Raw genomic sequence first — 72,089 nt, forward strand, 5'->3', positions numbered from 1 at the left:
CATGATTTGGTAAAGCAGCTGTGCTGTGCTGCGGGATCTCTTCTGCCCCTGGTCAGTTTGTACTCTCCAAAGCCAGAAGGCTAGAATGGCTAAGTTGCCCAAACTGGAAAGATGTAGCCTGCCCCATCTTTTCTCTCAGAGTTTATCTTGTGTGATGGAGCTTAATTTTTAGGGTGTTAATTTACTGTCAGCATTAGAGAGTTGTTCAGAAATAATCTCACTGTTATCTTTTAGGGTAGACATATGAAAATTCACTGTCTCCTGTAAATAAACCCATTCATGTCTTGTTCTCTGGAAAGACATCTCTTTCTGCTATCTGACTTTGGTCACAATCATGTAGAACAGCAACCAGTCTACCACGAAATGATTGAATTTCTGTTTCCAGTCATTCGTTGTTCTGTTTTACATTCTTCAGTTCAGAACTGAGCATTTTATTCTCAGTTGCCAAAATGCTAAGCTGTCCATTGTACTGAAACACTGTTTTTGCTAATGCTTCCTCATCAATGTTACAGCCAGCCTTTAGAAGATTATCATGCTCTTCTTTCACACTTTCAATGTCCTCAAAATATTTCTTTTCCTTTATCTCATTCTGATGTTTTATTGTATCCAGTTCCAGTCCTAGCATGGCAGTTTCTTCCTGCAACATGCTATTTTCATGCAAGAGATCTTTTTCTTTCTTATGGCTAAGAGAAATCTAAGTAAACAAAAGAAACTTTAGTTAGCACTCAATAGAATGACATGCTATAATTTCTTCTGAAATTAAAGAGTAACGTGTATATTTGTATAATGAAAGAATTCCCATAGTGAATATTTAACTGGAAGAAATGTGGACAAAACTTCAAACCTAAGAGAGTGTAAATTCCCAAAAGTTTAAATATCTATTTAAAGACCATGAAAAATAAATCACTAGAGGATTTTTAAGAATCTCAGAATTGGAAAAGCCTTTCTCTGAATTACAAAAATCCCAGAGGCATAAAATATAAGATTAATACATTTGACTATATTTTTAAAATTGGGTATACACTCTTGATAACCACCTATAATCTATAAACCACACCACTGTAAAGCCTTAGCTATACATATATTTGGATAGAAGCAATTTCTCCAAGTTCTTTAATTTCCTTTTGTGAATAAGCTCACTTCTCCGAATAAATTTTCTGGCTGAATTTTTTCTGAATAAACTTTCTGTATAAACTTTTTCTGAACAAACTTTCCTTTTATGAATAAACTGACTTCTCCATTAATATGTTAAGATGATGAACTAATGTCCAAAAACTAGAAAATCTCGTTAGTAGTAAAACTTATTTTGAAATTGTAAAGGTCATCAATTCTTATGAAAATATCAAATGCTTCTCCTCTGGATTGAGGCCATTGTAAATGTCACTATTCGACCGCTGCAGGCCAATGGAGCTGAATTAAGAACATAACTTTATCTTATATATACATGTATAGATATATGATAAAGAATATATAGAATATATATATACACATGTATATATACATACATGTGTGTATGTGTATATATGTATGATTTAAAAATCCTTTATACTTTCCAAAATACATAGAGTTGATTTTCAAATATATACACATATAAAAACATTTGAAAATGGCTAAGAAAAATATCTCAGAATTCATTTTCTTTCAGTCACTTCTATCTGCTTTTGTTTGTTAGTCAGAATCTTGTCTAGTAATATTCTAGCATTACGTTCTTCAGAAAGTTGCTTCTGGGTATCATTTCATTCCTGCACAACCTAGAGATACAGTACATTTTTGGTTTAATAGGACTGAAAAGAAAGTCTAAAATAACAGAACCTCTGTTATAAAACTGTTAAAAGAAAGTAGCCTATTAAAACACAAAAATTTAACCCTCAAGAATCATTCAAATTTTAATTGCATACATGAGAGCTAAATTTCTCTAAGAGGAGAAACAGTTCTTACCTATATAAAGATACAGTATTGTGTAATAAAATTTCTTTCAAAACATTTAACACATTTTAGTTTGAAAGCTATTTAGCCTGTATTTTAATATAAAAATCCATAAATGAGCATTTATGTTAGTGATTAAACTCAACTTATCCTCCATTTCTTTATTCTGAAAACACAGACTGACATGCCAAGGTTTACAATAAAATACTTGTAACTATAAATGTCAAGCTCGTATAAAATTAGATAACAGTTTTGGTGTGTTTACACCTAAATAACATACTACATTAAATCAAAGAATGTAAGTAATATTGATGAAATATAAAGTTGGAAATATAAAGTTTTCATCAGAATTTACCTGATCCAAATTCTTTCTTACTGTCCTCAATTCCATGGCTCGTGTTTTCAGAGTCCATTTCAGTTGTTGGTTCGTTTCAACATCTTTCCCGTATTCCTCCTCTTTTCTTTTTAACTCTTCACTACCTTTTTATACAACATATCAGCATCCTTTCTCTTTTCTTCTCTTGTTTAAGGTCAATCTATACAGTTAAATATAGTTACATTAAAATTCATTTGTTAGAAAATAAAAAAGTTTATTTTGTGATGTGGCTCTTCCTGAATAGGTTTATTATACAAATAAAATTTCTGTGTTCTTGACTATTTTTCTTTTCAGTTCTCATGCTTTAATTTCTTCCTTCAATCTCTTCCAAGGGACAAATACTTGAAAGGTAGTGAGGAAAGAACATCTTGCTAACTGGTGAGTTTCTGTTACTAGTAACTCCAATAAATATATTAAAAAGGATATTAGAAATTATTCAGTTAACTTACAAGTGAAAATTATCTCTTTTCACACAGCCATAGGAACTTCTCAATTATGACAGATCATTTCAAATTAACTAATTAAAAAGAACATACTACTTAAACAAGTTTATAAATTCACTAGAAGAAATTTTATTTTCATGAAATACTGGAGGTATCCCTAAAATGATTTACAGGGCAAGATGGCACTATCAGATGTCATTCACAGAATGTATATCTGCAGATTATCCAAGACAAGGCAAAGAGGTCTCACATCTGTTAATCCAACTGTCCCCAACCATGTTGGCACCAGGGACTGGCTCTTTGGAAGCTAATTTTTCCTCGGACCTGAGGTGGGGGATGGTTCCAGGGTGATTCAAGCACGTTACATTTATTGTGTACTTTATTCTATTATTGATTGTAATATATAATGAAATAATTATATAACTCACCATAATGTAGAATCAGTGGGAACCTTGAGCTTGTTTTCCTGCAACTACATGGTCCCATTTGGGAGTGACGGAGACAGTGACAGATCATCAGGCATTAAATTCTCATAAGGAGTGCACAACCTAGATCCCCTGCATGAGCAGCTTACTACAGGGTTAAGGTCACACTTCTTGACAATCTACTGCCACCGCTGATCTGACAGGAGGAGAGCTCAGGCGGTAATGCAAGTGATGGGGAGTGGCTGTAAACACAGATAAAGCTTCGCTGCTCACCTGCCACTAACCTTCTGCTGTGTGGTCCAATTCCTAACAGGCCAGGGACTGGTACTGGTCCTTGTCCTGGGGATGGGAACCCCTGTGTTAACCCATACTTTTATGTTATTTTCTGGAAACACTTTCCACTTATATTCTTGGTTCCTATATGTTTATAAACAACTTAGAAATTCCTTTTGGAATAAGGCATGGTCTAGTATTTAAACAATGAAGAATAACATGTGTTTTTAACATAGAACTTTGAATTAATTTTATCTGTGTATGAGACGTGAAATAAACTAATCCCTTTCCATTTTACTTTTCATTTCATGAATATTAAGAATAAAACTGGGAAGTCCTAGGCAGAGAAATTGGGCAAGAGAAATAAAGGCATCCAAATTGGAAAAGAGGAAGTCAAACTATCTCTTCGCCAATGATATGCTCTTATACCTAGAAAACTCTAAAGACTCCTACAAAACACTCCTAGATTGATAAATGAATTCAGTAAAGTCTCAGAGGTTACAAAATAAATGAATACCAATCAGTATCACCACTATACACCAACTACAACAAAGCTGAGAGTCATATGAAGAACCCAAACCCTTTTACAATGGCTGCAAAACTGTAAAATACCTAGGAATATACTTAATGAAGGACATGAGTGACCTATATAAGGATAACTGGAAAACACCACTGAAGAAAATAATAGATGACACAAATGAAAATACATCCTATGTTCACAGATTTAAAGAATTGATGTTGCAAAAATGACCATAGTGCCCAAAACAGTCTACAGGTTCGATACAATTCCTATCAAAATACCAATGTCATTCTTCATAGAATTATTTTAAAAAATGCTGACATTTATCTAGAACCACAAAACAGCCTGAATAGCAACAACTTATCAAGCAAAAGGAATAAATATGTTGGCATCACATTACCTGACTTCAAATTACACTCTAAGGCTACAGTAACAAAAACAGCATGTACTGGTATAAAAGTAGATACATAGATCAATGGGACAGAATAGATAAGCCAGAAATAAAGCCACTTATGAGAAAATGATCTTTGAGAAAGGATACAAAAACATACACTGGAGAAAGTACACATTATTAATAAATGGTGCTGGGAGAAAAAGATAACCACATGTAGAAGAATGAAACTGGATCTCTATCTCTAACCAGACACAAAAATTAATTCAAGATGGATTAAAGGCCTAAACCTAAGACCTGAAAACACTGGCTTAGGCAAAGAATTTATGATGAAGACCCTAAAGCAAATGCAACAAAAATGAAAATAAATAAATAAATATGGCCTAATTAAACTAAAAAGCTTCAGCAGAGCAAAAGAAATAGTCCATCAGAGTAAACCAACAACCTATAGAATGAGAAAGATATTTGTAAATTATGAATCTAACAAGGACGAATATCCATAATCTACAAGAAATTCAAACAAATCAGCAGGAAAAATACTAATAATTCCATTAAAAAGTGTGCACATGACATGAATAGACATTTCTCAAAAGAAGATGTACGAATAGTGAACAAGCATACAAAAACATGCTAAACATCACTTATTATCAGGGAAATGTAAAATAAAACAACAATAAGATATCACCTCACTGTAGCCAGAATGGCCATTATTAAAAATCAAAAAACAATAGACAGTGGTGTGGATGTGGTGAAAAGGGAACAGTTACACACTGCTGGTAGGAATGCAAAATTAGTACAAAATATATGGAAAACACTATGGCGATTTCTCAAAGAACTAAAAGTAGATCCTACCATTCTATCCAGCATTCTCATTTCTGGGTATCTACCCAAAAGAAATTATTAAATCAAAAAGACACCTGCATACGTGTGTTTACTGCAGCACAATTGACAATATGCAAAGATATGGAATCAACCAGTGTCCATTAACTGGTGAGTGGAATAAAGAAAATGTGATATATACACATATATATATGTGTGTGTGTGTGTGTGTATACGTATATGTATATATACATATACATACCACAGAATACTACTCAGCCATAAAGAAGAATGAAATAATGCTTTTTGCAGCCAACTGGATGGAGCTAGTAACTCAGGAATGGAACAACAAATACCACATGTTCTCATTTATAAGTGGGAGCTGTGCTATGGGTATGTAAAGGTAGGCAGAGTGGTATAATGACATTGGAGACTCAGAAGAAGGAAGAGTAGAAGAAAGGTGAGCAATAAAAACTACCTATTGGTGATGGGTACACTAAAATCCAGAGTTCACCACTATACAATTCATCCATGTAACCAAATACCACTTGTACCCCTACAGCTATTGAAATATAAATAAATAAATTTAAACAAGGAGAAAAAAAGAATAAAACTGTATAAAGTTTTAAAGAAGTAGTCTGGTTTGAGACAAATGGCCACTTCATGCTCTGTTAGTTGAACTGTAAATTAATACAAATGTTTTTTTACTTTTAATTTCCAGAGTACATGTGCAGAATGTGCAGATTTGTTTCGCAGGTAAACATGTGCCATGGTGTTTGCTGCACCTACCAACCCATCACCTAGGTATTAAGCCCAGCATGCATTAAATACAACTATTCTTGAGAACAATTTAGAAATATTGATCCAAGGCCTCTTAAGTTTCTATATTTTAACCAAAAATTATATATTAAAGATTTATTCAAAGTAAATAATTAGAAATGTAGAAAATGATTTATATAAAGATGTTCTGGGCTGTGTGCAATGGCTCACACCTGTAATCCCAATGATTTGGGAGGCTCAGGCAGGAGGACTGTTGGAGGTCAGTAGTTGGAGGTCATTCTGGACAACATAGTGAGACCTTGTCTCAATGAAAAACATAAAAAGTTAGCCAGGCATGGGGATGTGTGCTTTAGTCCTAGCTACTTAGGAAATTGAGGCAAGAGGATCTGTTGAGCCCAAAAGTTCAAAGTTGCAATGAGCTATGATTGCACCACTGCAGTCTAGCCTGAGTGACAAAGCAAAACCCTGTCTAGTAATAATGTCTCATAATAGTGTCTAATGATAATAATAGTAATGATAATGATAGTAATAATGAAAGATGTTCCTTGCAGCATTAATTGTAATACAAAAGAATTTAAAACCCCAAATTCAATTTGTTAAATAGATTTCTATATGGTGGACTTCTATATAGCCATTAAAATCATGATTTAAAAGAAAATGCAATTAATTATCAGAAGAATCACAGTTAAGAATTTGTTATATTATTTCTAAGATTTTCATACTCCACAAGACCAAGATGTTTTCTCCCATTCAGCCCCAGAAAGTCAGCAATCACAATAATTCTCACATATATCTTTAGTATAAACAGTTAAAATATTCTTTAAAACTAGAATGTCATAGCTCAAAGTGGAGAGTTCTTGCTCCCATTCATCTTTTCCATGCTCTAACTGTAACTGTGTTTCTTTTGTTTCAGATAGCTTCTTTTGTAGTACATGAATCATATTTTCCATTTGTTCAATTTCTACTGTAAGTTGTTCACAGTGATTATTTTTAAGTTCTAGTAAGTGTTCATCTGAAAGAACTGCATCCTGGATTTTTGATAGGCTAGCAGAATCTACATCAGGGGAAAACAAGGTGAAAATAAAATATATGAGTACTTTTTGAATATAAAGTCCTGTGCACTTTAACATTCACCCATCCATACACCAAACAAATATGCACTGAGTTCCTACCATGTGGAAGACATTCTACTGAGCTCTGCAGATAAAACAAACAGTAACTCTGTTCTTGTTTAGCTTTAGGTGTAGTGAAGAACGAATACTAAATTACAAATTCAAATACATGCGCAAGAAAACAGTTCTATGATAACACAGAATTTGATCTATGCTGGGCTCAGGAAGATTTCCCTGGGGAAGAGATGGCTACACTGAGTAATGAAGGGTGAGAAGGAAGCAGTTAAGTAAAGGGAGTAGAAAAGCATTCTAGCTAGTCTATGGCATGTGCTGAAGCTCTGCTGTAGTCTGCTTCTGGCCACAATGGAGCAGCAGATACTGATTTACCTTCTTGCCTGAAACAAAAACAAGAAAGACAAAATACGTAATACAATGATTTTCAAGAACATGGACTGCAGGTAATGAAGACAATGATCCCTGTAAGACAGGAAACAAATGAAGTAAGATTTACAAACACCCCAGCAAACTGACTTGACAAAGTTTCCAGGCCATGACAACAGGAGAAAATAAAACTGAGGTAGAGTCTGCCAGATTCCCTGAGTTGGAACAATGAAGCCGAGAGGCTCAAAAAAACACCAAGGCAGACAGAAATCACAAAACAGAACACTGGAAAGGAGAGAACAGTATAGGAGAAGAACAATGAATATTTGCAAAAATACCCTCTTGGGTATTTATTTAACAGAGTAATGAACAGTACACGTGTGCTAGGAAACTACTTGAGACCAGGGGGAAAAAATCCTTAAAAAATTAAAAGAAACAGTGCCTGTTGCTCACATAATATACCAGGAAGAGCGTCCATTCCTATGACTGATACCGGAAAAACTTCACAGGGCAAAGAATAGTGTTATCAGAAACACCTTGCCTCAAGAGTGGAAAGTTAGACCAAATCATAAAGCAAGACCAGAAAGATCAAGTTGTTTATAAGTAAGTCAACTGTGTCCCCAAATAAATCTCAAGTAGAGGCAAAGAAGATATTTCTTGAAAGCAAATTGCACTAGTAGGAATTAAAATTAAAATGTTAGGACAGGGCCAGGTACGGTGGCTCACACCTGTAACGCCAGCACTTTGGGAGGCCGAGGCGGGCAGATCACTTAAGATCAGGAATTCGAGGCCGGGCACGGTGGCTCATGCTTGTAATCCCAGCACTTTGGGAGGCCAAGGCGGGCGGATCACGAGGTCAGGAGCTCGAGACCATCTTGGCTAACACGGTGAAACCCCGTCTCTACTCAAAATACAAAAAATTAGCCGGGCGTGGTGGCGGGCGCCTGTAGTCCCAGCTACTCGGAGAGGCTGAGGCAGGAGAATGGTGTGAACCCAGGAGGCGGAGCTTGCAGTGAGCTGAGATGGTGCCACTGCACTCCAGCCTGGGCGACAGAGCGAGACTCTGTCTCAAAAAAAAAAAAAAAAAAGATCAGGAATTCGAGACCAGCCTGGCCAACATGGTGAAACCCCATCTCTACTGAAAATACAAAGAATTTAGGTGAGCATCGTAACAGGCACCTATAACCCCAGCTACTTCAGGAGGCTGAGGCAGGAGAATGGCTTGAACCCGAGAGGCGAAGGTTGTAGTGAGTCGTGATCAAGCCACTGCACTCCAGCCTGGGTGACAGAGCAAGATCTGGTCTCAAAAAAAAAAAAAAAAAGTTAGGGCTGAAAACAATACTGGATGGAAGTAAATACAGACTAGATATCACAAAAAAAGAAGATTCATAAATTTGAGACATCAGAGAAATATGAGAAAATTTTAAGCAACAATGTATAAGTCCCCAAAGAGGGAGGAAGAGAGAAAGACGAAAACACAAAGATAAAGTGGCCAGAAACTTTCTAAACGTAATAAAAACTATAATCCCACAAATCCAGGAAGAGTCTGGCTGGGAGACAGAAAATGAAAGTATACTACTCTAATTTTCTTATGCCATATATGATATTATATAATATTGCCGGAAGGTGAACTGTGATAAGTTAAAATCATACAGTACAAATTGTAATGCAACCACTAACATAGCAAAAAAAGAGTTATAGACAATAAGCCAAAGAAAGATAAAACTAAATCATAAAAATAACATAACTAATTGAAAAGAAAGCAGGAAAAGAAGGGAACAAAGAACAGCTGGAACTAATGAAAATCAAACAGTATGACAAACTTAACTATTAATATATCAATAATCACATTATAAATAAAACTGGCCTAAAAACCTAAAAGACAGATTGTCAAACTGTATAAAAAGCAAGATCCTACTCCATGCTACCTATAAGAAACACACTTTAAATGTAAAGATGCAAATTAAAAGGATGAAAAATATAGACCACACAGTTGACAAAAGAAAGCTAAGCAGGAATGACTATGTTAATACCAAAGTAGATTTCACAGCAAAAAAAATTACTAGCTATAAATAACATCATTTCATGATAAATGTTCAATTAATCAAGAACATATAACCCTAAATGTGTATGTACCTAGTAACATAACAGCTTTGAAATACATGAGGAAAAAACTGATAGGACAAATTGACAAATTCACAGGTATAGTCTGAGATTTTAGTATCGCTTACTCAATATGTGATAGAACAAGGAGGCAGAAAATCAGCAAGATGAGAGTAGACTTGAAGAACACAATGCTTCTCAAGTACCCTTGGAACACTTAGTAAAACAGACCATATTCTAGGCTATATAATAAATCTTCATAAAAGAATTAAGTCAAAGGATTTAAGTCATAGAAAGTGTGATCCCTGACCACAAAGGAATCAAATTAAAAACACTAACAAAATATCTCATCAAAATACTCAAAAATTTAGAAACAAAGTAACACACATCTAAATAACCCTAGGTCAAAGACATAATACAAAGAGAAATTAGAAACTATTTTGAGTGAATAAAAAGGAAAATAGTATATATCAGAATTTGTGGACTATGGCTACAATGCACTTAAAAAGTTAGCACTGAATGTCTATACTGGAAGACTCTCAAATCAATGGCCTTGACTTCTATCTTAAGAAGGTAAAAAAGAAGAAACTAAACAAAAAGAAACAAAGAGAGAGAGAGCAAACTAAACCCGAAAGAAGCAGAGGAAATAATATAATAAATATCTGCTATGGTCTGAACATTTGTGTCCTCCCAAAACTCATATGCTGAAACTTAATCACAGAAGTGATGTTATTAGGAACTGCAGCTTTGTGGAGGCAATTAGCTCATGGAATCCAAGCCCTCATGAATGGGATTAGTGCCCTTATCTGAGACCCCAGAGAGCTCATTCACCCCTTCTGTCATATGAAGCACAAAGGGGAAAAAAGGGAATGTAGGAACCAGGAATTGATCCCTCACCAGACATTCAATTTTCTGGCACCTTGATCTTGGATTTTGTAACCTCCAGGAATATAAGAAATCAGTTTCTGTTGTTTATAAGCTACCCAGTCTATGCTATTTTGTGATAGCAGGCCAAACAGATGATGACATCAAATATAAAACCAATAAAACAGAATAGGGAAAATCAATAAAACCAAACACTTCAAGGAGGTCAATGAAAGTGATAAACCTCAATCTAGCCAGGCTGATAATAAAAAAGAGAACAAATTACTAATTTCAGAAATAAGTAATGTGACTTTTTTTTTTTTTTGGAGATACAGTCTCACTCTGTTGTCCAGGCTGGAGTGCAGTGGCGCAATCTCAGCTCACTGCAACCTCCACCTCCTGGGTTCAAGAGATTCTCCTGCCTCAGCCTCCTGTGTAGCTGGGATTACAGGTGCCTGCCACCAAGCCCAGCTAACGTTTGCATTTTTAGTAGACATGAGGGGTCTCACCATGTTGGCCAGGCTGGTCTCAAACTCCTGACCTCAGGTGATACACCCTCTTCGGCTTCCCAAAGTGCTGGAATTACAGACATGAGCCATGGTCCCCGGCCCAATGTGACATTTTTATACATTCTATGGATATTAAAAGAATGGCAAGATAATAATGTGAGCTTTATGTAACTAACCATGACAACTTAGATTAAATGGACACATTCCTTGAAAAATAAAAATCACCAAAGCTCAATCAAGAAGAAATAGATAACTCAAATCACCCTATATCTACAAAAGAAAATAAAGTTGAGAAAACTCCAAGCTCAGACAGCTATGCTGGTGAATTCTATCAAACATTTTAGGAAGACATAATATAATTTTACACAAACTATCCCCCAAAAAATAAAGTGGGGAAATACAACACAACTCATTCTATAATGCTAGCATTACCCTGAACCAAACAGTGATATTACAAAAAAGAAAACTCCCTCATGAACACTGACAAAAAATTTAACCAATTTCTGAAGCAACCAAGATACCCTCCAATAGGTGAGTGAACAACCTCTAGTACAGTCATATAATGAACTACTATTCAATGCTAAACAAAATTAAGCTATCATGTCATAAGAAGACATGGTGAAAACATAAATGCATATTACTAAGTGAAAGATGCCAATCTGAAGGGTATGCACTGTATGATTTCAACTATATGACATTCTAGAAAAGGCAAAACTATGGATACAGTAACAAGATCAGGGTTGCCTGGGGTTGAGGAGGGCAGGAAAGGGCAGACAGGTGAAACACAAAGGAATTTTAGAGCAGTAAAAATAATTTGTACAATACTATAATGATGAATATATGTCCTTTCCAAACCCACATATTGTAGAACACCAAGAGTGCACACTAATATAAACTATGAACTTCGGATGATTATGATGTGCCATTTTGGTTTATCAATTATATCAACTGTACCACTCTAGTGAGGGATACTGATAATGGGAAAGGCTATGCATGTCTGGGGACAGGAAGTACACAGACAATCTCTGTACCTCTCAATGTTGCTGTGAACCTAAAACTACATTAAAATAGTCTTTTAAAATTTCTAAACAAAAGTTTGGCAAACTGGACACAAATAAATATAGGCTCTAACTTTGTTGTCCAAGTTGGTCTCGAACTCCAGCTTCAAGCAATCCTCCTGCTCTGACCTCCCAAAGTGCTGAAACTACAGGCATGAGCCACCGTGTCTGGCGCCAGTGATATACTATTTTTAAAAAGCCTACATCCTAATCAAATGGGGTTTATTCTAAAATGCAAGGTTGAACATTAAAATATTAGTTATTCAACTAATTAAAAAACTAAAACAGAAGAACCTTATAATTATCTCAGTAGATAAAGGCATTTGATAAAATTCAATTTCATTCTTGATTCAAAAAAAAAACCCTCTCAGCAACCTAAAAATACAAATGAACTTCATCAGCATGACACAAAGCATCTATGATAAACCTACAGCTAACATGTATCACAATGACACACTGAATGCTTTCCCCATATCAGGAACAACACAGGAATGTCTGTTTTCAAAACTTTAGTAAGCATTATGCTAAAGATTCTAGCCAGTGCTGTCAGACAAGAAAAAGAAATAAAGGTATCCAGGTTGGAAAGAAGAAGTAAAACTGTCTTTATTCACAGCCATGATCACATAATAGGGTCAGATAAACTACAATCTGTGGGCCAGCTTCTTGTTTCTGTAAATAAAGTTTTATTGGAACACAGCTGTGTTCATTAATGTATGTATTCTCCCTGGCTGCTCTTATACTACAATGGCAGAGTTGATTAGCTGCAGCAGAGACTGTTTTGCTGCAAGTCTAAAAGATTTCCTATCTTTAGTGAAACAGTAGTTTAAGAATGAAAATATTTGATAATCGTTGTATGTATAAAATTTGATCAAATATACCAAAAAAGTTACTAGAACTAATAATAAGTAAGTTTAGCAAGGCTGGAGGATACAAAAGTCAACATACAAAAATCAGCTGTATTCCTATATATTAGCAATAAAAAATTAACTTAAAATTTAAAAAAATATCATAAATTCATTTAAAAAATGAGATACAGACGAATCAGATAAAATATGGAAACACCAAGGCTGGGTGCAGTGGCTCACACCTATAATCCCAGCACTTTGGGAAGCCAAGCCTGGAGGATCACTTGAGGTCAGGAGTTCAAGACCAGTCTGGCCAACATAATAAAACCCCGTCTCTACCAAAAATAAAAAAGTTAGCTGGGTACGGTGTCTCATGCCTACAATCTCAGCTACTCAGGAGGCTGAGGCGGGAGAATCATTTGAACCCAGGAGGCAGAGGTTGCAGTGAGCCAAGTTTGCACCACTGCACTCCACCCTGGGCGACAGAGTGACACTCTGTCTCAAAAAAAATAAAAAAAGAAACACATATTTAAAAAGCTACAAAATATTACTGAGAAAATTAAATTTGACCTATATAAATAGAAACAATTTCATAGGAGTGGAACAATGCATTATCATTAAAATGTCAATCTTCCCCCAATTAATGTATAGATTGAATACAAACTCAGTGTAATTCCCAGAAAGACAGCAGGATTTTTTTTTTTTTTTTTGAGATGGAGTTTCACTCTTGTTGCCCAGGCTGGAGTGCCATGGCACAATCTCGGCTCACTGCAACCTCCACCTCCTCGGTTCAAGTGATTCTCTCCTGCCTCAGCCTCCTGAGTAGCTGGGATTACAGGCATGCGCCACCACATCTGGCTAATTTTGTATTTTTAGTAGACATGGGGTTTCGCCATTTTGGTCAGGCTGGTCTCGAGCTCCTGACCTCGTGATCCTCATGACCCGCCTCAGCCTCCCAAAGTGCTGGGATTACAGGTGTGAGCCACTGCAGCTGGCTGACAGCAGGCTTTTAAAAAAAAATTAACAATCTGATTCCAAAACTCCTGTGGAAATGCAAAAGATCCAGCATAGTCAAAATAACCCTTAAAAAAGAAGAAAACCGAAGGGCTGATATCAAGATTTAGTATAAATTTACAGTAATGAACACAATGTGTTGCTATTACAGGTGGAATAGCTCTCAAAGTGTGTGGTATCAAAAGTGTTTTGGGTTTTGGAATATTTGCATATATATAATCAGATATCTCGAGGATGGAACCCAAGTCTAAACACAAAATACACTTATGTTACATACACCTTATATGCAGAGCTTAAAGGTAATTCTGTGGAATACTTTTTTAGTAAATTTGCAAATGAAAGTTTGTGTACTTGAGGTCTAGTGTGAAATTTTCTACTTGTGGCATCATGCTGGCACTCAAAAAGTTTTGGATTTTGGAGCATTTCTGATTTTGGATTTTGGATTAGGGATGCTAGACCTACATAAAGAAAGCCAGAAGCCAACTTAAGATGGTCCTACTTAGAATTTTTCAACTGTACGATGGGTTTATTGGGGTATTTTCTTTTTTTTGAGACGGAGTCTTGCTCCGTCACCCAGGCTGGAGTGCAGTGGTGCTATCTCAGCTCACTGCAAGCTCCGCCTCCCAGGTTCACACCATTCTCCTGCCTCAGCCTCCCGAGCAGCTGGGAATACAGGTGCCTGCCACCACACCTGGCTAATTTTTTTGTATTTTTACGGGAGATGAGGTTTCACCGTGTTAGCCAGGATGGTCTCAGTCTCCTGACCTCGTGATCCGCCCATCTCAGCCTCCCAAAGTGCTGAGATTACAGGCATGAGCCACCACGCCCGGCCTATTGGGGTATTAAATGGACTTTCAACTTATGATTGGTTTATCAGTGTAACTCTAGAAGAATATGTAGATCAATGGAACACAATAAACAGTCCAGAAATAGACCCACACACATACAGCCAACTAATTTTTCACAAATGCACAATAGCAATGTAGTAGTAGAGAAAGGAGAAAGCCTATTCAACATATGTGGCTGGAACAATTAGATATCCATATCCATAAAATGAACTTGCATCCACACCTCACTCCCTAAGCAAAAATGTACACAATGTGGATCACAGATATAAATGTAAGACCTAAATCTATAAAAATTCTTCAAGAAAGCAGAGGAGAAAATCTTTGGGACCTTGTGCTGGACAAAGACTTTTTTAGATATGAGACAAAAAGCAAAATCCATAATTAAATGAACACATATATCAGACTTCATCAAAATGAAAAACTTCTTCTCTTTAAAATATACTAAGAAAACAAAAGGTCAAGCCACAAACTGGGGAAAAAAGTCCTTCTAAAAAGCATAATAAAGGAATAATATCCACAATCTATTAAAAAAACTCTTAAAACTCAAGAAATAAGAATAAAAACTATCTAATTTTTAATTCTTTATAAGCTCTCCATTTCACTAAAGAAGAAACACAGGTGGCAAATAAAGCACTTGGTAAGATGTTCAACATTCTCAGTCCTTAGGGTAATGCACATTCACACCATAGTGACACGATCAACACGCACCCATCGGAATGGCTAAAAACTAAAAACTAATAAACAGCAGTACTAAGAGCTCGTGATGATATGGAACAATGAGAATTGTCATATACTGCTGATGGGAATGGAAAATAGCACAAATACTTAAAAATTTAGTAGTTTCTTAATAAGGGAATACAAAGGGACAGGAAGAGACTTTTATGGATGATGGGTATGTTATCAGTCTTGATTATGGTGACGGTTTTGCACGTGCATACATATGCCAAAACTTATCAAATTGTACATTTTATAGATGTGCTGTCTATTGTATATCAGTTATGCCTCACTAAAGCTGTATTGCAGGAATAAGCATCTAAGACAATGGCTAGGACACAGAGGAAAAAAGTATATTAAATGATGCAGGAGAGAGCTCAAGTATTCAAATCTTAACCTTATAGCAATGGCAAGTGGTAAGCTGAGTTATAAGCAAGAGATAACATCAGATCTGAATTTTTAAAAATTAATAATTATAGTTTCAGAGTAGCCCATGGTCTCAGGAAATGGGGTAGCAAGAAAAACAGTTCTAAAGTTATTGCAGTATTCCGAGTGGGAAAGAATGGTAACCTGATCTGCAAAGAAGGCATGCAAGAGAAGAGTCAACAAAAAGGCTGAGACTGCCCTTCATACTGAGAAAGGCACCGTGGAGTTATCATAGCTTTGGTATACAATATACATTATTTCTCAGTCTACTTTAACGTTAAACATATTTCTGAGATAAGCAACACTATAACACGTCAGTGCTCTATGGTGCAACGCTAAGCAATGTGTGTGAATATTACTGTAGGATACATAAAAAGTCATTCTACTTATGCAATGGTTCTACCGTTAAAATCCATTTTGAGTTGTTCAGTGAGCAACACAAAAGTCTCATAATTAGGGTAAGGCAAATCATAATCCTCTGAGGCTATTTCAGACGGCCACGTTATGTCATCAAGGTCATCCACTGAATGTATTTCACTTTTGACCTGTAAGATAAATACTGCTTCAAATGTCCTCAAAATATTTACAGAACATACTAGATGTACAGAAGTGGTATCTATTCATCTTTTTATATGAGCAAAACTACAGGTACTTCTTAAAACAACAGATTTTTCTTAAAAGGGTATCATTATCAATGGCTAGGCTACTCTTTCTTAAGCCCTTTTTTGTTTTCCTAAGCCCCCCCTTTTTTTTCTTTTTTTTTTTTTTTTGAGACAGAGTCTCGCTCTGTTACCCAAGCTGGAATGCAATGATGTCATCTTGGCTCACTACAACCTCTGCTTCCCAAGTTCAAGCAATTCTGCCTCAGCCTCCCGAGTAGCTGGGATTATAGGCATATGCCACCATGCCCGGCTAATTTTTGTATTTTTAGTAGAGACAGGGTTTCACCATGTTGTCCAGGCTGGTTTCAAACTCCTGACCTTCTGATCTGCCTGCCTGGACCTCCCAAAGTGCTGGGATTACAGGCGTGAAACACCACACCCGACCAAGCCCTTTCTTTCTAACTAAATGTCTTTATAACAAAAGATTCTCACTTAACCTTTTATAATGTGCTTTTTTCTTAACAATAATGTTTTAGATGATTTACTTTTACAATACCTTGTTCTTTTCATTAAATTTCTTCTCAGGCCTGAAAAAAGAAACAATTCCTTTTAGACAAATAGTAAACACATAAAATACAAAGAATGTCCAAAACTATTATTTTATTATATAAAATCTCTGCATTTATAAGTTATTTCTTCTTTTCATTAAGTGTTCAGGCCATTTTTAACAGGTAATGTAAATATAATTATTTTCCATAAGGGGAATTAAACTATAAACAGAAAGATTAACATTAAGGGAGACAAAATATGGTAATAATATTACAAAGAGTTAAATTTAGATCAAGCTTTCTGACAGTCAAGGCAAAAGGAAAAACACGTCACTTGTATTATGTGATAGAAATAAATATACCAGGACTTCTCATTGTTGTCCTTTACAATAAAAACAAGCTTCTACTGACACTAAAACCTATTTTGAACATATTACTTATGTTCGTATATGAGGGGAACCCTTTTTAATGATAATATTAGCTTTTCCAGGACTTATTATGCAGGTACTATGCATCATTCTAAGCACTGTGCATTTGTCAAGCTCATTTTAATTACCATAACAATTCTGTGAGGTAGGTAACATATTAGAGATTCTATAAAGAGAGAAACTAGGCATGGAAAGGCCATATAAATTTCCCCAGCCCACAGAGCTGGTCAGTAGTCTACACAGCACTGAAACCCAAGAATTCTGCCTCTAAAACATGTGTTTTGCAATATCCTGTGAAGGTAATATTTATTTCCAAGTGTTTCTAAGAGATATGTAGCAGATGAATCCATATTATCATTACATTTTTGGCTATAATTATAACCAATAATTTCTGAATCTTGCACTTTAAAAAAAAAATAAAAAGACTTTATACAGAGGCAAGTTTGGAAACCTACTACTTTCAAAACACTAAAAATTTATTTTTTAAAAGAAATTCATCAATGGCATTCATTCATCTCTTCAACTGTTTATTCATGCATTCACCAAATACTCGTTGGGCACACAATACATGCTGATGACACGGTTGTCCGAGGGAAACATGGTTTTGAGGCTTTCGAACTTTACAATCCTGAAGTAACAATCTGCAATAGTTTGTCAATAGTTTGCTTTTCTCAAGTTCGTGAACAAAATCTTTCCCTACTCCCCAGAATCTAAACAACTGTAAAGTTGATACATCTGATATTTTAGAGTAAATACCTCAGCAAATCATGGCTACTGTCAAAGGTACTGCAATATGTACAATTATGATGAAATATTTAAGTTCTATTCATCACGGCCTAAGTGTGTGGATTTTTATTATTATTATTTTTAAAAATCTGTGTATGATAGCTTAAGATTTAGGTCATCATCTGCACGTTCAGTTACACTAATATGTTATACTTCCAAACCAATTCTGAAAAAACAACTCTAATCATAAAACTATACATGAATAGGCTGGGTGCGGTGGCTCACTCCTGTAATCCTAGCACTTTGGGAGGCCAAGGTGGGCAGGTCACCTGAGGTCAGGAGTTCAAGACCAGCCTGGTCAACATGGTGAAACCCTGTCTCTACTAAAAATACAAAAATTAGCCAGGCGTGGTGGCACATGCTTGTAATCCCAGCTACTTGGGAGGCTGAGGCAGGAGAACTGCTTGAACCTCGGAGGCAGAGGTTGCAGTGCGCCAAGATCGCACCACTGCACTCCAGCCTGGGCAACAGTTCAAGACTCTGTCTCAAAAACAAAACAAAACAAAACAAAAACTATACATGAATAGAAGTTCTAAGGACAATTAGTTTGCTAAACACCCATAAAAGATAATGAATCAAGCTGTCTAATGCTTAGACATGCAAGCAAGTAAACAAAATAACATTTCATAAACATGTTCTTCTGCAATGGATAACTCCCAAAAGTAAAAAAAAAAAACTCTAAAAATTTGTTTTGAAATACAAAAAGAGAGGAAACTCCCTCAAATCCTCAAATCCCACATTCTTTTCCAGTTACTGCCCATTTCTCTATTGCCTTTCTCAGTAAAGTTTCTCTCAAGAGTTGTCTACGTTCATCTACTACAGAGTTCCATGGCTACCATTTATTGAAACAGCTTCTAGTCAAAGTCACTAATCCTTATTGTAATCAATCTTTCAGCAGCATTGATATAGTTGAGTACTCTCCAGCTTTGAGAGACTACATTATACTATTTCCAAAAAAAAAAAGGAATCAGTGTTAACATTCCTTCCCAGAGATTTCTTTCTTTTTTTTTTTTTTTTTCCAGACAAAGATCTGCTCTTGTTGCCCAGGCTGGAGTGCAATGGTGCAGTCTCGGCTCACCACAACCTCCATGTCCCAGGTTGAAGCAATTCTCCTGTCTCAGCCTCCCAAGCAGCAATGGCGCAATCCCAGCTCGCCACAACCTCTGCCTCCTGGGTTCGAGCAATTCTGCCTCAGCCTCCCGAGTAGGTGGGATTACAGGCATGTGCCACCATGTCTGGCAAATTTTGTATTTTTAGTAGAGATGGGGTTTCACCATATTGATGAGGCTGGTCGCAAACTCCAGACCTCAGGTGATCTGCCTGCCTCGGGCTCCCAAATTGCTGGGATTACAGGTGTGAGCCACTGCACCTGGCCTACCTTTTTTCTTTTTAGGTTCTGGGATACATGTGCAGAACATGCAGGTTTGTTACATAGGTACACATGTGCCATGGTGATTTGCTGCACCTATCAACCCATCATCTAGGTTTTAAGTCCCACATACATTATTTTTCCTGTTATACCTCACCTTGCCCGACAGAACCCAGTGTGTGACGTTCCCCTCCCTGTGTCCATGTGTTATTGTTCAACTCCCACTTATGAGTGAGAACATGCAGTGTTTGGTTTTCTGTTCCTGTTAGTTTGCTGAGAGTGATATTTCCAGCTGCCTCAATGTCCCTGCAAAGGACATGAACTCATCTTTTTTTGCAGCTTCATAGTACTCCATGGTGTATATGTGCCACATTTTCTTTATCCAGTCTATCATTGATGGGCATTTGGGTTGGTTCCAAGTCTCTGTTATTGTAAATAGTGCTGCAATAAACATATGTGTGCAAGACGGCCGAATAGGAACAGCTCCAGTATACAGCTCCCAGCGTGAGAAGCACAGAAGACGGGTAACTTCTGCATTTCCATTTGAGGTACCGGGTTCATCTCACTAGGGAGTGCCAAACAGTGGGTGCAGGACAGTCGGTGCAGCGCACTGTGCACGAGCCAAAGCAGGGTGAGGCATTGCCTCGCTCAGGAAGTGCAACGGGTCAGGGAGTTCCCTTTCCTAGTCAAAGAAAGGGGTAACAGACGGCACCTGGAAAATCGGGTCAGTCCCACGCTGATACTGCGCTTTTCCAACAGGCTTGGAAAACGGCACACCAGGAGATTGTGTCCCGCACCTGGCTCGGAAGGTCCTATGCCCACAGAATCTCGCTGATTGCTAGCACAGCAGTCTGAGATCAAACTGCAAGGCAGCAGCGAGGCTGGGGGAGGGGCGCCTGCCATTGCCCAGGCTTTCTTCCGTAAACAAAGCAGCCAGGAAGCTCGAACTAGGTGGAGCCCACCACAGCTCAAGGAGGCCTGCCTGCCCCTGTAGGCTCCACCTCTGGGGGCAGGGCACAGACAAACAAAAATTCACCAGGAACCACTGCAGACTTAAATGTCCCGGTCTGACAGCATTGAAGAGAGTAGTGGTTCTCCCAGCACACAGCTGGAGATCTGAGAATGGACAGACTGCCTCCAAAAGTGGGTCCCTGACCCCGAGCAGCCTAACTGGGAGGCACTCCCCAGTAGGGACACACTGACACCTCACTAGGCCAGGTAGTCCTATGAGACAAAACTTCCAGAGGAACTATCAGACAGCTGAATTTGTGGTCTCACGAAAATCCACTGTTCTGCAGCCACCGCTGCTGACACCCAGCCAAACAGGGTCTGGAGTGGACCTCTAGCAATCTCCAACAGACCTGCAGCTGAGGGTCCTGTCTGGTAGAAGGAAAACTAACAATCAGAAAGGACATCCAAACCAAAAACCCATCTGTACATCACCATCATCAAAGACTTAAAGTAAATAAAACCACAAAGATGGGGAAAAAACAGAGCAGAAAAAGTTGAAACTCTAAAAAGCAGAGCACCTCTCCTCCTCCAAAGGAACACAGTTCCTCACCAGTAACGGAATAAAGTTGGAGGGAGAATGACTTTGATGAGTTGAGAGAAGAAGGCTTCAGATGATCAAACTACTCCGAGCTATGGGAGGAAATTCAAAACAATAGCAAAGAAGTTAAAAACTTTGAAAAAAAATTAGATGAATGGATAACTAGAATAACCAATAGAGAGAAGGGCTTAAAGGAGTTGATGGAGCTGAAAGCCAAGTTTCAAGAACGACGTGAAGATTGTAGAAGCCTCGGTAGCCGATGCGATCAACTGGAAGAAAGGGTATCACTGATGGAAGATGAAGTGAATGAAAAGAAGCAAGAAGGGAAGTTTAGAGAAAAAAGAATAAAAAGGAACGAACAAAGCCTCCAAGAAATTTGGGACTATGTGAAAAGACCAAACCTATGTCTGATTCGTGTACATGAAAACGATGGGGAGAATGGAAACAAGTTGGAAAACACTCTGCAAGATATTATCCAGGAGACCTTCCCAAATCTAGCAAGGCAGGCCAACATTCAGATTCAGGAAATACAGAGAATGCCACAAAGATACTCCTCGAGAAGAGCAACTCCAAGACACATAATTGTCAGATTCACCAAAGTTGAAATGAAGGAAAAAATGTTAAGGGCAGCCAGAGAGAAAGGTCGGGTTACTCACAAAGGGAAGCCCATCAGACTAACAGCTGATCTCTCAGCAGAAACTCTACAAGCCAGAAGAGAGTGGGGGCCGATATTCAACATTCTTAAAGAAAAGAATTTTCAACCCAGAATTTCACATCCAGCCAAACTGAGCTTCATAACTGAAGGAGAAATAAAATACTTTACAGACAAGCAAATGCTGAGTGATTTTGTCACCACCAGGCCTGCCCTAAAAGAGCTCCTGGAGGATGCACTAAACATGGAAAGGAACAACCAGTACCAGCCACTACAAAAACGTGCCAAATTGTAAAGACCATCAAGGATTGGAAGAAACTGCATCAACTAATGAGCAAAATAACCAACTAACATCATAATGACAGAATCAAATTCACACATAACGATATTAACATTAAATGTAAATGGGCTAAGTGCTCCAATTAAAAGACACAGACTGGCAAACTGGATAAGGAGTCAAGGCCTATCAGTGTGCTGTATCCAGGAAACACATCTCACGTGCAGAGAAGCACACAGACTCAAAATAAAGGGATAGAAGAAGATCTATCAAGAAAATGGACAACAAAAAAAGGCAGGGGTTGCAATCCTAGTCTCTGGTAAAATAGACTTTAAACCAGCAAAGATCAAAAGAGACAAAGAAGGCCATTACATAATGGTAAAGGGATCAATTCAACAAGAAGAGCTAACAATCCTAAATATATATGAACCCAACACAGGAGCACCCAGATTCATAAAGCAAGTCCTGAGTGACCTACAAAGGGACTTAAACTCCCACACAATAATAATGGGAGATTTTAACACCCCACTGTCAACATTAGACAGATCAACGAGACAGAAAGTTAACAAGGATATCCAGGAATTGAACTCAGCTCTGCACAAAGTGGACCTAATAGACATCTACAGAACTCTCCACCCCAAATCAACAGAATATACATTTTTTTCAGCACCATACCACACCTACTGCAAAATTGACCACATAGTTGGAAGTAAAGCTCTCCTCAGCAAATGTAAAAGAACAGAAATTATAACAAACTGTCTCTCAGACCACAGTGCAAACAAACTAGAACTCAAGATTAAGAAACTCACTCAAAACTGCTCAACTACATGGAAACTGAACAACCTGCTCCTGAATGACTACTGGGTACATAATGAAATGAAGGCAGCAATAAAGATGTTCTTTGAAACCAATGAGAACAAAGACACAACATACCAGAATCTCTGGGACACATTCAAAGCACTGTGTAGAGGGAAATTTATAGCACTAAATGCCCACAAGAGAAAGCAGAAAAGATCCAAAATTGACACCCTAACATCACAATTAAAAGAACAAGAAAAGCAAGAGCAAGCACATTCAAAAGCTACCAGAAGGCTAGAAATAACTAAAATCCAAGCAGAACGGAAGGAAATGGAGACACAAAAAACCCTTCAAAAAATTAATGAATCAAGGAGCTGGGTTTTTGAAAAGATCAACAAAATTGATAGACTGCTAGCAAGACTAATAAAGAAGAAAAGAGAGAAGAATCAAATAGATGCAATAAAAAATGAAAAAGGGGTTATCACCACCGATCCCACAGAAATACAATCTACCATCAGAGAATACTACAAACACCTCTATGCAAATAAACTAGAAAATCCAGAAGAAATGGATAAATTCCTCGACAAATACACCCTCCCAAGACTAAACCAGGAAGAAGTTGAATCTCTGAATAGACCAATAACAGGCTCTGAAATTGTGGCAATAATCAATAGCTTACCAACCAAAAAGAGTGCAGGACCTGACGGATTCACAGCTGAATTCTACCAGAGGTACAAGGAGGAACTGGTACCATTCCTTCGGAAACTATTCCAATCGATAGAAAAAGAGGAAATCCTCCCTAATTCATTTTATGAGGCCAGCATCCTCCTGATACCAAAGCCTGACAGAGACAGAATCAAAAAAGAGAATTTCAGACAAATATCCTTGATGAACATTGATGCAAAAATCCTCAATAAAATACTGGCAAACCAAATCCAGCAGCACATCAAAAAGCTTATACACCATGATCAAGTGTTTTTCATCCCTGGGATGCAAGGCTGGTTCAACATATGCAAATCAAAAAATGTAATCCAGCATATAAACAGAACCAAAGTCAAAAACCACATGATTATCGCAACAGATGCAGAAAAGGCCTTTAACAAAATTCAACAACGCTTCATGCTAAAAACTCTCAATAAATTAGGTATTGATGGGATGTATCTCAAAATAATAAGAGCTATCGATGACAAACCCACAGCCAATAACATACTGAATGGGCAAAAACTGGAAGCATTCCCTTTGAAAACTAGCACAAGACAGGGATACCCTCTCTCACCATTCCTATTCAACATAGTGCTGGAAGTTCTGGCCAAGGCAATCAGGCAGGAGAAGGAAATAAAGGGTATTCAATTAGGAAAAGAGGAAGTCAAATTGTCCCTGTTGGCAGATGACATGATTGTATATCCAGAAAACCCCATTGTCTCAGCCCAAAATCTCCTTAAGCTGATTAGCAACTTCAGCAAGGTGTCAGGATACAAAATGAATGTACAAAATTCACAAGCATTCTTGTACACCAATCATAGACAAACAGAGAGCCAAATCATGAGTGAACTCCAATTCCCAATTGCTTCAAAGAGAATAAAATACCTAGGAATCCAACTTACAAAGTGATGTGAAGGACCTCTTCAAGGAGAACTACAAACCACTGCTCAATGAAATAAAAGAGAATACAAAGAAATGGAAGAACATTCCATGCTCATGGGTTGGAAGAATCAATATCGTGAAAATGGCCATACTGCCCAAATAATTTATAGATTCAATGCCATCCCCATCAACCTACCAATGACTTTCTTCACAGAATTGGAAAAAACTACTTTAAAGTTCATATGGAACCAAAAAAGAGCCCCCATCACCAAGTCAATCCTAAGCCAAAAGAACAAAGTTGGAGGCATCACGCTACCTGACTTCAAACTATACTACAAGGCTACAGTAACCAAAACAGCATGGTACTCGTACCACAACAGAGACATAGATCAATGGAACAGAACAGAGCCCTCAGAAATAATGCCGCATAGCTACAACTATCTGATCTTTGACAAACCTGATCTTTGACAAAACAAGAAATGGGGAAAGGATTCCCTATTTAATAAATGGTGCTGGGAAAACTGGCTAGCCATATGTAGAAAGCTGAAAGTGGATCCCTTCCTTACACCTTATACAAAAATTAATTCAAGATGGATTAAAGACTTACATGTTAGACTTAAAACCATAAAAACCCTAGAAGAAAGCCTAGGCAATACCATTCACTACATAGGTGTGGGCAAGGACTTCATGTCTAAAACACCAAAAGCAATGGCAACAAAAGCCAAAATTGACAAATGGGATCTAATTAAACTAAAGAGCTTCTGCACAGCAAAAGAAACTACCAGCAGAGTGAACAGGCAACGTACAGAATGAGAGAAAATTTCTGCAACCTACTCATCTGACAAAGGGCTAATATCCAGAATCTACAATGAACTCAAACAAATTTACAAGAAAAAATCAAACAACCCCATCAAAAAGTGGGCAAAGGACATGAACAGACATTTCTCAAAAGAAGACATTTATGCAGCCAAAAAACACATGAAAAAATGCTCATCATCACTGGCCATCAGAGAGATGCAAATCAAAACCACAATGAGATACCATCTCACACCAGTTAGAATGACCATCATTAAAAAGTCAGGAAACAACAGGTGCTGGAGAGGATGTGAAGAAATAGGAACACTTTTACACTGTTGGTGGGACTGTAAACTAGTTCAACCATTGTGGAAGTCAGTGTGGCGATTCCTCAGGGATCTAGAACTAGAAATACCATTTGACCCAGCCATCCCATTACTGGGTATATACCCAAAGGACTATAAATCATGCTGCTATAAAGACACATGCACACGTATGTTTACTGCGGCACTATTCACAATAGCAAAGACTTGGAACCAACCCAAATGTCCAACAACGATAGACTGGATTAAGAAAATGTGGCACATATACACCATGGAATACTATGCAGCCATAAAAAATGATGAGTTCATGTCCTTTGTAGGGACATGGATGAAACTGGAAAACATCATTCTCAGTAAACTATCACAAGGACAAAAAACCAAACACCGCATGTTCTCACTCATAGGTGGGAATTGAACAATGAGAACTCATGGACACAGGAGGGGGAACATCATACTCCAAGGACTGTTGTGGTTTGGGGGGAGGGGGGAGGGACAGCATTAGGAGATATACCTAATGCTAAATGACGAGTTAATGGGTGCAGCAAACCAACATGGCACATGGATACATATGTAACAAACCTGCACATTGTGCACATGTACCCTAAAACCTAAAGTATAATAATAAAAAAAATTTTTTAAAATTTAAAAAAAGTCTGCATGTGTCTTTACAGTAGAATGATTTATAATCTTTTGGGTATTTACCATGTAATGGGATTGCTGGGTCAAATGTTATTTCTGGTTCTAGATCCTTGAGGAGTTGCCACACTGTCTTCCACAATGGTTGAACTAATTTATGCTCCCACTAACAGCGTAAAAGCGTTCCTATTTCTCAACATCCTCTCTAGCATCTGTTGTTTCCTGACTTTTTAATGATCACCATTCTAACTGACATGAGATGGTATCTCATTGTGGTTTTGATTTGCATTTCTCTAATGACCAGTGATAACGAACTTTTTTTCATATGTTTGTTGGCTATGTAAATGTGTTCTTTTGAGAAGTGTCTGTTCATATCCTTTGCCCACTTTTTGATGGGGTATTTCCAGAGATTTCTTATAAAGGACTTGTAAATTTTACCTTCTTTCATCCTCATCTATTTCACTTAAACTGCTGTCATCACTTATTTGTAGCAGACCATGATTTAGTAAATTGACCTTCTCAAACATGGGTGTAATCAAAGATTATTTTGAGGTCCATTCTTTATTTTCATGTTTCTTTGCTTTCTTCACATGCAAGGCAAACCACTATTTTAAAAAATCTATAAAAAGCCAATGTTTTCTAATAACTTTATTGACAATGAACAAAAAAACAATTTTTGTAAAACTCCAATTATTTTCCATCTCAATCCACTTATTAATTTAAAAATGGTTATGAAGTGCAAACAACATGAAAGGAAATATGCATTCCCTGCTTCAAAAACAAGGTAATATACAATTATGATACAACGTGTTATGTAAAAGTTGATATATAAAACGTTAGATTTTAGAACAGGGAAGGCTTTAGAGAAAAGGTAAAATATAAGAGGAGCCCAACTAGGAAAAATCATTAAGAGAAAACCATTCTAGTTAGAAAACAGAATGTGAGCACAAAGGTGAAGCACATGAAGTCTAGATGCTTACTAAAAACTTGAAAGGAAAAGTGTAAAATACTTGGACACTAAGACTAGATGAATGCTACACTACATTTGAATGCTACCTTAAAAAGCTGGCGTCCACTGAATACAGGCAATGACTGTTAAACATGAAAATCATAATTAGATTTGAGCCATATTTCTGTTTCTATTATCTTTTTTTTTACTTTTTCTCTTTTCCCTTTTTTTATTTTTTGTTTTATTATTATACTTTCGGTTTTAGGGTACATGTGCACAATGTGCAGGTTTGTTACATATGTATCCATCTGCCATGTTGATTTCCTCCACCAATTAACTTGTCATTTAGCATTAGGTATATCTCCTAACGCTGTCCCTCCCCCCTCCCCCAACCCCACAACAGTCTCCAGAGTGTGATGTTCCCCTTCCTGTGTCCATGAGTTCTCATTGTTCAATTCCCACCTATGAGTGAGAACATGCACTGTTTGGTTTTTTGTCCTTGCGAGAGTTTACTGAGAATGATGTTTTCCAGTTTCATTCATGTCCCTATAAAGGACATGTACTCATCATTTGTTATGGCTGCATAGTATTCCATGGTGTATGTGTGCCACATTTTGTTTATCCAGTCTATCATTGTTGGACGTTTGCGTTGGTTCCAAGTCTTTGCTATTGTGAATAGTGCCGCAATAAACATACGTGTGCATGTGTCTTTATAGCAGCATGATTTATACTCCTTTCAGTATATACCCAGTAATGGGATGGCTGGATCAAATGGTATTTCTAGTTCTAGATCCCTGAGGAATCGCCACACTGACTTCCACAATGGTTGAACTAGTTTACAGTCCCACCAACAGTGTAAAAGTGTTCCTATTTCTCCACATCCTCTCCAGCACCTGTTGTTTCCTGAGTTTTTAATGATGGCCGTTCTAACTGGTGTGAGATGGTATCTCATTGTGGTTTTGATTTGCATTTCTCTGATGGCCAGTGATGATGAGCATTTTTTCATGTGTTTTTTGGCTGCATAAATGTCTTCTTTTGAGAAGTGTCTGTTCATGTCCTTTGCCCACTTTTTGATGGGGTTGTTTGTTTTTTTCTTGTAAATTTGTTTGAGTTCATTGTAGATTCTGGATATTAGCCCTTTGTCAGATGAGTAGGTTGCAAAAATGTTCTCCCATTCTGTAGGTTGCCTGTTCATTCTGATGGTAGTTTCTTTTGCTGTGCAGAAGCTCTTTAGTTTAATTAGATCCCATTTGTCAATTTTGGCTTTTGTTGCCATTGCTTTTGGTATTTTAGATATGAAGTCCTTGCCCACGCCTATGTCCTGAATGGTATTGCCTAGGATTTCTTGTAGGATTTTAATGGTTTTAGGTCTAACATTTAAGTCTTTAATCCATCTTGAATTAATTTTTGTATAAGGTGTAAGGAAGGGATCCATTTTCAGCTTTCTACATATGGCTAGCCAGTTTTCCCAGCACCATTTATTAAATAGGGAATCCGTTCCCCACTTCTTGTTTTTGTCAGGTTTGTCAAAGATCAGATAGTTGTAGATATGTGGCATCATTTCTGAGGGCTCTGTTCTGTTCCATTGATCTATGTCTCTGTTGTGGTACCACTACCATGCTGTTTTGGTTACTGTAGCCTTGTAGTATAGTTTGAAGTCAGGTAGCGTGATGCCTCCAGCTTTGTTCTTTTGGCTTAGGATTGACTTGGCGATGTGGGCTCTTTTTTGGTTCCATATGAACTTTAAAGTAGTTTTTTCCAATTCTGTGAAGAAAGTCATTGGTAGCTTGATGGGGATGGCATTGAATCTATAAGTTACCTTGGGCAGTATGGCCATTTTCACAATATTGATTCTTCCAACCCATGAGCATGGAATGTTCTTCCATTTGTTTGTATCCTCTTTTATTTCATTGAGCAGTGGTTTGTAGTTCTCCTTGAAGAGGTCCTTCACATCCCTTGTAAGTTGGATTCCTAGGTATTTTATTCTCTTTGAAGCAATTGGGAATTGGAGTTCACTCATGATTTGGCTCTCTGTTTGTCTATGATTGGTGTACAAGAATGCTTGTGAATTTTGTACATTGATTTTGTATCCTGACACTTTGCTGAAGTTGCTAATCAGCTTAAGGAGATTTTGGGCTGAGGCAATGGGGTTTTCTAGATATACAATCATGTCATCTGCAAACATGGACAATTTGACTTCCTTTTTCCTAATTGAATACCCTTTATTTCCTTCTCCTGCCTGATTGCTCTGGCCAGAACTTCCAGCACTATGGTGAATAGGAGCAGTGAGAGGGGGCATCCCTGTCTTGTGCCAGTTTTCAGAGGGAATGCTTCCAGCTTTTGCCCATTCAGTATGATATTGGCTGTGGGTTTGTCATAGATAGCTCTTATTATTTTGAGATATGTCCCATCAATACCTAATTTATTGAGAGTTTTTAGCAGGAAGGTTGTTGAGTTTTGTCAAAGGCCTTTTCTGCATCTATTGATATAATCATGTGGTTTTTGTCTTTGGTTCTGTTTATATACTGGATTACATTTATTGACTTGCGTATGTTGAACCAGCCTTGCATCCCAGGGATGAAGCCCACTTGATCATGGTGCATAAGCTTTTTGATGTGCTGCTGGATTCGGTTTGCCAGTATTTTATGGAGGATTTTTGCATCAGTGTTCATCAAAGATATTGATCTGAAATTCTCTTTTTTGGTTATGTCTCTTCCAGGCTTTGGTATCAGAACAATGCTGGCTTCATAAAATGTGTTAGGGAGGATTCCCTCTTTTTCTATCGATTGGAATAGTTTCAGAAGGAATGGTACCAGTTCCTCCTTGTACCTCTGGTAGAATTCGGCTGTGAATCCATCTGGTCCTGGACTCTTTTTGGTTGGTAAGCTATTGATTATTGCCACAATTTCAGAACCTGTTATTGGTCTATTCAGAGATTCAACTTCTTCCTGGTTTAGTCTTGGGAGGGTATATTTGTCGAGGAATTTATCCATTTCTTCTAGATTTTCTAGTTTATTTGCATAGAGGTGTTTGTAGTATTCTCTGATGGTAGATTGTATTTCTGTGGGATCGGTGGTGATAACCCCTTTTTCATTTTTTATTGCATCTATTTGATTCTTCTCTGTTTTCTTCTTTATTAGTCTTGCTAGCGGTCTATCAATTTTGTTGATCTTTTCAAAAAACCAGCTCCTGGATTCATTAATTTTTTGAAAGGTTTTTTGTGTCTCTATTTCCTTCAGTTCTGCTCTGATTTTAGTTATTTCTAGCCTTCTGCTAGCTTTTGAATGTGTTTGCTCTTGCTTTTCTAGTTCTTTTAATTGTGATGTTAGGGTGTCAATTTTGGATCTTTCCTGCTTTCTCCTGTGGGCATTTAGTGCTATAAAATTCACTCTAAACACTGCTTTGAACGTGTCCCAGAGATTCTGGTATGTTGTGTCTCTGTTCTCGTTGGTTTCAAAGAACATCTTTATTTCTGCCTTCATTTCATTATGTACCCAATAGTCATTCAGGAGCAGGTTGTTCAGTTTCCATGTAGTTGAGCAGTTTTGAGTGAGTTTCTTAATCCTGGGTTCTAGTTTGATTGCACTGTGTTCTGAGAGACAGTTTGTTATAATTTCTGTTCTTTTACATTTGCTGAGGAGAGCTTTACTTCCAACTATGTGGTCAATTTTGGAATAGGTGTGGTGTGGTGCTGATAAAAATGTATATTCTGTTGATTTGGGGTGGAGAGTTCTGTAGATGTCTATTAGGTCCACTTTGTGCAGAGCTGAGTTCAATTCCTGGATATCCTTGTTAACTTTCTGTCTCCTTGATCTGTCTAATGTTGACAGTGGGGTGTTACAATCTCCCATTATTATTGTGTGGAAGTTTAAGTCCCTTTGTAGGTCACTCAGGACTTGCTTTATGAATCTGGGTGCTCCTGTGTTGGGTGCATATATATTTAGGATAGTTAGCTCTTCTTGTTGAATTGATCCCTTTACCATTATGTAATGGCCTTCTTTGTCTCTTTTGATATTTGTTGGTTTAAAGCCTATTTTATCGGAGACTAGGATTGCAATCCCCTCCTTTTTTTGTTTTCCATTTGCTTGATAGATCTTCCTCCATCCCTGTATTTTGAGTCTACATGTGTCTCTGCACGTGAGATGGGTTTCCTGCATACAGCACACTGATGGGTCCTGACTCCTTATCCAGTTTGCCAGTCTTTGTCTTTTAATTGGAGCATTTAGCCCATTTACATTTAATGTTAATATTGTTATGTGTGAATCTGATCCTGTCATTATGATGTTAGTTGGTTATTTTGCTCATTAGTTGATGCAGTTTCTTCCAAGCCTCGATGGTCTTTACAATTTGGCAAGTTTTTGCGGTGGCTGGTACTGGTTGTTCCTTTCCATGTTTAGTGCTTCCTTCAGGAGCCCTTTTAGGGCAGGCCTGGTGGTGACAAAATCACTCAGCATTTGCTTGTCTGTAAAGTATTTTATTTCTCCTTCACTTATGAAGCTCAGTTTGGCTGGATATGAATTTCTGGGTTGAAAATTCTTTTCTTTAAGAATGTTGAATATCGGCCCCCACTCTCTTCTGGGTTGTAGAGTTTCTGTTGAGAGATCAGCTGTTGGTCTGATGGACTTCCCTTTGTGGGTAACCCGACCTTTCTCGTTGGCCTCCCTTAACATTTTTTCCTTCATTTCAACTTTGGTGAATCTGACAATTATGTGTCTTGGAGTTGCTCTTCTTGAGGAGTATCTTTGTGGCATTCTCTGTATTTCCCGAATCTGAATGTTGGCCTGCCTTGCTAGATTGGGGAAGTTTTCCTGGATAATATCTTGCAGAGTTTTTCCAACTTGGTTCCATTCTCCCCGTGATTTTCAGGTACACCAATCAGACGTAGGTTTGGTCTTTTCACATAGTCCCAAATTTCTTGGAGGCTTTGTTCATTTCTTTCTATTCTTTTTTCTCTAAACTTCCCTTCTCACTTCATTTCATTCATTTCATCTTCCATCACTGATACCCTTTCTTCCAGTTGATCGCATCTGCTACTGAGGCTTCTGCAATCTTCACGTAGTTCTCGAAACTTGGCTTTCAGCTCCATCAGCTCCTTTAAGCCCTTCTCTCCATTGGTTATTCTAGTTATCTATTCTTCTAATTTTTTTTCAAAGTTTTTAACTTCTTTGCTATTGTTTTGAATTTCCTCTCGTAGCTCAGAGTAGTTTGATCGTCTGAAGCCTTCTTCTCTCAACTCGTCAAAGTCATCCTCCATCCAGCTTTGTTCCGTTGCTGGTGAGGAACTGCATTCCTTTGGAGGAGGAGAAGTGCTCTGCTTTTTAGAGTTTCCAGTTTTTCTGCTCTGTTTTTTCCCCATCTTTGTGGTTTTATCTACTTTTGGTCTTTGATGATGGTGATGTACAGATGGGTTTTTGGTGTGGATGTCCTGTCTGTTTGTTAGTTTTCCTTCTACCAGACAGGCCCCTCAGCTGCAGGTCTGTTGGAGTTTACTAGAGGTCCACTCCAGACCCTGTTGGCTGGGTGTCAGCAGCGGTGGCTGCAGAACAGCGGATTTTCGTGAGACCACAAATTCAGCTGTCTGATAGTTCCTCTGGAAGTTTTGTCTCAGAGGAGTACCCGGCTGAGTTGTCAGTCTGTCCCTACTTGGGGGGTGCCTCCCAGTTAGGCTGCTCAGGGGTGAGGGACCCACTTTAGGAGGCAGTCTGTCCGTTCTCAGATCTCTAGCTGCGTGCTGGGAGAACCACTACTCTCTTCAAAGCTGTCAGTCAGACAGGGACATTTCAGTCTGTGGAGGTTCCTACTGACTTTTTGTTTGTCTGTGCCCTGCTTCCAGAGGTGGAGCCTACAGAGGCAGGCAGGCCTCCTTGAGCTGTGGTGGGCTCCACCCAGTTCGAGCTTCCTGGCTGCTTTGTTTACCTAAGCAAGCCTGGGCAATGGCGGGCGCCCCTCCCCCAGCCTCGCTGCCACCTTGCAGCTTGACCTCAGACTGCTGTGCTAGCAATCAGCGAGACTCCGTGGGCATAGGACCCTCCAAGCCAGGTGCGGGACACAATCTCCTAGTGTGCCGTTTTCCAGGCCCGTTGGAAAAGCGCAGTATGAGGGTGGGACTGACCCGATATTCCAGGTGCCGTCTGTTACCCCTTTCTTTGACTAGGAAAGGGAACTCCCTGACCCCTTGCGCTTCCCAAGTGAGGCAATGCCTTGCCCTGCTTCAGCACGTGCACACTGCGCTTCACTGACTGTCCTGCACCCATTGTTTGGCACTCCCTAGTGAGATGAAACCGGTACCTCAAACAGAAATGCAGAAATAACCCATCTTCTGTGTCGCTCAGGCTGGGAGCTGTAGACCAGAGCTGTTCCTATTCGGCCATCTTGGCTCCACCTCCTGTTTCTATTATTCACCATAATAATGTTTACCTTCAAATGAAGTTTTGAAAATAGCTGTGGCACATATAATGTGAAAGATTAAGTCAGGAAAATGTCCTGAGAAAGAGTGTATTAGTCCACTTTCACACTGCTAAAAAGAAATACTGAAGACTGGGTGATTCATAAAGGCTAAGCTGCACCTTGGCCCCTTTTAGCCACAGCTGGACCTGAAGCAGCTGGACACAGGGCACCAAGTCCTGAGGCTGCACACAGTAGCAGGGCCCTGGGCCCCACCCATGAAACCATTTGTTCCTTCTAGGCCTCTGGGCCTATGATGGGAGTGGCTGCCATGAATATCTCCGACATGCCCTGGAGATACTTTCCCCAGGCCAGCTTGCATTCCTCCCCAGAAAATGGGCTGTTTTTCTTTTCTACCCCATGGTCAGGCTACAAATTTTCCAAATTTATGCTCTGCTTCCTTTTTAACATAAGTTCCAACTTAAAACCATCTCTTTGTGAATGCATAAAGCTGAATGCTTTCAGAATCAACCAGGTCACCACTTGGAATGCTTTGCCGCTTAGAAATTTCTTCCACCAGGTACCTGAAATCATCTCTCTCAAGTTTGAAGTTTCACAGATTTCTAGGGCAGGGGCAAAATGTTGTGAGTCTCTTTGCTAAAACATAGTAAGAGTCACCTTTGTTCCAGTTCCCAAAAGCCCCTTATCTCTAAGACCACCTCAGCCTGGACTTCATCGTCCCTATCACTATCAACATTTTGGTAAAAAAAAACAAAACAAAACAAAAAAAAAACCATTCAACAAGTCTGTAGGAAGTTCCAAACTTTCCCTCATCTTCCTGTCTTCTTTTGAGCACTCCAAACTGTTACAACCTCTTTCTGTTACTCAGTTCCAAGGTTGCTTCCACATTTTCAGGTTATCTTTATAGCAGTATCCAACTATCCCTGGTACCAATTATTTGTATTAGTCTGTTTTCACACTGCTATAAAGAAATACCTGAGACTGGGTAATTCACAAAGGAAAGAGGCTTAATTGATTCACAGTTACACATAGCTGAGGAGGCCTCAGGAAATGTACAATCATGGTGGAAGGGGAAGGGGAAGCAGGGACCTTCTTCACAACGTAGCAGCAGAGAGATAAGTGAAGGGGAAAGAGCCCCTTATGAAACCATCACCTCTTGTGAGAACTTACTATCACGAGAACAGCATGGGGAAACTGACCCCATGATCCAATCACCTCCCGCCAGGTCTTTCCCTTAACACCTGGAAATTACCATTGGACATGAGATTTGGGTGGGGACACAAAGCAAAACTATATTGGGGGGTATCCTTAGAAATATCTAATTTCTAAATTTCATTATTTATATTTCAAAAATAGCAATTTTTGATTAGTTACGATTTTGTTGGAAAATAAAATGATCTGGTAAATTTTCATTTAGCCTAATATTTAGTCAAAATATAAAAAGCTGGATTTGCCAGCAGAAAATTGTAATTACTTTTTAATGAGGTAAACATGCATAAGAATATTACTGTTATTGTACAGAGAAGAAAGTGAACAAAAATGGGAATTTAAAAAGAGAGAATATCGGTACCATATACATACATGAACTGACAAAGAGACTAAAATCTCCCACTGGAAATTATTTTAGGACTTGAGTAAAATCTTCTAAAAATACCAAAAACAGAAACAAAACACTTGTTTTTAAGATATAAATTATACAGAGAACTCTTCTGGTTAAGACAAGATTATATATCAAAAAAAGAAGATCTTCCTGAGAGCTTTCATTAACCAATTCATCTTGACCAAAACTTTAAAATTAAGTCTACAATTCTGGAATATAAAATAGTTTCATTTTGAACACAGTTAATGGAAGGCAACTTTTAAATAGAAAATTTCTGGAAGTTGACTCAAACTCAGGAAAGAACTGACCTGTAGCCATGGTAACAAGAAGCCACCCAAAGGTTCATAATCCCTTGGAAAGAATTTGTAAGTCCATTAAATTTGCCACTCAAAATTTTTTAGATAAAATACCAGTAAAACTTGCAATTCCTCTGACTCATTTTACCATAATTACAATTATCATGATTACCAGTAAAAGAATAAGTAGTGAATAACCACAACATTGGGCTTTTCTCCCTAACTGAAGGAATATTAATATAAAAAATGTAGCTCATTATAAAGAGCCAAAAGAACAAAAAATGCATATAATTACCAGGCAAAATTGTTAGAATGAACCATGTCAAACATTTTCTAAGTGAGAATCAATCAAACAATATACCCAGGATAAACTCCATTCACTCATTTAATAAGTATTTACGGCCAGGCACAGTGCCTCACGCCTGTAATCCCAGCACTTTGGGAGGCAGAGGCAGGCGGATCACAAGGTCAGGAGATTGAGACCATTCTGGGAAACATGGTGAAACCCCATCTCTACTAAAAATACAAAATAATTAGCCAGGCGTGCAGTAAGCTGAGACTGTGCCACTGCACTCCAGCCTGGGCGACAGAGTGAGACTCTGTCTCAAAAAAATAAAAAAGTATTTACTAGGTAGCTACATCCAATACGTTAGGCCTTCTTCTAGGCAGTGAGGATATGGTAGTGAACAATAAAAATCCTATTCATGAGAATGAGATAAACACACAACAACAATAGATAAGGCAAAATATACAGTATGTTAGAGGAGAAAAACTAAAGCAGGAAATGAAATCTTTATGTGTTTAAGGGGAAGAGTGGTGGGAAAGTTCAGATGGCCAGAAAAGTCCCTGCTGAGAAAGGGTATTTTAATTAAAGAACTGAAGGAATGGAAAGAGTAAGCAGGGAGGATATCTGGGGAAAAAGCATCGCAGACAAAAAGAACTGCCAAGTACAGAGGTGTGCCTGGAGTCTTTAAGCAATAGGGATAGATAAGGAAAAGCAAGAAGTTCAGTGTGGTTGAAGCAGAGCAAAGGAGATAAGAAATAGAAGTTTAAGTGGGAGGGATAATCTGCCAGATGATGTACTATCTTTTAGTTATTAGGAGGAAATTTGACACATACTCAGAGTGAAATGGGAGGCAATCAGAAGGGCTGAGGCAGAGGAATGACACGAGTTAATTTGTTTTCAATACATCCACTGAGTTAAGAATTGATTTAAAGGGATTTTTTTTAAACCAGGACTATCAATTACCAGTCTATGACACTTATCTAGACTACAGACGATGGTCGCTCAGATGTACAACATATGACTGGCTTCTGGATATATTCTTCAAGTATACCTCATAAGATATACTGATAGATTAGATGTGAGGCATCAGAGAGAGAGAAAGATGAGTCAAGAATGACACCGAGGTTTTTGGCAGAGCAAATGGAAGAGTTGCCATTTACCAAAGTAGGAAAGACTACATGAGGTGTAGATTTCAGGAGGGACATCAGTAGCCCAATTTTGGGCTGACAAGTGTGTGCCACCCAGTAGCTAACCAAAGAGAGATATCAAGTAGGCAGGTTGATATAGAAATCTGGAATTAAGGAGAGAGAACTGAGCTGGAGACATACATTTGGAAATCACTAGCATATATACAGTAGAAAAAGTCACAAGGGGCCAGCGGCAGTGGCTCACACCTGTAATCTCAGCACTTTGGGAGGCCGAGGTGAGTGGATCACCTGAGATCAGGAGTTTGAGACCAGCCTCGCCAACATGGGGGAAACCCTGTCTCTACTAAAAATACAAAAATTAGCCAGGTACGGTGGCATGTGCCTGTAATTCCAGCTACTCAGGAGGCTGAAGCAGAATTGCTTGAACCCAGGAGGTGGAGGTTGCAGTGAGCTGAGATCGTGCCACTGAACTCCAGTCTCAGCGACAGAGTGAGAATCTGTCTCAAAATAAAAAGAAAGGAAAGAAAGAAAGAGCCATGAGAAATAAGATTTAGGACTGAGACCTGGGAAACAACAATGTGCAAAAGGTGAAAGATGAGGAGGAGCAAGCAAAACAGACCATGATGAACAGAGTAGAAAGACAGGATGAAAAGCCTGAGGGAGTGAAGTCCTGAAAGCCAAGCGAAGACGCTGTTAGGGAGAAGATGTCCTCCATCAGGTCAAATATTGCTGACAAATTAAATAAAATGAGGTGTAAGAAAAAAAGCCTAGATTTATTACAGAAAAAATTAGTGATAACCTTGAGAAAAACAATTTTGGCGGAGTGCTGAATTTGAAGACTACTGGCATGAGATCAAGAGTGAATGGAAAGAAAATTTGAGTTCGTGAGTGTAGACAGTTCTTTTAAGGACATCACACTTAGGAGTCATGACTCTGAATGAAATAATTTTCTTCCACAGTCATGAATAGCGATAGATAAGACATAGTAGTTTTCAAATTTTATGTAAATGGTGCAGTTTTCAAATTTTATATAATTATATATTTTAAAGGTATAAAAGTTATACAACATGGCATTTAAAAATGCCAGACCAACATGTTACATTCTTAAAATTATAGAACTAAAAGCCCCCTTGAACATTTCTAGATTACATAAGCTCATTATCATTTTGTTCATGCTTATAAATAAAGACTAATACTAAAAGTTTCAAGGGAAGTATTTCTTGCTTCATAAAAACCAGCCAATTCTAGGACAGTTGATACTCATCAATATACAAAGTAATTTGATCACAGTAAAATGCTGAGTTCTATTAACAGAAACAGGAAAAATGCAGAAAATAATCTTATTTTATAAATGAAATTTTTAAAATTATATGAAGTATAATTAGATGAATTATATGAATATAAAACTTATATGAAGTCACTGTTGAAAACTATGGTGAGGTGAATACAGAAATATATTTTTTTCAAAGGAAGAATAATGTCATGCATGCAAGGCACTTTTACAAATAAAAGTCACTGCATTAGCAGCACCTTCCTTTTAGCACAAGAGTCAGCAAATCAGCACTTGTGGGCCAAATCCAGCCTACTGCCTGTTTTTGTAAATAAAGTACCTTGGAACACAGCCATGCTTATTCACTTTCTAGTCCATACAGTCAATTACCTAGGTGTGATGTTGCACACCTGTGGTCCCAGCTAGTAGAGAGGCTGGGGTGGGAGGATCACTAGAGCCCAAAAAGTCGAGGGTGCAGAGAGCCATGATCATACAACTGTACTCCAGCCTGGGCAACAGAGCCAGACCCTGTCTCAAAAGAATAAATATACATAGTCCACAAAGCCTAAAATATTTACTAACTGGCTCTTTGCAGAAAAAGCTGGCCAACTCCTGGTTTAGTAGATCAAAGATCCTTTGATGCATTTCAACAAGTTTTACCCAATATACTGAAATGTTTATATGAAATATAGATCCCCATGTGCAATCCCTTGGCAATATTCAGATTGAGGTTCCAATATTTCAGCACTCAGGCACTGACAACCAAAATTTAATAACTAGCAATCTTGTTGCTAACAAGTTACAGTGTCAACATAGCATGTAGCTTCCATTTGCAACATAGCAGATATTACAAGAATTCTAACAAAATTGTCTTAAGATATGTCATCAAACTAAATGTTTTAAATACATGTTTATTGTGAAATAATCAGTACACTCTGGATCTAACCTCATTTTTTAAAAAATGGTTGCATACTGGATGGGCACGGTGGCTCATGCCTGTAATCCCAGAACTTTAAGAGGCCAAGGTGGGCAGATTACCTGAGGTCAGGAGTTCAAGACCAGCCTGGCCAACATGGTGAAACCCCATCTCTACCAAAAATACAAAAATTAGCTGGGCATGGTGGCACACACCTGTAATCCCAGCTACTCGGGAGGCTGAGGCAGGAGAATTGCCTAAGCCCGGGAGGCAGAGGTTGCAGTGAACCAAGATCGTGCCACTGCACTCTAGCCTGGCCAACAGAATGAGACTGTCTCAAAAAAAAAAAAAGGTTGCATACTACATTATTTTCTGGGTATGAAAATTGAGTTATTTCCTATTGATAAGGACTTAGAGTAACTCCAGCTTGTTGATATAATAATGCTATAATAAATGTCCTTATACATAAGCATATATGTAACATAAGTACATATGTATATAAATGTATATAATGTATATAAATGTATATAAATATGTATATACATATATACACAAATATCCTTAACATACATATATTATATATCCTTACTATATGTGTGTGTGTGAATATGCTACTAAATTAACACTCAAAATATATTTACCAACAGTGTATGAGACTGTCTTTTTCAATAAGACCATTTCCTTTACAGTAACACAGATGGAGCTGGTGGCCATTATCCTAAGCAAACTAACGCAGGAACAGAAAATCCAATGCCATATATTTTTACTCATTAGTGGAAACTAAACAATGAGAACTCATGAACACAAAGAGAAGAACAAGACACCGGGGCCTACTTGAGGGTGGAGGGCAGCAGGAGGCAGAGCACCAAAAAACTACCTATCCGGTATTTTGCTTATTATCTGGCTGATGAAATAATCTGTAGCCCAAATCTCCATGATACAGTTTACCTATATAACAAACCTGCACATGTACCCTTGAAGTTAAAATTAAAGTTCACTAAAAAGAAAAGAAAATGCCTTTTCCCTCACATTTGCCAATACTGGTTATTTTTCAAATAAATTAATGACTGGAAAAAATGGTAACACATTGTTTGCTGATTTTCATTCTTCTGATTACCAGACAAGGCTGAATATCCTAGTAAAAGTATAAAATTTGTTCATCATGAATATTAGCCCAAATTAGGATTAGTTTGAATGCACATAGTTATCTCCTGTTAAATGTTGCCATAGGCTTACCTATGATATTCTTCATTCTCTGTGCTAGGAAATTGCTGATTTTCAGGTTTTCTGCTCTTTCTTTTTGAATTAATCCATCATCACCATTGCCAGCAGTGGCACCATCAGTCAGGTTTTCTGATATTCCCACGTTATTACTTCTGTGCCTCTGCATTTCTTCTTCAACCTTGTGTGGAAGTTTGATATTAAGGATGGTTACTGCTTTATTGAATAAAAAGAACCTTTTAATTGATTTTATCACTTGACTCAGTTTGTTACTTGAGTCATTAAAAATATTTCACACTTAAATTTAATCATATATACAGAACTGTTACCATATAATTTTAAGATGCAATTATTATATCATTAGTATGTCATTGAAATTTTTGCAAAGTTTGCTTCATTTCTGTTTGAATGAATAAAACAATTTTCAAAAATTTCAAAAAGGGACCTCCTTCATTTTGTGCTTTTATTCCCAACCACTTTTCAGAATCTAATATAAATATTCACCCCATCTGACTTGTGGGAACACATAAAAAGACAAAGATGAAAATGTGTATTCTTCCATCTTTACCACCTGGATTTTCCATTAAACAATCAGATTCAGAGGATGAGACACTGTGGGGCTTCAGGAATAGAAAAGAAGATTGCCCTTTTCCGCACTAAGATATTCTTCTCCCCCGCTGCCTTTGATCATTCTATTTTCATTTGGCTCCTGGGATATCAAAAACATAAAGGTGCTCACTGCAACATGGGAACCAAAGTTTGCCACAACACAAGGAGGAAAATAAAACTGCTGAGGTGCTAGCGTGGAATTCCAGAAAATGAGATGCTCCCCAAATTTCACATTCAATAGCCATAAAATTTTCTAGCTGGAGGATATACAAAATAAGAAATTATCTTCTTTAGCCACATTATCCATTGATAATCAGACTAAAACCAAGAAAGATAAAATGATTGATCAAAAGCTCCTAAAGTGGCATTACCTAGCATTTTATGGCACCATTCAGGATTATTCTGTAATGATGAAGAATATCTCTAGGGTTTGTCTCTAAAACTCAATGTACGGAACTTAAGCGTTCTGAGTTAAATATTAAATTTTTCGTTGATGATTTATGCTACTTACATGATAGAATCATACATGCCTAAACTTACTACACTTTGTTAAACAACATAATGTAAAAATCTAATTCAACAGAAACATTTGAATATAAAGGTATACCTCTCTATCACAATCCTTATTTATGTCTGGTTCTTGAGACATTTTCTGCAGATGCAAAAACAGAAGGTTAATTTGCTTGCTGTATTTCTCAGATGTCTGCTCTTTTGGAGTACATGCTTTTAAAATAATCTTACTCTTAAGTAATCAAGTATGGACAATGAAAAATGAGAAAATAATTAAAATTAAAATTAAAATTTACCTGCTAAAGTAAATAAATAATTAAAATTAAGAATTAACTTTTTAATCTATGTTAAGCTACTGCCACATCACTGGCTTCTGACTAACACTTGAAAAATAATTTATCTTAGCCAAAAGGAGAAGACAAACATGAACCAGGAAACTTAACTGTGTCACCATTTGTTTGGATTAAACTTAATTCATTATGTGTTAAATCTACCAAAAATGAATTAGCAGATGATTTGTAGTGTTGCAAAGGCTTCCTCACTTGAAAAGATTTTACTTCACCATACCCTAACTAGTGAGTCCCTACAGTGCATTTAAGTGCTTTTTTAAAAGATTACTAACTGGAGTGTAGACACACTAAATTATTAGGAGCTGAAATCAACATCAAACAGAAAGAAATGCAAATTCTTAAATTTTAATTTAAATTATATACTGTAATATGATAGTGTTATGTATCTAGACTATCTGCTTAAGTCCAGTTCTAATATATTCCAATGTGTACTAATGACAGTGGATAAAAATTTTTAAATAGTATGTACTGATTTTCTGCAATTGAAATAAGTTAGAATGTTACTATGTTTGTACACTAACATCAAAGGTCCCATTCTGCAAAATATGTTTCTTGTAATAGGCAGTTGGGTTGCTTTTATGATCTGGTTCATTCCCTGAACAGAAACCCCAAGGTCAATGTCAGACCACAAGGCAGAATGCATCTTTAACCTTGCCATCAGTGACTGACAAAATGAAACTGCAGATTTTCAATCACTGGCCATGATTACTTCTTTACCATGAATCCAGCTCAGGGACCAACACTGTTACACTGTTCATAATTTCAATTGCTTAATAATATTATCCAATAATTGACGTTACTTTCTTTACCATGTTAAGGTGTTGTAAAAATAAAAGAACAAAGTTCTGGAATTTTTTTTTTTGCCTCTCTTCCAAAGGGAAAGATTAGCTATAAGCTAATCAAGAAAGCAGGTAAGAATATTTTAAATAAGAATATTTTAAATTTAATAGTGGGTTATAATGTTTAAGTTAAATAGCAAATATTAAATTAGAATCTATTGATTCTTCTGTTAATAAGGTTGCTAAATTTATTAAAGTAAACTTTAAGAATCTATTAAAGATTCTTTAAAAAATAATATATTAAAAGATTCTTTAAGAAAAAGAATCTATGATTCTCAAAGCCTAGTCTGAAAGGTAAGTTTATTTGGACTATCTAATATTATTAAAATAAAGAAAACAACATTAAACCAGAAATCTACATTTAAAATTTTACATGCCTCATGCTGGCTATTTTCACTTCCGTTAAGCTTCTGTGGCTCTTCCTCTGATGTCAGCTTTAAATCTTGTTCTGAAGAGAAATCCATACATTCAATTAAAATGAAACACTTAGAACAATTAAAAACTATTGCCTTTATAAAAATACATGTAAGACATTTCATTTTATTTCATAAATTGAGCATTTAAATGAAGCTTAATCTTTCATGAAATAGTTACTTAAGAAATAATTCTCCAAAACTTCAACAAACCACTTGGGGAGACACCAGACGTCACCAGATTGAAGACATACAAACATGTCAAACATTCACTCACAAATTCATCCACCAAACATAAATGAACAAAACCACCAGAAACACAACTTTAAAATACAGTAGAAACATATAAGGTAACACAGTATATTGTTCTCCACTTCCTAATAGTACCTTATAAATGATTTCCAAAATCACTGCTGATACCTTTATTAGTGTACAATGTCTTCCTAATATCTAAAATGTTTCCCTCCACTATTCTGACAATTTTTTTCATCTTTTAAAACAATCTTATGTGAAGTCTTTCTTGACTCTACATGTCTTTCCCCAGATAAACAGGTACCTCTTTCTTTGTACTTTACTGATTTTTCTTCTGCATCTTTACCACCTGAACTGTAAATTATTGTTCCACATGTCTGTCCCCTCTGCTCCAAGACTGTAGGGGACAGTCTTGCACATCACCTTTGTATAAACAGTCTTTATTTTACTCAGCAATGTTTTATTGAGTCCTGCTACATACATACCAGGCATTAGGGTTTAAAAAGAATGAAAATAAAGCATGTCAGGGATGGCTTTTCTAGAAATCATGCCCAAGCAGAGACTTAAATATTAAGGCTAGCCAGATTAAAAGGGGTAGGGGGCAGGAAAGGGTGGCAGTATGCCAGGAAGCAACAAGATAGGGAGTAAGGCCTGCAAGAGTGAATGTGTATTTGCCTACAATAGAAGGATGAGTGAGTAGCGCTTTACCAGCAGTTCAGTAATGCCAGAGAAAGGGCACACAGGGAAAAGGGCTAAAGACGGAGGCTGGGGCAGAAGCCAGATTATGAAAGCCTTATGTGTAATTTTAAGATGCTTGGACACTAATATTCAAGAATGGTCTCTGGTTCTATCTGCATTAGATATAAATCACTTTAAATGCCAAAACCAATATTCCTAGTGAACCATTATTCATTAACACAAGGTAATAGATAGCTCATGTGGACACAGCTGGGATGATACTATGTAGAAAACTCTCAATAATTGTTATGAACACTTGGAAAGTCAATTCTATAATAAAGTCATAGAAACTATAAGAAGTCACTTAATATTTGGTTTGAGAAGGTGCTTTCTAAAGTTATAGTGCATATAAATATAACTAATAGTTGTGAATTCAGAGCTGTGAAAATATAGCAAAGAAACCACATTGTGTTTGAGTCAGCAATCTTTAGATTTCTATATAGTTTTCCCATCTAGTCCCTAAATTCTAAATATAATCCTGGTACTCACTCTCAAATTTACTTTAAATACTAGCCTATACAAAAAATGCTCTATTACTTTTGTTATTTTTGTGTTGCTTTTGTTAAAGGAAGAACACAAAAATGCCCTGCTAAAAGGGATTCTGTTTGGTTGCAGGCTGCAAGAGAGGAGGAAACACAAAGCACATTTTGCCAGAAAATGATTTTTTAGAAGTCAGAATATAACATGAAGTCAAGCAGAGGTACTCTAGAACTGAATTTGCTGTGCTTCTTTAATACGTTCCTTTCTCTCTTTGTTTTCTGGCAGCTGTGACTCACGCAGGTCATGGAGAGTACCATTCCCTAAGGAAAACACAACTCCAATATACATCTTTATCTATTAAGTTCATCTGTCCCAATTCTGTGGATGCTGACTGACTTTCAGTTATTGATGGTGATACACATGGACATTTATCATCAACTTTCAGATTATTGAATCTTTGACAATTCTTATTACTGAGAGACAAACTAGTAGGATGCCAGCTATAAATGCTGATTATCCAATTACCTACTCAAAATATAAGAATATCCCATTAAACATGCACAGAAAAAAAAAGTAGTCATTCCTGCTGACCTGCTGCTCTTTGCTGTTCTGTATTCACCGGAAAATTTCCTACTCCTCCCTCATGTCCAGGTTAAATGCTAGTGTACACCTGGAAACCTGTGAATCATCTGAGATTTCTCTCTATCCCCCAAACCTTTTTCATTCAATCATCACTAAATCATATTGACTATACCTCCCTTCTTCCTCTGCTTTATATTCTCACTGCCACTGGGAACATAAACACTTACCAAATGGCTTTTGTTTTAAAAAAAAACCCGCCAACTATTAATGTTATTTCTTACATGAAAAAACTTAAGCCAAACAAATGAAAAAGGCATAACACCAAAAAAGGCCAACATTTTAAAATGAATAACTGAGATGCCTAACTTTATTTATTTCACCATAGATGGGTGAAAACCTTAAATACATTGATACTAGTCCAAGGATGTATGACAAGGAAACTACAGCTGACTACTGCAAAAGCTTCCTTTGTCTCCTGGTTTCTTTACATGGTTACCTTCCATCAACCTCTATGAGGGGTCACAAACTATAGGCCACAGGCCAAATCCAGTCTGTATTACGGTTTTTTAAACAAAATTTTATTGGATCTCAGTCATGCCTATTTGCTTACATATTATCCATATTTGCTTTCTCACTATGACAGCAGGGTTAAGTAGATATGATAGAGACCACATAGTCTAAAATATTTCCCACATGGTCCTTTACAGAAAAAGTTTGACAACCCCTATTTTCCACCATAGCCAGAATGCCTTAACACTCCAATTTAATCTCCTGACTCCCCTGCTCAAATTTCTCCAATGAGTCTCTGCATCAACCATTGCTGGCTCCCTACCAATAGCCATTACTAATTCTTTCTTGCAGAAGAAACACAAATCTATTGGGATACTTATTATACCAATATTCCTCCCCAGCTTCAGAAAGAGAAACGATTATTCTAAGCTAATCACATAATTACATTTGCTTTCCCAGTAGGGGGATGGGCACGTGGTGTGACCCAGCCAATGAAATGTTACAGGAAGTCCACTGCATACTTCTAAGTTTTCTCCCTATTTAAAGAAACACGTGAAGAAAAGCAGCCCTTGCAACGTTGTGTTCTGAGAACAAGATGTTTGGAGCTGTTGCAGATTAGCCAGCTATGAAAGAAGATATGAAGAAGACACTGCCAACAGCACAGCTGAAAGAGGGACAAGTGGGATTCTAGGATATCACTGAACAATCAAAACAACTCTAGTTCCTACTGTTTTAACCACTCCTCATCTAGTATTTGCAGTCCAAAGCATTCTACCTGGTAAATTTCCCATGGCCCACGGGATAAGAGCTACTCATTTCTATAGTATTAAAAATTCTATCATAAACTTGCCTTAGCTTAGTATTCACCTCATTGCCAACCTCTCATATCTCACACTTTTTGTACTAGCAAAAGTGAACTGCTCATAAACCCTGAAAAGTTCACTCAAGCATCTTGTCTTTTGCAGTTGCTGCTCTTCCTCCCATACAGGCAACCTCATTAGATGTTCCTTCTGCCAAACACACAATCTCCTTACCTGTTCCTTCTGCCAAACATCATTCTTCTGCTACTTTACCTAGAAAAAATCTACTCACTCTGCATGCTTACCTTAAATCCTACCTACTTTTTTTTAAAGCCTTCATTCCTAATCACATATGTCTGGCACATAATCAATATAAAACCATAAATATAAACTTCCAGTGGGCATCTAGCACACAGTAAGCTCTGAATAAAGTAGCAAAATAATAAAAATGACAATGATAGCAACAAACTCCTGTCTGTATTTTTAACTGTGTTCTGTAGCATTAAAAAAATGCTTAGTATCTAAGATATTTGACAGCTATTTGTTAAGTAGATAGGTGAAAACATAAATAAAAATGTTTCCTTGTAAATTCTACTGAAAAAGCACAGAAATGAAATAGACACAGCTCTGTTCTATTATGAGCACCTTAAAGATCAAAACTACATCTATTCCATCTTTGTCTCCTGCAATGTACAAAACCTAACTTACAGAAGCTCTTTGATAAACATATGGCTAGGCCGGGCACAGTGGCTCAAGCCTGTAATCCCAGCACTTTGGGAGGCCAAAGCAGACGGATCACGAGGTCAGGAGATCGAGACCATCCTGGCTAACATGGTGAAACCCCGTCTCTACTAAAAAATATAAAAAAAATTAGCCGGGCATGGTGGCGGGCACCTGTAGTCCCAGCTACTCGGGAGGCTGAGGCAAGAGAATGGTGTAAACCCGGGAGGTAGAGCTTGAAATGAGCCGAGATCGCGCCACTGCACTCCAGCCTGGGGGACAGAGCAAGACGCCGTCTCAAAAAAAAAAAAAGATAAACATATGATTAAATTAAAGGTGTCCTCACACAGTTTGAATTGTACAATATACTAGATGTCCACATCCAGGTAGCATACTAGCATTTTTGTTATGGTGAAACATTTTTGTACTTTTATTATAATCTGCTGAGCTTAGAGTTGGGCAATTTGTATATTTATTAGGACAATCTTTTGGCAAATGGTAGCAGAGCATCTTGTTTTAACAAAATTAGTGTTATCATGACAATTAACCAGCAGGTAGAAGAATACATCTTGTTCCAACAAAGTAAATATTATCTCTTTGAATTTCAAATTAAAAGGAATAAAGTCAGTAACAGTGGGACCTTGCTGGTACAAGCATATGTAATATGACCTGTGTTTCATTGATCATGATCAAAACTTCCTTACTTTTACTTTTTATCTATGGTAGGACCACCCAGAGCAGGCATCCACAACTCCCAGGCCACAGACTGGTACCAGTCCATGGCCTTTTTGGAACCATGCCAACACCTAAGCTCCGCCTCCTGTCAGATCAGTGGTAGCATTAGATACTCATGGGAGCATGAACCCTGTTGTTAACTGCCCATGCAAGGGATCTAGGTTGTGTGCTTCTTACGAGATCTAATGCCTGATGGTCTGTCACTGTCTCCCTTTGCCCCCAGATGGGACCATTTAGTTGCAGGAAAACAAACTCAGAGATTCCACTCATTCTACATTATGGTAAGTTGTATAATTATTTCATTATATATTACAATGTAATCATAATATAAAGTAGCACAATAAATGCAATGTGCTTGAATAATTCTGAAACCATCCACACCTTCCCCTAGTCCAAGGAAAAACTGTCTTTCACAAAACTGATCCCTGGTGCCAAAAAAGCAAAAAGGTTGGGGACAATTGACCTAAAGTAACTCACTATAAGAAGTCTTACTTGGATTGCTGTTTTCAGAACAGTTTTTTGGCATCTGTTTTTCTTTAGAGTCAGAAAGTAATTGGCAAATTCTATGTATAAAAATGTAATAAATAAAATTATTTTAATACTGACATAAAAATACTTACCAAATGAAAAGTTCTTAGAGTATTTCAAACCATATCAGAATATCAGAAAACAATATTATCCCATCCAGTTATGTGTACATCCTATAAACTTTTCATTAAGCTTCTAATTAAAATAGACAAAAAGTAAGGTGAAATACTCATAAATTGAGGGCACTATGACTCAGTAAATTAATTTGCATTAGCTTGACATAATAGAAAGTCCCAACTCTGAAGAAGTTCTAGCTCCATAATGAACAGCTATTTCTTCTTGGAAAATTTACTTCTCTTAGGCTCAATGTCTTCTTCTACAAAGTGAGGACTTTGCTGCCTTATTTCACTAAGCTATAAAGATTTAACAAGATAAATTTTTTAAATGCTCACAGAAATAGTAAAGCAATGGAATAATCTGTTCCTAAACTTTATGACTGAAATTACCTTCGAATCCCAAATAAAACCCAATGTGTAGCTAGGCGCAGTGGCTCACGCCTGTAATCCCAGCACTTTTGGAGGCCAAGTCAGGCAGATCACGAGGTCAAGAGATCAAGACCATCGTGGCCAACATGGTGAATCCCCGTCTCTACTAAAAATACAAGAAATTAGGTGGGCATGGTGGCACATGCCTGTAGACCCAGCCGCTTGGGAGGCTGAGCCAGGAGAATAGCCTGAACCTGGGAGGCAGAGGTTGTAGTGTGCCAAGATCGTGCCACTGCACTCCAGCCTGGCAAAAGAGCAAGACTCAGTCTAAAAACCCAAAGAGTATTTTGTTCATAGGTCCTAATATGCAAATGTTGTAGCTTTCAGGAAATGTTATTGTCTTAATTTTGTTTATTTAGTTGTCCCACTCTTTATGGCTTATAATTCAGAGCATCTCAACTATTTCAGAGTTTATAATTAAATTTATTCATAAATATCTCATTAAAGTAGATAACATGATTGTCCACTATTATGGAGTTTATCAATCACAACAAGGGCAGAAAAACCAATGGATGGATGTCAAGACCTGGCTTGGACCAATGATCCTTCTCTACAGACTCACACTCTGAACCAGCAGATGTTTGTTAGGATAATGCTTCATATCCATGTTCATCTCCAGGTGACATGGGAGACCAAAAGCCTACTTTTATTTGTTTTAGGTTCCATGAAGAAGTTGCAAATTCACATTCTCTAATTTTTGAGATACATACTAACAATATATTTTGCACACAACACTCTACACATTATTCAGCTCTGGGGACATCTCATAGGCCACCTTACATGAATATTTTTGTAGCAAAAATCACAATTTCAATATTTAGATGGCACATATTTTGCTTTGATTCATGCTGTTTCCTGAGAGTTAGTGAGCAAAGGGTCAAATGACCTTCCAGTGATTGTGCAAAATATGGAATGCTTCAAAAATTTGCGCTGCCTCCCTATGCAGGGGCCATGCTAATTTTCTCTGTATTGTTCCAATTTTAGGATATGTGCAGCGGAAGCACGCACAAAGCCCTACTTTTACACATGGACAGTGATGAGTCATGAACAAGATTTGGCTCTAAGTCTAACTAACGTACTTGAGATCTCGAGAATTAGCTTCAATGGCTTCCTGTGAGGTAGAATTTGAAAATATTTTTAAATCTTGAGGAAGAGATGCAAGTAGCTTGGGAGATTTTCATTATCATGGAAAACAGATCACTCAAGGGGCCAACCACAACTGGGTGCCCACTGCTCTAGGGAAGGTTAACATGGGGCTTTCTACTGTCTAAGGTACTGTACAGGATATAAAGGTGCCTCAGGGTACATATCTGGTAGCAAAGAAGAAACAAACACTGATCTCTTTCTGCCACATTATTTGAACCTCTCTGACAGCTTAGAACAAGCCCAACTAGTATCTGCTAGAGAAAAGACCAACACAGGACTCAAAAGATCTCTTAACATGAAGTTCTCAGTTAAGTCTAGGATAAGATGTGGGTTCCACATCAGGTTTTGAATGTGGGGGGAATTGAATAACTGATGGTAGGAAGGAAAAGGTATTATTCTGTAAACTGATAGATACTCCCAATAATATTCATTTTAATTGTCCCAATCACAGAGATAAAAGTCAAATTAGGCCAGGCATGGTGTCACACCTGTAATCCTAGCATTTTGAGAGGCTGAGGTGGAATTGCTTGAGCCCAGGAGTTCAAGACCAGCCTGGAAAACATGGCAAAAACCCCATCTCTACTAAAAAAAAAGAAAAAAAAATCTTTAAGCCAAAGGAAACTTGGGGTTCAAATAAATAGGTATTGCTCATTTTTTCAATACTTAGATTTATAGAATATATGTAAATCAGATATTTCCAAAGATAAATATTAGAATTTGAAACTATTATAAATTTTCTTTTTTAATGAATTTGTGAAACTATTCGTGGATTTTTTTTCAACTTTTACACTCAGGGGTATACATGCAGGATGTATAGGTTTGTTACATAGGTAAATGTGTGCCAAGGGGGTTGGTTGTACAAATTATTTCATCACCCAGGTATTAAGCCGAGTACCCATTAGTTATATTTCCTGCTTCTCTCCCTCCTCCCTGCAGTAGGCCCCAGTGTGTGTTGCTCCTCTCTAGGTATCAATGTATTCTCATCATTTAGCTCCCCCTTATAAGTGAGAACATGCAGGATTTGGTTTTCTGTTCCTGAGTTAGTTTGCTAAGGAAAATGGCCTCCAACACCATCCATGTCCATGCAAAGGCTATGGGCTCTCATTCTTTTTTATAGCTGCATAGTATTACATAGTGTTTATGCATCACATTTTAGTTCTTAAAAGTACTAAAACAGTCTTTATCCAAGACTGTTGTAAATTTTCAAAAGGGCAGTTAAAGGTTATTTTTTTACTATTCTCTACCTTCAGAAATGCTTTTGTTTGAAAGGAGGGAGGAAAACCTTCAGCTGAGATTAAGTCCTATTACTCCAATTTTAAATCTCCCACCTTGCTCAGGCTGGGCAGGCATACATGAAGTTTTCAAAGACGGAAGGATACTGTGAGATAGTAGACTATGCCTGCCACATTATGCTAGCTGGCTTACGTTTGATGAATAAATGGATTGAAAGAATGGGTAAACACAGCTGGGGAGTTCAATTTATTTATTTATTTTTTCTCATTCAACACTTTTTGTTTGTTTGTTTTTTTATTATACTTTAGGTTTTAGGGTACATGAGCACAATGTGCAGGTTTGTTACATATGTATCCATGTGCCTTGTTGGTTTGCTGCACCCATTAACTCGTCATTTAGCATTAGGTATATCTCCTAATGCTGTCCCTCCCCCCTCCCCCCAACCCACAACAGTCTCAGGAGTGTGATGTTCCCCTTCCTGTGTCCATGAGTTCTCACTGTTCAATTCCCACCTATGAGTGAGAACATGTGGTGTTTGGTTTTTTGTCCTTGCGATAGTTTACTGAGAATGATGGTTTCCAGTTTCATCCATGTCCCTACAAAGGACATGAACTCATCATTTTTTATGGCTGCATAGTATTCCATGGTGTATATGTGCCACATTTTCTTAATCCAGTCTATCGTTGTTGGACATTTGGGTTGGTTCCAAGTCTTTGCTATTGTGGATAGTGCCGCAATAAACATACGTGTGCATGTGTCTTTATAGCAGCATGATTTATAGTCCATTGGGTATATACCCAGTAATGGGATGGCTGGGTCAAATGGTATTTCTAGTTCTAGATCCCTGAGGAATCGCCACACTGACTTCCACAATGGTTTACAGTCCCACCAACAGTGTAAAAGTGATCCTATTTCTCCACATCCACTCCAGCACCTGTTGTTTCCTGAGTTTTTAATGATGGCCATTCTAACTGGTGTGAGATGGTATCTCACTGTGGTTTTGATTTGCATTTCTCTGATGTCCAGTGATGCTGAGCATTTCTTCATGGGTTTTTTCGCTGCATAAATGTCTTCTTTTGAGAAGTGTCTGTTCATGTCCTTTGCCCACTTTTTGATGGGGTTGTTTGTTTTTTTCTTGTAAATTTGTTTGAGTTCATTGTAGATTCTGTATATTCGCCCTTTGTCAGACGAGTAGGTTGCAAAAATTTTCTCCCATTCTGTAGGTTGCCTGTTCACTCTGCTGGTAGTTTCTTTTGCTGTGCAGAAGCTCTTTAGTTTAATTAGATCCCATTTGTCAATTTTGGCTTTTGTTGCCATTGCTTTTGGTGTTTTAGACATGAAGTCCTTGCCCACGCCTATGTCCTGAATGGTATTGCCTAGGTTTTCTTCTAGGGTTTTAGTGGTTTTAGGTCTAACATGTAAGTCTTTAATCCATCTTGAATTGATTTTTGTATAAGGTGTAAGGAAGGGATCCAGTTTCAGCTTTCTACGTATGGCTAGCCAGTATTCCCAGCACCATTTATTAAATAGGGAATCCTTTCCCCATTTCTTGTTTTTGTCAGGTTTGTCAAAGATCAGATAGTTGTAGATATGTGGCATTATTTCTGAGGGCTCTGTTCTGTTCCATTGGTCTATGTCTCTGTTGTGGTACCAGTACCATGCTGTTTTGGTTACTGTAGCTTTATAGTATAGTTTGAAGTCAGGTAGCGTGATGCCTCCAGCTTTGTTCTTTTGGCTAAGGATTGACTTGGCGATGCGGGCTCTTTTTTGGTTCCATATGAACTTTAAAGTAGTTTTTTCCAATTCTGTGAAGAAAGTCATTGGTAGCTTGATGGGGATGGCATTGAATCTATAAATTACCATGGGCAGTATGGCCATTTTCACGATATTGATTCTTCCTATCCATGAGCATGTAATGTTCTTCCATTTGTTTGTATCCTCTTTTATTTCATTGAGCAGTGGTTTGTAGTTCTCCTTGAAGAGGTCCTTCACATCCCTTGTAAGTTGGATTCCTAAGTATTTTATTCTCTTTGAAGCAATTGTGAATGGGAGTTCACTCATGATTTGGCTCTCTGTTTGTCTGTGATTGGTGTACAAGAATGCTTGTGATTTTTGTACATTGATTTTGTATCCTGAGACTTTGCTGAAGTTGCTAATCAGCTTAAGGAGATTTTGGGCTGAGACGATGGGGTTTTCTAGATATACAATCATGTCATCTGCAAACAGGGACAATTTGACTTCCTCTTTTCCTAATTGAATACCCTTTATTTCCTTCTCCTGCCTGATTGCCCTGGCCAGAACTTCCAGCACTATGTTGAATAGGAGTGGTGAGAGAGGACATCCCTTTCTTGTGCCAGTTTTCAAAGGGAATCCATCCAGTTTCTGCCCATTCAGTATGATATTGGCTGTGGGTTTGTCATAAATAGCTCTTATTATTTTGAGATACATCCCCTCAATACCTAATTCATTGAGGGTTTTTAGCATGAAGGATTGTTGAATTTTGTCAAAGGCCTTTTCTGCATCTATTGAGATAATCATGTGTTTTTTGTCTTTGGTTCTGTTTATATGCTGGATTACATTTATTGATTGGCGTATGTTGAACCAGCCTTGCATCCCAGGGATGAAGCCCACTTGATCATTGTGTATAAGCTTTTTGATGTGCTGCTGGATTCGGTTTGCCAGTATTTTATTGAGGATTTTTGAATCAATGTTCATCGAGGGTATTGGTCTGAAATTCACTTTTTTGGTTCTCTCTCTGCCAGGCTTTGGTATCAGGTCGATGCTGGCCTCATAAAATGTGTTAGGGAGGATTCCCTCCTTTTCTATCAATTGGAATAGTTTGAGAAGGAATGGTACCAGTTCCTCATTGTACCTCTGGTAGAATTCGGCTGTGAATCCATCAGGTCCTGGACTCTTTTTGGTTGGTAGGCCATTGATTATTGCCACAATTTCAGAGCCTGTTATTGGTCTATTCAGAGATTCAACTTCTTCCTGGTTTAGTCTTGGGAGGGTGTTATTTGTCGAGGAATTTATCCATTTCTTCTAGATTTTCTAGTTTATTTGCATAGAGGTGTTTGTAGTATTCTCTGATGGTAGATTGTATTTCTGTGGGATCAGTGGTGATAACCCCTTGTTCATTTTTTATTGCATCTATTTGATTCTTCTCTCTTTTCTTCTTTATTAGTCTTGCTAGCGGTCTGTCAATTTTGTTGATCTTTTCAAAAAACCAGCTCCTGGATTCATTAATTTTTTGAAGGGTTTTTTGTGTCTCTATTTCCTTCAGTTCTGCTCTGATTTTAGTTATTTCTAGCCTTCTGCTAGCTTTTGAATGTGTTTGCTCTTGCTTTTCTAGTTCTTTTAATTGTGATGTTAGGGTGTCAATTTTGGATCTTTCCTGCTTTCTCTTGTGGGCATTTAGTGCTATAAATTTCCCTCTACACACTGCTTTGAAAGTGTCCCAGAGATTCTGGTATGTTGTGTGTCTTTGTTCTCGTTGGTTTCAAAGAAAATCTTTATTTCTGCCTTCATTTCATTATGTACCCAATAGTCATTCAGGAGCAGGTTGTTCAGTTTCCATGTAGTTGAGCGGTTTTGAGTGAGTTTCTTAATCCTGAGTTCTAGTTTGATTGCACTGTGGTCTGAGAGACAGTTTGTTATAATTTCTGTTCTTTTACATTTGCTGAGGAGAGCTTTACTTCCAACTATGTGGTCAATTTTGGAATAGGTGTGGTGTGGTGCTGAAAAAAATGTATATTCTGTTGATTTGGGGTGGAGAGTTCTGTAGATGTCTATTAGGTCCACTTTGTGCAGAGCTGAGTTCAATTCCTGGATATCCTTGTTAACTTTCTGTCTTCTGGGTCTAATGTTGACAGTGGGGTGTTACAATCTCCCATTATTATTGTGTGGAAGTTTAAGTCCCTTTGTAGGTCACTCAGGACTTGCTTTATGAATCTGGGTGCTCCTGTGTTGGGGGCATATATATTTAGGATAGTTAGCTCTTCTTGTTGAATTGATCCCTTTACCATTATGTAATGGCCTTCTTTGTCTCTTTTGATCTTTGTTGGTTTAAAGTCTATTTTATTAGAGACTAGGATTGCAACCCCTGCCTTTTTTTGTTTTCCATTTGCTTGATAGATCTTCCTCCATCCCTTTGTTTTGAGTCTATGTGTGTCTCTGCACATGAGATGGGTTTCCTGAATACAGCACACTGATGGGTCCTGACTCCTTATCCAGTTTGCCAGTCTGTGTCTTTTAATTGGAGCAATTAGCCCATTTACATTTAAAGTTAATATCGTTATGTGTGAATTTGATCCTGTCATTATGATGTTAGTTGGTTATTTTGCTCATTAGTTGATGCAGTTTCTTCCTTGCATCAATGGTCTTTACAATTTGGCATGTTTCTGCAGGGGCTGGTACCGGTTGTCCCTTTCCATGTTGAGTGCTTCCTTCAGGAGCTCTTTTAGGGCAGGCCTGGTGGTGACAAAATCACTCAGCATTTGCTTGTCTGTAAAGTATTTTATTTATCCTTCACTTATGAAGCTTAGTTTGGCTGGATATGAAATTCTGGGTTGAAAATTCTTTTCTTTAAGAATGTTGAATATCGGCCCCCACTCTCTTCTGGCTTGTAGAGTTTCTGCTGAGAGATCAGCTGTTAGTCTGATGGGCTTCCCTTTGTGGGTAACCTGATCTTTCTCTCTGGCTGCCCTTAACATTTTTTCCTTCATTTCAACTTTGGTGAATCTGACAATTATGTGTCTTGGAGTTGCTCTTCTCGAGGAGTATCTTTGTGGCATTCTCTGTATTTCCTGAATCTGAATGTTGGCCTGTCTCGCTAGATTGGGGAAGTTCTCCTGGATAATATCTTGCAGAGTGTTTTCCAACTTGGTTCCATTCTCCCCATCGTTTTCAGGTACACCAATCAGACGTAGGTTTGGTCTTTTCACATAGTCCCAAATTTCTTGGAGGCTTTGTTCGTTCCTTTTTATTCTTTTTTCTCTAAACTTCCCTTCTTGCTTCTTTTCATTCACTTCATCTTCCATCACTGATACCCTTTCTTCCAGTTGATCGCATCGGCTACCAAGGCTTCTGCAATCTTTGCATAGTTCTCGATACTTGGCTTTCAGCTCCATCAGCTCCTTTAAGCCCTTCTCTCCATTGGTTATTCTAGTTATCCATTGGTCTAATTTTTTTTCAAAGTTTTTAACTTCTTTGCTATTGTTTTGAATTTCCTCCCATAGCTCGGAGTAGTTTGATCATCTGAAGCCTTCTTCTCTCAACTCGTCAAAGTCATTCTCCGTCCAGCTTTGTTCCGTTGCTGGTGAGGAACTGCATTCCTTTGGAGGAGGAGAGGTGCCCTGCTTTTTAGAGTTTCCAGTTTTTCTGCTCTGTTTTTTCCCCATCTTTATGGTTTTATCTACTTTTGGTCTTTGATGATGGTGATGTACAGATGGGTTTTTGGTGTGGATGTCCTTTCTGTTTGTTAGTTTTCCTTCTACCAGTCAGGACCCTCAGCTGCAGGTCTGCTGGAGTTTGCTAGAGGTCCACTCCAGACCCTGTTTGGCTGGGTATCAGCAGTGGTGGCTGCAGAACAGCGGATTTTTGTGACACCACAAATTCAGCTGTCTGATCGTTCCTCTGGAAGTTTTGTCTCAGAGGAGTACCCAGCTGAGTGACATGTCAGTCTGTCCCTACTGGTGGGTGCCTCCCAGTTAGGCTGCTCTGGGGTCAGGGACCCACTTTAGGAGGCCGTCTTTCCATTCTCAGATCTCCAGCTGCATGCTGAGAGAACCACTACTCTCTTCAAAGCTGTCAGTCAGACAGGGACATTTAAGTCTGCAGAGGTTCCTGCTGAATTTTGTCTGTGCCCTGCCCCCAGAGGTGGAGCCTACAGAGGCAGGCAGGCCTCCTTGAGCTGTGGTGGGCTCCACCCTGTTCGAGCTTCCTGGCTGGTTTGTTTACCTAAGCAAGCCTGGGCAATGGCGGGTGCCCCTCCCCCAGCCTCGCTGCCGCCTTGCAGTTTGATCTCAGACTGCTGTGCTAGCAATCAGTGAGACTCCGTGGGCATAGGACCCTCCGAGCCAGGTGCAGGACACAATCTCCTGGTGTGCCATTTTCCAGGCCCGTTGGAAAAGTGGAGTATTAGGGTGGGACTGACCCCATTTTCCAGGTGCCATCTGTTACCCCTTTCTTTGAGTAGGAAAGGGAACTCCCCGACCCCTTGCACTTCCTGAGTGAGGCAATGCCTCACCCTGCTTCGGCTCACGCACAGTGCACTGCACCGGCTGTCCTGCACCCACTGTTCGGCACTACCTAGTGAGATGAACCTGGTACCTTAAACAGAGATGCAGAAATCACCCGTCTTCTGTGTCGCTCAGGCTGGGAGCTGTAGACCGAAGCTGTTCCTATTCGCCATCTTGGGTTCACCAATTTTTTTTTTTTTTTTGAGGCAGAGTCTCTTGTTGCCCAGGCTGGAGTGCAGTGGTGCAATCTCAGCTCACCGCAACCTCTGCCTCCATGTTCAAGTGATTCTCCTGCCTCAGCCTCCCAAGTAGTTGGGATTACAGGCACGTGCCACTACAGCTGGCTAATTTTGTACTTTTAGTAGAGATGGGGTTTCTCCATGTTGGTCAGGGTGGTCTCGAACTCCAAACCTCAGGTGACCCACCCGCCTCGGCTTCCCAAACTGCTGAGATTACAGGCGTGAGCCACCGCGTCTGGCCCGAGTTCAATATTTTTAAAGAAAACTCCTGTAGAGCAATACATTTGCAATAGTAATGATCATTTATATTTGCTATTTTAGTTTTCATAAAGATATAACTAAAATGATTAATCCATACTTCTTGAACATGTTAATCTATATATAATGAAAAGATACTTACATAGTAAAATGCATACATAATAAAATCTACACATAAAATCTACAGGCACAGGCAAAAATATTCCCTCTACTTCTGAAGAGGCTAAAAGTTCACATAAGATATCCATCCACACAAATAAGTAATAGAAACTGAGAATTTATCTATGCAAATATTATATTCCTTCTCTTCCCAAGGATTATTTCATTCATAATGAAACTTAACCAGAACTTTTCAGATGTTCATTGCAGAAATCACAGATAAGAAAAAAGGAAAAACTTCACTTACAATACAAATGCCCAGAAATAAGTTTTATCATATTTTCACCTAACACAAGAGCATATTCTGTTTGTGTGTATGTATAACCTGTTTTTTTCTCACTTGATATACCAAAGTATATTTTCCAATGTCAACGTACATCTGTATCAATTGACATCCTCAATGGTTATATATTATTCCATCCTATGGATGCACTGAAATTTGTTCATAAAATCTGTTATGAGTTCTTAATACACTGCTATTTTAAGCAATACTGAGCAACACAGATGTATCAATTTCCCAAAGATATTTCAGTACAATGGAATTGATGGGTAAAAGGCATATACATTTTAGAAATGTGGTTCTTACCACCAAAGTGTCTATTTGAAAAGTCACAGCAACTTAAACTTTAAGCAACTGTATAAGTACCACTGCTCTTCATCCTCACAAACTTTGTGGATAGAAAACAGTATTTCAATACTCTTTTAAATTCCTTCTCTCACCAGGAACACTAACTGTTTTCCTATGTGCATAGGTCACCAGCAGATCTGCAAAAAAGTACTTTGCCCACTTTTAAATTGAGCTTATTTTATTTAGTTGTTTTCTTGTTGATTTGAAAGAATTATCTGTAAAATGAAAATACATTTCTTATCTAATATATAGTAAATATTTTGCAAGTATGTTGTCTTTTGTTAATTTTTCCTTATATACAAGGTGTTTTTTTATTTTTCCAAAACAACCTTCAGAATGCTTGCTTGTGAGGCCCTTAGAAGGTCTTTGTCAAGATAAAAATATATCTGTATAGATAGGCATTTGTGTTTTCTTCTGGTACTTTTCTCATTTTGAATATTTAAAACTTTTAATCTATATTCCATCAGAAACTGATTTTTGTGACATAAACATCTAGTTTTCTCTGAACAGCAGGCATTTCATTTATTAATAATTCATCTTTTTCTACTAATATGAAATGTCACCATTATCAACTTCTACATACTTACATATATTTGGGTAGTTCTGGATTTTCTATTCTGTTCTATTCATTTATGCCTTTTCAGCTGCTGGTAAACAATTTGTGGAAATAGTACATTTTGATACCTAGAAAGGCAAGTCTTTTTCCATACAATAGTAAAAGACAGCATGTGTAACTTAAAAATGTTAAAACTTTTCTATTTTTATTTGGGCTTAGGTAAAAGTGATAAATACAGAAAGAACTCACATCTTTAGAAAAATGAATCTTCCCATTTAAGGACATGAACGGTCTTCCCATTTCAGTTTCTTTCTAAGATTCCTCAGTGAAGAACATATTTATATAGGGATACATTGACATAAAATGCACATCGGATTTTATCTGAAGAATATTTAGCCCAGAAGTCGATATATTATGGGAATTATTTCTCATTACACACCTTTCTATAATGCGTATAACATTGTTTTAAATGTGTACATTAAAAATATCTGCCGCATCAACTTAATTTTGCAAGTTAAACCACTTTAAAACAGTCTATTAAGTGTCATATAAAGGAAATTATTGGATTGGAAATCAGCTAAAATTTTTTGTGTTTCTGCTCATAAAGAGGCCTTTGCACCAACCTCTCCGAGGTTTCCACACTCAGGGTGCTGTGGGGCCTGCAGAGGCGAGAAAGCCAGCCCTCCCCCACCCCACAGGAGGGCAAATCCCCACCCCATCCCCGCACATGCCACCTCTTCCCCGCCCCAGGACTGGTTACCTCTTCTTGTCCCTCTTCATACCAGGGCCCCTGAGCCCTACGACGAGATCCGCTCTGGGGACTTTACCCCACCAGGCAGCTCTGTGAAGCTTGCCCACATCTTCCTGATGGACGTGGTACCTTGGCTCCAAAAAGGCGATGTCGTTGTGGTCTCCCAAAGAGCCGACGTTGTTCTTGCCACTGCCCCCGCAGCAGGGGAAGCAGTGGTAGCACCACTTGCCCATCTTGCTGCTGAGGCCAAAGGGCTTCTTCATAGCGGAGGCAGCTGCTTTGAAGAAACCTCCACCCCCACCCTCTTTTACCAGCCTGGGGAGCCAAGTAGTAGCTAGCCAATCACCTCTGCCAACAAATTTCACCAACAAGCAGGAAACTCTAGGTTTCCAATCTGTTAGAGGAGAAATGTCAGGCCCAGCCAAAACCCGCCAAAGCAGGGGAGCCCAGCCCAGGCGGGGATAGGCCAAGCCCAGCCGGATTTGAAAGGCCACACCCACCTGGGGAAATCCCACTCCCACCGGGCCGGGAGAAAGCCCACACCCACCCCACGCCCACCCACGGAAGCCCACGCGCACCCGGGGAAAGGCCAAGCGCCTCCACCCACCCGCCAAGGAAACACCCAGCCCAGCCAGGGGAATGCCAAGCCCAGCAAGAAAAGGTCAAGCCCAGCAAAGGAATGCCCAGGGAGGAAATGCCAATCCACGCGAGGACCACGAAGCAAAGCGACCAACGCCAAGCCAAGCAAGGAACGCCAAGCGACCAACACCAAGCCAAGCAATGAACGCCAAGCCAAGCCGTCACACACGCATGCGCAGAACGCCAAGCCAATCCGGTGGGCGCGCGTGTGCGGTGTGTGCGTGCGGCCTGTGCACCTCAGATGGCAAGTTACTGCATGTGGCACAGTGTCCGACGTGTGCAACCCGCGTGCTTGTAAGTTCTGGTGCCACAAATGTCAGTGACGGCCTTGTGTTCCCGCCAGACTTCGTGGAAACTGGCCAAGCTTCAGGCCATTGCGAAGGAGAGGCAGCCCGTGGGAAAAAGCCTCTAGAAGCAGGACTGGGGCCAGAGCGCCTGGAACTTGAGGATGCTAACGGTCTCCTCTGAAGAAAGCCCCGAAGACACTCGTGGCGGTGCTGTGCCCAGGTGGCCGCGGCTGCAGGGGAGGGGCAGGCTGGCGGAGCTCGCTGCAAATGGCCTCAAAATCGTGGAACAGAAGCCGCCCACGGTCCCCAGGGCTTGCTGGGCGGGGGGAGGAGCACGAGCACCTACCACTGACGGTGAGATGCAGAAAGGCACCCCTATGTGCAGATCCTGGGAACAGGACACTGCAAGCCCCAGGGAGCCAGATCAGGCAACCCTGTCAGCAGAGTTGAGCTGGACCAGGGCAGTGGTGCCGTGACCCTCCTGCAGGGACCCTTCTGTTACACAGCTCCACGTGGCCAGGCTCCAGGGTGCTCACCCAAACAGCAGGCGCTTTGGTGTGGGATGAAAAATGGATTCCAAACCTGGGACACAGACCTGCTCTTGCCAACAAAAGTAGACAGGAAGACAATTACGAGTGCAAAAAGAATGTATTCTTTTGTTAACTCAAGTCTTGCCTGATCTGCAGGGTTAAGCTAAGAGGATCTTGCTTGATACTAGATGAACTTTTGAATGAAATAGAGAAAAAGAAAGAAGACACACACACTAAATCTCCTTGTCCTGCTGTGATCCCCTGAGCCAGCAAGCAAGGGGAGGCCTGGCCTCCTGGGCCCTCTCCCCACCTGAGGGCAGAGCAGTTTCCTCCAGGGTTCCAGGGAGCAGCTGGGCTCAGTGGGGCTGGGCCACCCTTCTTTCGTTTATGGGCATCCCCACACCTGCATTCCCACACGCAGAGTTCCATGATCTGGGTTCAAATCCCAGCTCCGACCCTCATCACCTGTGCCACCTGGCAAATGCCTTACCCCCAGGCACTGTCTGTGTCCTTCTCAACAGGAGGGATGGGAACTGGTGTCCCTGGCATGCAGCGTTGTGACAGTCAAACACAAGCGGGAGCAGGCAGACACGTGGACAGGGGCCTGGCTGCTGGGGGTGCTCACCAGAGGGCGTCAAGCCATCTGCCCAGGTGATCTTGCAAGTCTCAGCACTTATTAGGCACCTGACTATGGTAGACAGCTGAATAAAGCCCTGAGCTGCCCTGGGGAATGTGATCAGGGTGATGGACCATGAAGGACAGTTGGGGTGCTTGGCACGAGTAAGGAGGGGCCAGAGAAATGCCAGTCTCTTCCCACCAGCTATGGGTCCTGGATCATCTGTATGGGGCACCCTCAGTGGGCTGAGAACCCAGAGATGCCACAAGGCTTGAGCCTCATCCTAGGCTTCCTGAATTCCAGCCCAGCCATGGCCCGGGCTTGGGGGTACTTTGGGCTCTTAGTTGGGATGAGGAAGGGCCAGGTGACACTCCTCCTATGTCCCAGGATCTGATCGAGAAGGTGGTGCCCTGTCACTGCCTGGCACCATCTGGTCTCAGTGAAACAATTAGGGCAGGAAGCCCCTAGCACCCACCATCTGGGCCACCAACACCCAAGTCCACAGTGTGGCCACCTGAGTCAGCTCCACTTGCCTTGGGAGCCAGAGCATGAAGGCCCAGACAGGACCAGCATGGTGGAGCAGTGGATGCAGGTAGGCAGGATGTGCTGTGCAGATCCAAAGGGCCCCTCTCTGGAGACTTGGGCATAACCTATCTTAAAAAAATCATTGCCTGTAATCCCAGCACTTTGGGAGGCCGAAGCAGGCGGATCATGAGGTCAGGAGATTGAGACCATCCTGGCTAACACGGTGAAACCCCATCTCTACTGAAAATATAAAAAATTAGCCAGGCGTGGTGGTGGGCGCCTGTAGTCCCAGCTACTCAGGAGGCTGAGGCAGGAGAATGACGTGAACCCAGGAGGCAGAGCTTGCAGTGAGCCGAGATCATGCCACTGCATTCCAGCCTGGGCGACAGAGCAAGACTCCGTCTCAAAAAAAAAAAAAATCATTGACACCCATAATATTTTACCTATTTACCTATTTTACTCATTTATAGGGTACATACGAGTGTTTGTCACATGCAGTGAATGTATATTCTGGCTACTTTGAAATATTGTTGCTTAGCTACCCTAGTCTGCTGTCAAACATTACACCTTATTTCTTCTAACTGTATGTTTGCACCCAATAGCCACCCTCTCTTCATTCTCCCTTCCACACACCCGGTCTTCCTGGACTCTGGTATCTGCCATTGTATTCTCTGTGTCCACGAGATCAAGTTTTTTTTAGCTCCCACATGTGAGTGAGAACCTGCAGTATCTGTCTTTCTGTGCCTGGCTTATTTCACTTAACATAATGACTTCCAGATCTATCCATGTTTTTGCAAATGATATGATTTCATTATTTTTTATTGCCAAATAGTATTCTATTGTATACATTTTTCACATTTTACTTAGCTATTCATTTGTTGATGGATATTGGGTTGATTCTGTATCCTTGCTATTGTGAATAGTGCTGTGATAAACATGACAACGCAGGTATCCCTTTGCTACACTAAATTTTTTTTCTTTTTTTTAGAAAGAGTCTCACTCTGTCACCCAGTCTGGAGTTCAGTGGTGCAATCTCGCCTCACCGCAAGCTCCGTTTCCTGGGTTCAAGTGATTCTCCTGCCTCAGCCTCCCCAGGTAGCTGGGATTACAGGCATGCACCATGATGCCTGGCTAATTACTTTTTGTATTTTTAGTAGAGATGGGGTTTCTCCATGTTATCCAGGCTGGTCTCAAACTCCTGACCTCAAGTAATACACCTGCCCCGGCCTCCCAAAGTGCTGGGATTACAGGCATGAGCCACCACGCCCGGCTTGAACTCTTTCCTTTGGATAAATACCCAGTAGTGGGAACGTTGGATGATACAGTAGCTCTATGTTTAAGTTTTTTAGAATTCTCCATACTGGTTTCCATCGTGGTTATACTGATTTGCATTCCTACTGACAGTATAACAGAGTTTCCATTTCTCTGCATTCTCACCAGCATCTGTTATTTTTTGTCTTTTTAATAATAGGCATTCTGAGGTGAGATGATATCTCATTGTGGTTTTGATTTGCATTTCCCTGATCAATGATGTTGAGCATTTTCTCATATACCTGTTAGCCATTTGTATGTCTTTTGAGAAATGTCTATTCTTGTCTTTGGCCCATTTTTAATGGGATTGTTTTGTTACTTTTGAAGAATTTGAGTTCCTTGTATACTCTGCGTATTAGTCCTCTATCAGATGAGTAATTTGCAGTTATTTTCTCCCATTCAAGGGGCTGTCTCTTCACTGTATTGTTTCTTTTCCTGTGCTGAAGCTATATCCCACTCATCTATTTTTGCTTTTGTTGCCTGTGCTTTTGAGACCTCAGCCATAAATTATTTGCCTAAACCAATGTCCTGAAGAGTTTTCCCTACGTTTTTTTCTAGCAGTTTCATAGTTCCAAGTCTTATATTTAAGTCTTTAATCTATCTTGAGCTGGCTTCTATCTTCTACCTGAGAAATGGAAGAAGTTCAGAATGATTTTGCTGAGATAGTAAGAAGACTGTGCATAACTAGAAATAACGGTCAGGAGAAAGCCATTGTGTGTTAATAAGGGGGCATTTTTTGTTTGTTTTTGAGATGGACTCTCACTCTGTCACCAGGCTGGAGTGCAGTGGTACAATCTTGGCTCACTGCAACCTCTGCCTCCCAGGTTCAAGCAATTCTCCTGCTTCAGCCTCCCGAGTAGCTGGGACTACAGGTGTGCACCACCACACCTAGCTAATTTTTGTATTTTTAGTAGAGATGGGGTTTCACCATGTTGGCCAGGATGGTCTCGATCTCTTGACATCATGATCTGCCTGCCTTGGCCTCCCAAAGTGCTGGGATTACAGACATGAGCCACTGCGCCTGGCCAATAAGGGGGTATTTTTGTATATTTCTTTCTCAGAAACAAAGAGGCCAATTCCACATTGAAATTGAATGTATGATTTTCAAAGAGGACACCTTGAGAATCTAACCAAATCTAACCATTATTTAAAATTATTTGGTAAACTATGTCACTTTAGGTGGAGGAAGATAAGAATTACAGGAAGTTGAATTCTTGAAAAATCCACAAAAATGTACTGTGCTTGGAGAGAAACTTGTAAAACTTATTGCCCCTTTACCATGATTTGATATGAAAAATACTGTAATATATCACTACTTTTATTTGATAAGATTTTAGCTGATTAAAGTTTTGGTCTTAATTGCTATTTTACAAAATAGATGCTCACTCTGAGCATATACTTCTACAACCAGTTTTAGGAACTTAAAATTTTTATATAATTTCATATGTTGTTACAAGAATAGTACCAAGAATGCTCCTTCCTCTCTTAATCGGGACTCACCAATTTCTAACATTTTGTTCCATTTTGTATCATTTGTCTATTTACATACCTTTTTTTTTTTTAGTAATTTGAGAGGAAATTATGGACGTAATCACCCCTAGGTGTGTATTTCCTAAGAATAAGGGTTTTTTTTTTTTTTTTTTGAGACAGAGTCTAGCTCTGTCACCCAGGCTGGAGCCCAGTGGTGCGATCTTGACTCACTGCAAGCTCCGCCTCCCAGGTTCCTGCCATTCTCCTGCCTCAGCCTCCCGAGTAGCTGGGACTACAAGTGCCCGCCACTACACCCGGCTAATTTTTTATATTTTTAGTAGAGACAAGGTTTCACCTGTGTTAGCCAGGACAATCTTGATCTCCTGACCTCGTGATCTGCCCACCTCGGCCTCCCAAAGTGCTGGGATTACGGGCCTGAGCCACCATACCTGGCCTGATCCCAGTTTTAGAAAAACTCTGTATCTAAGTATATGGATATGTTGGGTAATCACTTTCAAATTTTAGAAACTTTGCTTTTTCATATAATCAGAACGATTCCATAAATGTACTTTGACTTGAAATAATATTTTCTTGAAGCCAGATATACATAGCTGTGACCTGGACTAGTTCTTCTCATCACCTCCCCTCCCCACACCCTGCAGGTCCTGAGGTCAGTGGCCTTCCTGCCTGAGTCTTGGCTGCCTATGCTGCTGGCCATGGGTGAGAGGACAGCCTGCCCAGTGAGTGTCAGTGTGCTTGTTGTTTGTGTGCTTCTGTTGCATTTCTTGTATCTCATTTTTGTTTTTGCCATCTGTTTCTCTCTTTCCTCCTTGAGGCCTGCACTGGCAGTGCACTACCCACCTCTGAGTGGAGGGCAAGCCAGGCCCATGGCCATATGATCCACTCCCTCAGAAACACTCAGTTATGCCTATTTGAATTAATGACTGGAAGCCTATGTGTTTTGAAATTTCACTTTCAATAATAGACTCTGCCCTACCACCCTATTGCAGGCATAGCAAATTATTGCAAGGAACGCACGTACCACATCCAGTCCTATCAGCAACTGACTAAAGCCTTTCCCATAATAGCATCCTAAACAACCTTTTAATGACATTCTGTCAGCAGATTTTTTCTATTGGAGAAAACATTAGAGAAAAACTGTTTTGAGTTTTGTTGGAAGAGACTGTATCTGGTACGGTGAGCAACAAATACAGCAGTGAAGCCAAGACGTCAATACTTGGGTTCACATTTCACAACTAAAAAAGAAATTCAGAATTCCACACAATTGGAAGACTGCTCAAATAGAAAATCTCAAAGTGAGGATTCTCAGAGATCCTCCAGGAGCAACTGATCTGCACAAGCAGACAACTGACCCAAGACCTTCAGAATAAGCAATGACAGTGGATGGTGGATAGCTTCTGTCTAACACATCAGACCAAGACTCCTAATTCCTGTTTGGGTTTTTACCTGCTTGCTTATAACCATCCTTCTCATTTTCTATAGACCCCTTTTTGTCATCCATTCAGAGTGACTCTTTTGCTCTTTTTTCCGTCTTTATTATGAGAGTTAGGTCAGAACATACTCATTCTAATGCCATTCTTAGATAATCCCAAAGAGTAGCCACTGTCCTCAACCCTCCTGACTGCTAGATATGCTGGATAAACTTCTGGCAATTCTGGTTTCATTAAATGGGACCACAGGCATCATAGCGAATGGCATTTTCACTTGCACCTACATTGACAGTTAACCCTAAAAAAGTCAACCTGTGACTTGCTAGAGTCCCTTTCTCCCAGAAAGATAATGACTAATATCAATGCCAATGACTGGTCATTTTGCCAATAAGAATAATTGGTTATCTTACCATTTGTTACAGTCTATTGATCAGACCCTCAGTAACTATGAATTTGAATTCACCAGACTTTGTAGGGCAATAGGCCAAATACCTATCACACAGAAGAGACTAACAGAGTTCCAACTATATAACCTAGCTGGTGTAAGGCCTTAGTTTTTACACTGTGAACAACTCCTTATCTCCCTCATTTCTGTGTACGCCTGCTAAATACTTCCTTTGTGGCCAGAACAGATGGTCCTATTTGCCTCAGACTAACACTTTATCCACTTTGGTAGAAAGAGTACTTCATGAATTGTCTATATATACACAGACCCTAAATATACAATGGGCAGGACTGGAAATGCAACTCAAATATGAGCTCCAAAATGAGTCCACTCAACTATTCAGAGCTACTACCTGGAGAAATTACTGACTCATTGTTTATGTGAACAATGAGGGCAGTGTTCCCAGTGGTGGGAGTCATACAAATAGTAATAACAGTAAAAAACCTATTACTAACTGCAGACGTTACTGACGACAGCACCTCTGCCCAAGATGAGGTAGAGATAGACAATCGCAGTGCTTTAGAGTTCTTGTCACCTTCGTAACAGCGTCTGTGCCATTAACACTTCTTGTATTTGATCGATGAAAGAGGCAAGGTGGAGTTTGCTTTCAGGGTAGCAAGCTCTGAATAAATGGGCTTTCCTTTTCTCATTTGGGTGGTCTTTATTTCCACAAACAGTCTATAAAATGAAAGGTTCTGTGCTATTTTAGAAGAATGTCTAGGAGTAACTGTGACAATCCCCTTCCCATACCCCCAGCTTTCCGGCCATGGACAGGAGCTTTTTCCTCTTTGTGGACCCAGCTTCAAGTCATCATGAAGCCACTGCAATGCCTCCTGCAGTGGAACCTGAGAAAACGAAGCTCTTGGCCTTACTCTGGAGGTGGCACCAAGTCTCGAGAACAACATGCATGTGTGCCAGGCAGCAAAAGAAAGGGCGAGTTCTTATCCCGTGCAGGCTGCAAGGTGCAGCACAGGATGCTCGGAGCTCACTATTCAGTGTATGTCTGCTAACCACCGCCTCCTGCTGTACTGCTGAAATTCTCAATGCCTTGGTCTTTCTGCTTTCTTGGCTGTCACACTGGCACATTCTGTGGTGCTATGAAATGACCCAAAAGGATCTCTCTCAATCATGTCTGAGTAACAAAACTGACTTCAAGTAGCCTGAAAACAGAGGAGGTGAAAATCCAGAAGTCAGGGCCACCTATTTCCTCCGTCTGATGGTCTAGCCTGTCTTAAACCAGAGGACCACAGTGCATCTTGTGATATCAGCCTCCTGGATCAGTCACTGTCTAGCTTTGATCATAACCATGAGAAACTGGAGCAGAAGATGAATGTGGAGAATGCTCTGGCTTGTCCCTATCCTGGGAAATTATTGTCCAGCAAATAGGTAGCTGCCTAAAGCAGTGGAAGACAGCTAGTGTACCTCGTCATAGGAAACACTGAAGAGTGCTTTTTCTTTCATCTAGCAAGTCTCATTTCTTGTTTATATTCTAAATCAGAACATAAAATCATGGGCCAGGACTGTATAGAGCAAACATAAATTCTATACACATATACATAGCCAGGACTCACTTAAATGGCTATACATAGGAGCAAAGAGGCTGGGAAGAAACTGCCAACACAGTTAACACACAGCCTACAGGAGGGGAGAAAATGTGCCCAAACTGTGCGTCTCCACCAAGTCCTAGTAGCCAGAATCTACAAGGACCTTACATAAATCAAGAACCAAAAAAAGAATCCCAGTAAAAAATGGACAAAGGACACGAACACACACCTATCAGAAGAAGACCTAGTAGAGACCAACAGACACGAAAACATGCTCAAGCTAACTAACATCAGAGAAATCCAACTCACGAGGACAAGGAGGTACCAGCAGCATTTCACGCCAGTCAGAACAGCCACTAGTCCAAAGTCAAAAGAGAACATGCCCGCGAGGTAGCGGAGGAAACGAAACTCTGTTACACTCTTGGTGGGAATGCAAAATTGACCTCATACTGCAGAAAGCGGTTTGAAGACTTCTCAATAATAGAGAGAAAATAAATAAATAAATAAACAAACAAATAAAAGGATGGAAAGCAACTACCCTCCGACCAAGCAATCCTGAGTATCCTTTGGGTATCTACCCAAAGGAAAATAAATGTTTCTATCGAGAAGGACACACACCCTCGCACGTTCACAGGAGTGCTATTCCCAAGTGGGAAGATGTGGAAATAACCTAGGTGCCCACCAAGAGTAAATAGGATTTGAAAAAATTGATACCTTTGCTAAAAGGCCAGCAAGGATGATCAAACACAAACAAAATCATGCCCCTGGCAGCAACACGGATGGAATTGGAGGCCACTAGGCTGGGTGAACTAAGGCAAGAACAGAAAACCAAATAACGCAGGTTCTCACTGACAAGCAGAAGCTAAACACCAAAGACGCCCGAACATAAAGATGAAATCAACAGACACTGGGGATGACCAGACAAGAAAAGGACGGAAACAGAAAGCCCTGAAGGAAGAACGACCCCACTGGTACTGTCTCCACCGCCCAGGTGACAGGTGCGTTGGGATCCCAAGCTTCAGCATCCTGCTATATAGTCATGTAGCTGGCCTGCAGGTGTACCCCTTGATCACAATCAAAGTAGCTGTTGTTTTAGAAAATCCAGGTTTGAGGCCGGGCGTGGTGGCTCACGCTTGTAATCCCAGCACTTTGGGAGGCCGAGGTGGGCGGATCACGAGGTCAGGAGAATGGCGTCTCTACTAAAAAATACAAAAATTAGCCGGGCGTGGTGGCGGGCGCCTGTAGTCCCAGCTACTCGGAAAGGCTGAGGCAGGAGAATGGTGTGAACCCGGGAGGCGGAGCTTGCAGTGAGCCGAGATTGCGCCACCGCACTCCAGCCTGGGCAACAGTGCGCGACTCCATCTCAAAAAAAAAAAAAAAAGAAAATCCAGGTTTGGAAATAAAAATAGGAAAAAGTAAATAAAACAAGAAAACACACACGAAGCAAACCAAAACAAAGCCTATAGTAACCTAACCCACACATTAGTGGCATAAACTTAGGAAGATAACCGACTGGACAAAACAAGGGGCCATATAATCAACCCAAAATTACAGACAGTGAACACATTTCCCACCCTCCCCACCTCACCCTGGGAAGCATGCCAAAGGCACAGTGGTTGAAGAAAACCAGGTATTCATGTGCAAAGGACTGAAATAAATCCCACTGTTGCACAAGATCCAAAAAGCAACATAAAGTCCACCAAACATGTAAGTGCAATCCTGAAACCAAAAAACTCCAAGGAAAATGCACAGGGTAAGCATCAATTTTGGGGAAACTTGAATCCCTACATCTAAGCTGCAAACAGGAAAGGAAAACATAGGAGCCAAATACCCACAGACTGTACAATGGCTTCGCCATCTCCCTTCTCAATAGGACACAGAAATCACTGCTAATGAAAGCAAATATAACCACGTGAGGCTAAGGACAACTAACTTCCCAGAGGAGAAAACAGCAAACCCAAACTGAAGCCATCCTACAGACTGGGAGAAAATTATGGAAAAATCATGGAAGAGCCTGTTATCTAACATACACCAGAAACTAATGGTTCTAAGTGGGCAAAACATAAAAACCCATACACAAGCTGAAAATGCCAGAGGACCTGCGTGGACATTTCTTAAAAGAAGACCTTACATTGACTCTTGGGTAACAGAAAAATTTCTTCACATCAGTAATCATCCCCCAAATGTAAATCCCAACCACCCACACTCACATACTGTCCAACTTCCCTGAAGGATGAGTATGACCAGAAAGAGCAATAAATTTTTCTGAAGGCAAGGGCTAGTGTATGTAGACTTGCAGACACAGGAACTCTCATCTCCTATTGGTGGTAATGTAAACTCCCACAAACACTAGGAGAGACATCTGGAGGTTCCTGAAAGAATCAGCAGTACAACTACCAGTTCTTCATCTAGCCATCCCAACACTGGGTATACCTGTAAAGCAGAAGAAATTCATACCTTAAGGAGATACCTGCCTTCCCATGTTTCATGAGGCACTAGAGACAATAATCAAGGTATGGAGTCAACCTACCTGTCCATCCACAGATGAAGACATGCAGAAACTGAAGGATATATGCACAAGAGAATACTCTTCAGCCATCAAACTTCTGGACATCAGGTCACTTCCAGCAAGGTGAAGAAACCTGGAGGACATTAAGTTAAATGAAATAAGCCAAGCAGAGGAAGGCAAACACAAACTCTGCATGATCTCCCCAACATGGGAATCTGACAAAGTCAACCTTCTCACAGAGGTATCCATGTCAATAGTGGGTACCAGAGGCTGGGGGGAGGATGGGAAACAGCTACAAAGTGACACTTAGATGAGAGGCAGGAATTCTGGTGTTCTACAGCACAGCAGGGTGACTAGGCTTAATAATATCCTAGCATAATATTCCATAGAGTGGGCAGGGAGGATTCGGAATGCTCTCCCCACCAAGAAATCATGTCTGTAGCATGAAACAGAGATGAGCTAGATCCTGCAGTTTGATCATGACACTAGCAGTACATACGTCAGAAGGTCTCCCGCACCCTCTAAGTACACACATAGACCATGTGGAAATTCTTGTTTTCACAATAGGATCACAACACCCTACTAAAAATCCTGCGGGACAATGAAACGCCCTGCATTCCCAAAGCAGTTCCTACACATACAAACTTGGTAGAGTGCATCACACGCCTCCAATTACT

General features: G+C 39.2%; 1 protein-coding gene and 1 non-coding gene across 2 annotated transcripts; both read right to left on the reverse strand.

Moving 5' to 3' along the window:
* Positions 1–385: 385 nt before the first annotated feature.
* Positions 386–60,348, reverse strand: LOC100585593 (POTE ankyrin domain family member A-like). The gene is given in 11 exon segments (XM_030795535.1): positions 386–694; positions 2,282–2,406; positions 6,741–7,007; positions 16,231–16,372; positions 16,986–17,016; positions 40,281–40,347; positions 40,350–40,446; positions 41,482–41,526; positions 42,951–43,021; positions 48,296–48,366; positions 60,095–60,348. Coding segments are annotated over 11 exon segments (1,479 nt in total).
* LOC115830775 lies at positions 49,778–49,880 on the reverse strand. Its single transcript, XR_004026314.1, has one exon. It is a non-coding gene; the product is annotated as a U6 spliceosomal RNA (small nuclear RNA).
* Positions 60,349–72,089: the final 11,741 nt, after the last annotated feature.

Source organism: Nomascus leucogenys, chromosome 16 (assembly GCF_006542625.1).
Source record: "Nomascus leucogenys isolate Asia chromosome 16, Asia_NLE_v1, whole genome shotgun sequence".
NCBI lineage: Eukaryota > Metazoa > Chordata > Mammalia > Primates > Hylobatidae > Nomascus > Nomascus leucogenys.